General features: G+C 42.0%; 3 protein-coding genes and 1 long non-coding RNA gene across 4 annotated transcripts; 2 read left to right on the top strand and 2 right to left on the bottom strand.

Annotated features, from left to right (window-relative positions):
- Positions 1-18,377: 18,377 nt before the first annotated feature.
- LOC146711972 (ectonucleotide pyrophosphatase/phosphodiesterase family member 7-like) lies at positions 18,378-25,640 on the top strand. The gene is made up of 6 exons (XM_085455030.1): positions 18,378-18,646; positions 19,081-19,226; positions 19,600-20,229; positions 22,531-22,765; positions 24,192-24,324; positions 24,666-25,640. Exons 1-6 carry the CDS (start codon positions 18,412-18,414, stop codon positions 24,721-24,723), a joined length of 1,437 nt encoding a protein of 478 aa, XP_085311156.1. The 5' UTR covers positions 18,378-18,411; the 3' UTR covers positions 24,724-25,640.
- On the bottom strand, positions 23,182-43,955 carry LOC146711970 (uncharacterized). The gene is made up of 3 exons (XR_014920227.1): positions 43,896-43,955; positions 35,697-35,856; positions 23,182-24,054 (listed from the first exon to the last, which is right to left on the bottom strand). It is a non-coding gene; the product is annotated as an uncharacterized LOC146711970 (long non-coding RNA).
- Positions 25,968-31,682, top strand: cbx2 (chromobox homolog 2 (Drosophila Pc class)). The gene is made up of 5 exons (XM_085455029.1): positions 25,968-26,082; positions 26,177-26,220; positions 27,944-28,009; positions 28,174-28,243; positions 28,328-31,682. The coding sequence occupies exons 1-5, from the start codon at positions 26,011-26,013 to the stop codon at positions 29,654-29,656; spliced, it is 1,581 nt and encodes a 526-aa protein (XP_085311155.1). The 5' UTR covers positions 25,968-26,010; the 3' UTR covers positions 29,657-31,682.
- Positions 43,956-51,612: 7,657 nt separating the features above from the next.
- Positions 51,613-53,032, bottom strand: nog1 (noggin 1). Its single transcript, XM_085455478.1, has one exon. The coding sequence runs from the start codon at positions 52,667-52,669 to the stop codon at positions 51,995-51,997; it is 675 nt and encodes a 224-aa protein (XP_085311604.1). The 5' UTR covers positions 52,670-53,032; the 3' UTR covers positions 51,613-51,994.
- Positions 53,033-60,739: the final 7,707 nt, after the last annotated feature.

Here is a 60,739-nt window from a genome sequence, read left to right as displayed (position 1 = left end):
GATTTCTGCTTTTCCATAAACCAATTAAATTTATCTGCAGCCGTCTCTAAGAATCACTATAAAACACTCATCTTAAGATTTTTTCCTTTTATTCATGCATATATGGCTCTGTGCCTTTTGCAAACTGATTAACAAATCCAGGACTGCACTACTGGTACAGACTAAATAGCGGTGTATGAAATATATCTAAAGATAATTAGGCCCAATCCAAAATGCAGCGGACCTAAACAGACCCTGAAATAGAAAGAATGCCAACACTGGCAGCAGCATGACACTACACAAATTAATGAGCAGTCGTGGTCAAAAAGAGAACCAAGTTTTCCTAGATTTCACATTTTACCTGTAACACACTTTCTCCAGCAAGTGTTATAATCGGTATGTGAGCAGAGCTGATGTACTGGCATTTACTTAAGACTCACTGCAGTACAATTACTGTGGTACGTGATTAAACTGGAAAACAAAAAGACTTTTTAAAATGGTAAAAAGCAGGAATTATATGTAAAGAGAAGAGGTCGTAGACCAGTATCTGGGATGATGTGACAGAAGGGTTGCAATGGTAGTTGGACCTGGAGGTGATGGAGCTGGAGATGTTGAGATTTCACTCACTGGGAGTGACCAGGATGGACAGGATCATGAATGAGTACCTCTGAGGGGTTGAGCGGTTTGGAGGTGAAGTTAAAGAGGCAAAGCTAAGATGGTTCAGGGATGTGCAGAGGAGGACATGTGGATATATTGGACAGAGGATGCTGAAGCAGGAGCTGCCAGGCAGGAGGAAAAGAGGAAGAGCACAGAGAAGGTTCAGGGATGTAACGAAGGAGGACATCCGGAGGGTTGGTGTAAAAGAAGTGAATGCTGGGAAGAGATGGAGGCAGATGTGGCTGTGGCAACCCCTAGAGTGAGCAGCTGAAAGAAGACGATTTATTTTTTCACTGCATTGTGATGTTGGTCAATTAGCTCTTTGATTCACATCCCTTTCCCCTCGACTGCTGTCCCAAAGTGAGCTTCTTCTTTGCATCAAATTAGCTCATTTCTGTTCACTTTACTCCAAATCAATATACAAGTGTGCAAAGAGTTATGAAGTAGCGACTGGTTAGCCAGGTTAATGGGAATCCATTTGGAGTGCCTGCATGTTTTAATAAATATTTAATTCAATATATTTATATAGCACCAAATCACAACAGCAGTCGCCTCAAGGTCCTTTACACTGTAATATAAAAACCCTACAATAATTCAGAAAACCCCAACAAAACGACGACAGCAGGAAGGGAAAACTCCCTTTCACCAGGAAGAAACCTGAGAAGGACAGAGAGATATTAACAGACAGAGATTATAATAACTAATGATGCAGAGTGATGTATAAAGACAGTAAGTGCATCATGGGAAGCCCCCAGCAGCCTAGGCCTACTCCAGCATCACTGTTTGTCACCAGTGTACAGATTATTGCACCTGTGCAGTCTCCTGTAGAAAGCTTTGTGCACCATTTCAACAGTGGGTCGGATCCAAAATGAACAAATGTGCATAAAATGTATTTAATATATATTATTCTCAGCACTTGTATTTCCATAAAATACTTTAAGGAAGAATTCATGCTTAATACGAGGTTTTTCTAAATAAATAAATAATTAAAAACTCCTAAAAACAGCCAACACAGCTTTAAAACTTATCTCAAGAAAATATTTTTTCACCCCCTATTTCCTGATGTTGCTACACAACTTTCTGTAAGCCACGCAGACTGTCACTGCTCACGCTAACGTCAACTGTTCATCTGTTTATTCCAGCTTCTTTTTCTTCGGTTATTCTAACGTAATCCTTGTTGACAACTGCCATCACAAGTATTGTCACATGACAGCTGTTGTCCACAACAAAGCCTGCTCACATGTGACTGATCAACAGGACCCAGAAAGCTTCTGAAACCATCTTGTCCCTCGCCTGCAGGTTCTGCAAACAAATGTGCAAATATCTGTTTATCTCGACTGATTTCAACCAAACTTGGAAACTTGGAAGCCACCCTGAACTTTGGAGGAACAGTATGTAAAATTAAGCCTCCTCTCCTGCCAAGCCGCCGCTGTATTTGCGGAACATGTTCTTGACACATCCGCATCGGTGATTTCCTCGTCCTCCAACACAGGTGAAATTCAGGTGTTACCAACAAGGACACATCATGAAGGGAAAAGGTGTTGCAACACCTCCGTTGTAAGCACAGGCTGAAGGTTGTCTGCTTAAGTGACACAAAAAGTAAAGATGTTTTCCACTTCATCAGTCTGCATCCGTACGGGCGCCTATCTGCCAGCCAACAAAAGGCTGCGGCGTTCTGCAGCTGCAACATCGGGAGAGCTTAATCCATACCTCCAGACCTGAGGCCTAATCAAACAGACCGAATGTAGGGAAGGAGTCAATAGCTGCTTAATTACTAACGAGAGTAATGACAATAACAATCACATTCCTTTCCGACTGACGTAATTAAGGGAAGCATGAAAGGCATACCGAGGGAGAGCTGCCTCCAAGCAAGGCAGCAATTAGGGCAGGAGCTGAGGAGGCAGCTTGTGGCAAAGACACGAGATGAGCCGCAAACACCGTCTCAGCCTCATCTTTCGTCTAACACCTTGTCCTCCTTTCAGGCATCAGTATCATCAGTTGGTGCCATACACTGACAGTGCTGGGCTTCATTATATCTGTCCTGCCCATTGGTGGTGCAAACACTGTTGTTCAAGCGGCTTTCTCCAGCACGTCGCTGGCGGCTGCCATGTTTAATGACCCTCCTCCTCCTGTATCCAGCACTCAGTAGGCACAGCATGAGACGTGGGGAAACACTCAATTTCTGTAATGGCTTGAAATGGAGTAAATATCACTCGCCCCCCTGCATTTGTTACTCATTCAAGCCCCGTTATCGCTTGCTGCCTAATTTCCTGGTGCACTGACAAAGGCAGAGGGCGTTTCCATGGAGAGGGAACCCTTGCGGTTTTCGTGCTTCTCTCAACTTGGCACTCTGTTCATTTCACAGCAATTATCCTGAGTCATTCCACACATTCTGCCACAGAAACTCAAGGGAAGGACCTTTCAGCTAATTGCTTTCAAATGGAAATAAAAAATAATCACATGGCTACTTTGTCAAAATGACTCCTGTTCTGCAGCATTTGGTATGGGAAATTGATGTGGGATTCCTTTTAATGTCCCATTTACAATGCCTGCCCCTCTATTTCCAGATGAAAACCCTTTCTTTAAATGCATTTTGGATGAAGTCCTGACATTGCATGCACCCAGATTCTTCATTTTTGAAGGCCCAATATCTTAATGTGCAAGGCTTTTTGACACTTGAATCTTTAGCTCTACTCGCTGTAGCAGTTGTGTGCAATGCACAAGTTAATCTACTTAAATGCTTATGTTTGTTACACTTTAAAGAACGATCATTTTCCTTCTGCAAGATTAAATACTCGCAGGAAGAACTGAAAGAATGCCAAAGTGTAAATGGCAGATTATGCTTAAGATAATTAAAATGGGTAAAGTCCAAAGTTTGTGAAAACACAGTAACAACTGTTCTGCAAACTTAAGTTCAGTATGTTTGTAAACCACAAAAAATGTAATTCCAGCAGCAGCTCACAACAGTTAGAATTTGCTGCCTAATGATGCCCCGAGGTCATACTTCCAACAGACAGCGATACAGCAACATCCACAGTTACACTTCTTAAGACGGACTGGCCGCCTGCACCACACTAAATGCTAGTTTTGCACTCTTTGCTGGTACTGTATGCCACAACCTTAAGTTAATAAGCTCCCTTACCCAAAGCAAATACAACAAAGAGTTCCTCGTGTTGTAGTCGTCATATTGTATTTAAAGAAGTCATACGGACAAAAGTTCAAACTTCTCTTAACTATGAAAGATAAGAGAATACAGACCTCTAGGGCCATGCAGTGTCACTGCGTCTATGATCTTAACACAGTTTTCAGTAAAGTACTAAAGACTGTATAGACTGGGGGTCTCAAACTCCAGTCCTCGAGGGCTGGTGTCCTGAAACTTTTCTACGTGTCCCTGTTGCTACAGACCTGAATAATATTAGTAGGTCATTAGCCAGAGTATAGAACTAGACTGCATACTGAAGTGCTAACCCCCTAACCCTACTCAAGTAAATTTAACTAAATGTAAGTGTTTGGAAAACCGAGTTTTCTGCACTATTTCTGCACTGCGCTTAAAGTCCTTTAATTTTCTCAAAAGTCGACAGTGCGCCTTATAATCCGGTGCACCTTATATATGAATTCTGGTTGTGCTTACCAACCTTGAACCTATTTTCTGTGGTACACGGCGCTCAAAAATCTGTCAACAATGTTTTAGTACGAGTTTGGTAAGCTACGAAGCCACATGGCTTGATGGATTGTCAGAGAACTACGGCTAGCGTAGTCAGGAGCCTCGGGGACTGAGTAATCTGGGTCCAAAACTCTGTCCGCTTCACGTCCCAAAGTCAAACGATCACTGTGGCATCACTGAGAGTTAAAAACTGTCTAAATTCATTCATCTTTAAGTCGCTTGTTTACCAGGTGTAACAATTAAGTTTAACATCCAGGCATCTACAAAAACAGAATTTATTAAATTTAACAGAATTAGAAGTTAGCAGGAAGCTCGTTTCCACCTAAACATGATATAGCAAGCTCTGACAGAGATTTCTGAAAAATTCAAACGTACAGCTCTGCTATCACTTCCAACATAAATGAAGACAGAAAACTAAACAGCAGTGATGTGCTACATGATCGCTAGCGACAGAGCTATGCTAGCATAACATAAACAGTGAAGCTGGAGGATGAACGCTAACTTTTCCACTCGATAAAATTTTACGTGAGGGTTCCTGATAGTTAGGGGCAAATGCAGTCGCATGGCAGGATGCTGTAAACGGACCAAACTTCAGTCAGGAGAACAACTGAGATAATCCATCCACAATACGAGGTTAGTCATTAATATACTGCAACAACATGGGAAGTACTTTTATTGCACCATATTCATTCACTCATGAGCTGCTGTAACATGAATCAAATGGCTGAATTGCCACCTCAGCATGCAGTCAAGTTCTATAGAGTCTTGCTAATGACCTACTAATTGTATTCAGGTGTGTTGCAGCAGCGACGCATGGAAAAGTTTCAGGACACTGGCCCTCGAGGACTGGAGTTTGAGACCCCTGATATAGACTGATGTGACTAATGAAATTAAAAATTTAAAGCTCAACATTACATTTGTTCAAATTTTAGTACATGATAGTTTGGAAACATGATGAGTGTACGGTAGATTGTATCTGTTTGACTCTAATGGGAACACACAGGAGTCGTCGTTCCCTAATGGCCATTAAAAAGAGTGCAAGTCCACACAGACTTCCCCTTTAAGACTAGGAGGTTGCATGTATCTTTTATATCATTTTAGATTCATCAATTCAATGTCTTAACCTCTTATCCAATTCAGGGTGAAGGAGAAGTCATCCCAGCTGGCTAGGTGAAAGATCAGTCAGTCTAACACACAGCTTACACATAGACAGCCATCCACACTCACATTTAGAATCACCAGTTAACCAACCAGGGAGAACCCGGAGAGGACTCAGCCCTGGTGGACATGGACAGAGAAAACAGTGATAACCACTGCAGCACTGCGCTAGCCTAAATCAGTACTGGTCACCTGTGATAAAGGCAACTGGGAGAATATGTGAGAGCCAAGAGGATAAAGACTGTAGCCAGCAAGGGTACATCAGTGGTAAGGAAGAGCTAGATAAATATTTGCTCACAATATCCAGTACAGTCATCTAAAGGGCGTAGGCATTATTTTCAAGTCTGTTTAGAATAAGTGTTTTAGTGGCATTTGTTTCATGAAGGAAAATGAAATAAAGTTCCATCTTGGAAAATTCACCCCCTGGAATCAGACATTAAGAGAAAATTTTGGTTCACACATTGTCAACTTCGTGACAATAAACACAAAAACATGGCAAATTCATGTCCTCCTTATTGATATTAGCTAGGGTTTAGACTTGTAGCCATACGTTTAGCCAACCCTAACCCCATATGAAATATTAGAAAAGCTACTTATTAGCAGCAGTCCTAATCCGGTCGTTATGTGATGACGTGAGTGAATCCTACTTCCGGGCCTAAAGTAGTCTGTGTTTAATATGGCTTTTGTGTTGTTAACATGTTTAATGTTTTGTATTTTCTTCTATTTAATCTCAAAAAGCTCCTAAAACAGTCAGTGATCACTGTTGACCTCCCTCGGCTTTTATTACCGCTAATCATTTATTTAAGCTCAGTTTTTAAAACCTTAGGATGTAACTGCAGCCCAGCCCATGCTGCAGTATATGAATGACTAACCTCGTATTGTGGATGGATTGTCTCAGTTGTTCTCCTGGCTGAAGTTTGGTCCTTTTACAGCATCCTGCCATGCGATTACATTTGTTCCTGACCACCGAGAACACTCACGTTAACTTTTATCGAGTGGAAAAAAAAGTTAGCTTGTTTAACATAGCTGTGTCGCTAGCGGTCACGTAGCACATCATTATATACCAGCTAGCCAAACTTCAGTAACCCTACAAACGTCACTGCTGTTTAGTTTTCTGTCTTCATTTATGTTGGAAGTGATAGCAGAGCTGTACGTTTTAATTTGTTTCCAAAACCCCGCAGTCAGGACATGCTATATTGTATTTAGATAGAAGCTAGCGAGCTAACTCCCTGCTAACTTCTAACTCTGTTAAATGTCATAAATTCCGTTTTCATGGATGCCTGGACGTTAAACTCAATTGTTACACCTGGTAGAGCAGAACGCTGATCATTTTATTAAAGATGAAAGACTTTAGACAGTTTTTCAACTCTCAGTAATGCCATAGTGATCGTTTGATATATGGACCTGCAGCGGAGTTTAGGCCCAGACACGGCTAGTGACGTCAGACTTAACGACCGGATAGCATGTCAGATAAAGCAGTTATACATGGCAAGCCAACAACTCTGGGAACTGATACCACACTGATTAGCATGTGAATACTCTAAGTCGGTCCTAAAGTTGCTTGGTTATCTCAGTTTAACCTGCAGAAGGTTTGTGCAACGTGTTATTCTGCCACGGATGAAATAATGTCTTCACTGCAGAAATGAACCAGGGCGAAAATGTGCCAAACAGTCAAGAATTAAAGCTGTCACAGGTACAGATGATGAGCAGTCACAGATGATGAGCTGAAAGAGGCAGTCAGAAAAAAATGCTAACTGTCAGAGAAAATGAGTCTCAGTGCTTCAAGAGCCTGACAGCTCAGAGTGTGGCTATATGATTAATAAATAAAGATGCACAAGCACGTGTTTGATGCATTACAGTACTTCACATTTCACTTATCCAACAGAAAAACCTTACGTTAAAAAGAATATGTTATCCTCGGATTAATAATATCTCAGGAAAACTTCTCCAGCAGGATGAGTGTAGAAACACTGTATGCTTGTCTTCTTGCCAAAAGCTTTTTTCCCCCCAAATTAAGTGTTGTAGAAGGACCAAGAGCAGACCACTGACGCGTGAAGTAATTCCAGTGACAATAAACTGCACACAAAAGTCTTTACAGATTGTTTTCTTTTTTATTGTAGCAGCAGTATCTCTTTTCACTGCTGCACTGTGTAGATGGTTAAGTTGATGAAAATTAGATTTTAGCTCTGTGTCTACTTTGCCGTGGTTGGAGGGAGCCATTGTTGGTATTCTAACAACATTTTGCTTATAAGTTATTGATCTTGTGAGTTCAAATCTGGGAATCTTTCCAATGTTCGTGTCTGCAGCTACCCCGTACCACATGGTGACTACAGCACATATGATGTTTTTTTTTAAATTCAACAATAAGAAGTAAGATAACAATTCAATTATTTATTATTCAGCTCGTCTGCCCCCCAAAACAAAACAGATGTCGGCCCTGAGTACCCAATGACTTCACAATACTAAATATAACATAAATAAGAGTCATCTTGATATAGACGGAACTTTCGTACTTGCGATTTAAAAGTGTGAAAACCAGGTATCATACATTCCGTATGGATTTTCCACTCAATTCCCAAACTATCACACACAATTTGATAGCAGAAATATTTTTGTCAACACACATCAGCTATTGTTACGTGAACTGCGGCAAGGCTGTGCTTTCGGGTTTAGTGGGCCTCGTATTTTTGGGCGTTTGAAGGCAGCCAGGCAGAGTGGTGCTGATGTGTTGACGTATGGTGGGAGGTAGGAAGAGGCAGCTGCTGTTCATCTCCATGAGAGGAAGGCCACTCTGAGAGGATGAGTGGAGAGGGGCCTTTCAGAAGATCTCTGAGTCAGAGCGAGTGGGGAGGCATCAGGATATTATTAGGGAGGTGTGCCTGCTGCCCTGCTATTATAGCTGAAATAAATGGTTCTCCTGCTTTAGACTGAACGTAACACCTGCCCAGTGTTGCTTCACCAGGTATTACATGTGAGCTGTAACGCAGATTTGATACTATCGAAGCCCTAATGACACTTTAGACATTTGTGAAAGAGACAAAGGTCGTCAGGATGAAGCCGCAAACATGGAATAAGTGTAGCTGCAAGGTGCCAGAGTGAAGGAAGGCGTTGACAAACACACACTCGAATCTTGATTTGGCATCGAATGCAGTTAATTCTATACACGCAGGCCTGCTTTATTATTCTCTCGAATTTCTTGGCTGACTGAGGCTCTACAAACTCAGTATTATTGCACGTGAAACAGCTACACTGCACTTAATCTCTAGTTTAAATGCACTTAAATAAGTGATTGAATGTACAGCGCGAGAAACCAAATGTCACTGATGAGCTACTTTTTTGAAGCTTTGTGTAAAACATAAAGGCAGAAACGAAAATGTTAATGAATTGTCTGAGGAGTAGAAGATCAGAGGAGCCAAACGAATTTCATATCACACCTAAAGACCTGGCATTTAATTAAAGTGGCCTGAAAAATGCCTGCTTGGTTGGCTGACAACAGTTTCTCTTGAAGCAAATTAAAGAAATCAATTACTGCTGTGTGAAAGTGTAACGCCAGCACACTGGAGCCCCACAGCGCCACAATGAGACACCAGGCCAGGGGGAAAGGCGAGAGGAGGAGGGTGCCTTCAATGTGCCACATCTGACTGGCTCAGCTACAGAGTTTATCACGTCAACCTGTTACAGGCAACAGAGCCTGAAAGGGCCCACGCGCTGGAATGAAGCTGCAAATCAGCCTAGCTGCCTCCACAAGCCTGAGCCTCCTCCACTCAGCTCCCAGCTCTTACTCATTCTCTCACCTTCATTCTCCCTCTCTCTGTGTCACACACATGCTACACATGGAGAGTTAGAGATATTTCAGTGTAATAATGGCCATTTACTACCTTCTGCATACTGTGAAGTTTGCTCATCGCTGCTGGCCCCTCTGAATATGAAAAGCATGTGTTTTATGGATTAGGAAAGTCTGTTAAATACATATAGGCTCACGAGCTACTTTGGTACTGTTTAATATGGGGTTTGCTTCAAAATCACCTTAGTTCATCATGTCTCCGAGACAACAAGACCTGTCAAACTTTCCTTAGAGATTCTGCTGCAGATTTGTTGGGAATCTCTCTCTCCACTGCATCCCAAAGAATGCTCTACCGAATAGGGATCTGGTGAGTGCGGAGGTCATTTGAGCACAGCGATCACCAGTGACACTGTGTGTTATCCTGCTAGAGGCAGCCATCAGACGGTGGATGCACGGTGGTCATAAAAGGACGGACATGGTCAGCAACAATAGTCAGGCTAGCTGTGGCACTGAAACGATGCCCGGTTGGTATAAAGATAGATAAGATAACTCTTTATTGTCATTGCACAGTCATATATAGTAGAATGGTACAATGAAATTGGAAAACTGTCCTACGTCGGCACTCTATATAATACAACACGACACATCACAACGCAACACAAACAACACAACACAGTATATTAACTTAGTAATAAGAAAAATAAAGGGGCCCAGTGAGTGCCAAGAAAATATTGCCACACTACTACACCACCAACAACAGCCTGAACTTTTAATAAAAAGCAGGATGGATGCATGCTTTTGTGTTTTTGTGCCAAATTCTGACCCTACCATCTGAATTTTGCAGCAGAAATTTTAATTTATTAGATGAGGCAACACTTTTCCAATCTCCTATTGTCTAATTTTGTGTTTTTAGCTGACAGGCATGGGACCCGGTGTGGCCTTCTGCTGTTGTAGACCATTTGCTTTGAGGTTCAGAGATGCTCTCTCTTCTCATTTGGGCCTTAAAGTGGCACTACTGTTTGACCTGATGAAGAGTGGAATTATTCCATATTTTTCCTAAATTCTAAACAAAGAAGATGCTAGTTTTATCCCAATATTTCTCCAAGTTCTTTAAATCTTTTGCAAATAAACTGTGTTTATTTTTTAAAGGCTCAGTAATTGTTTACTCCAACAGTGAGTAGTAGTGTATTTACTGGGACTAATTCCAATTGTATTTGGTGCTCTAGTGGAAATCTGAAGCAGAAGGCCTGTGTGTGTGGGTTTGAGTCAAAGTAAGCTAAAGCGTGTGTGTTCATGATAATGAAAGAACATGTCAGCCTGTGCAGCTGTGTGACTCACTGATGTGGTTTTAATAGTTTTTGAAAAACAATGGAGCTCTGTGTCACAAAGGAATAAGCTAACAGGCTTTGGATACACAAACAACACTTGTTAATAGGGTCAGTTCACTATCACTGTTGGTCTTTCTGTGGGACTTGAAAATAACAACATTAATTGAATACTTCTAACTTTATGGTTTTAATTATCAACACACATCTCCTGAATTCAAGTTTTCACACCTTTTGTGTATATCCTTAAAAAACCTTTTTGCCTACTTGAACATTATGGAAAGACACTAAACAACGCAGACACACAACACTGCATTTGAACTGTTTAAAGCCAAAGTCATGTATATTAGATAAGTGAGGGGTATTTTTATTTTTGAGACTTCTACATCATCATGTTGTAAATGTACAACGTAATTGTGGGTGCTCCATACCAACTGTGCTGGAATATAATATAAATAGTAGTAAAAATTAGAATATATACAAAAATAAGAGACAGACGCACATTGGAGAACAAGCTGCAAAGTTCTTGGCAGTAGTGCAAAGACTTGATCTGAATAGAGTCCGTGTGTGAGTGGCCTGAGTGATGGGCGTTATTCAGATCATGGCTTAGATTGGTGAGATTGGTGAGGTGGGTGGGCAGGGGCGGGGCGTGGGGATAGTGCTTGTTAACAGACCGAATGGTCCAGGGGAGGAAGCTATTTGTGAGTCTGGAGGTGTGGGACCTGATTGACCTGAGGCGCTGAGTGGAAGGGTCAAACAGGTGGTGGGCGCCTTGTGAAGTCCCTTATGAGTTCTTTGGTTTTAAGGACGCTCAGCTTCAGATCTCTACCTCCACCCTGTACGCTCTCAGCTCCATCAGAGATGAGCCTAACCACGGTGGAGTCATCGGCATAATTGACGATGACAGTGGTTGGGTGGGTTGGTGTGGAGGCATGTGTGTACATGGCCTAAAGTAGGGGGCTGAGAATGCAGCTGAGAATGCAGCCCCCTACTGTGGGAATCTGATGCCAAATGACAGTGGGAGGGAGAGGTGGGGGCAGAGTCAGACTGATTGAGGCCGGTTGGTCTGATATAACAAATATAATTTAAAGTAAAAGTCATATGTAAATGAGTATTTAAAGAAAATTGTCAGAAGGTTCAATAAAAACTAAATTTTACAAAAATGTGAATTTCTGTAAAATGGTTCAGACTTCAAAGGGATAATCTAGGTCAGGGGTGGGCAACTCCAGGCCTCGAGGGCCGGTGTCCTGCAGGTTTTAGATCTCACCTTGGGTCAACACACCTGAATCACATGATTAGTTTGTTACCAGGCCTCTGGAGAACTTCAGGACATGTTGAGGAGCTAATTTAGCCATTTAAATCAGCTGTGTTGGTTCGAGGACACATCTAAAACCTGCAGGGACACCGGCCCTCGAGGCCTGGAGTTGCCCACCCCTGATCTAGGTAAACAAATTTCCTGATTAACTACAGTAAAGTACCAACAGCTGGGGTTACTGCCTCCTCTGATTAACTCAGGGACCACTGTTACCTTCACCCTCCACATCTTCTCTCTCTCCTCTCTCAGCTCTTGGTATTTCTCAAGCTGTCCGTGTCCTTTTTCCTGATGTTGCTATCATTCAGTATAGCTACATCGACCACTACAGCCTTCTTTGCTTGTCCACCACCACTATGTTCGGTTGGCTAGCCTTCACCTGGTTGTCCATATGTATCTGTTAGTCCCACAGGATGTTACCTCTGTCATTCTCAGGGTTCTGTACTTTGGATGAAACCGTTCGTGCACTGATGCCTTGGATTTTATCGCCACCTTTTGCACGTTCATCATCTCAGCAGGGTATCTGTCCCTAGGTGTCAAATCCCCAGATACTGAACTTCCCATTCAGCTGATTCTTCAGAACATGCCTTATTCTCTGGATAGAATTAAGTGGTTGCAGCTTTCCTAGTCACACATTTATTGCTCCCATTCACATCTGGGATTCCAAAGTGCTTTTAGCCATCGTCAGAATCTGGAATCTTGTCTTCTGGTAGTACAATACCCTGAGTTCTGACTACCTTTCCTCGCTTTGTTACCATCCAACTACACTTCTACAGTCAAAATGACATTCCAGTGTCACTGCTGTAGATCCTAGTGGTATATATATCAGTGAATCAATGTTTCAGTTACTCCTGGCATAGAGCTTGATGTCATCCATGTAGCGGAGCTGGTTGACCTTTGCTCTATTCTGTCGCTTCCATGTTGTGCTAAGGCAGGTTTTTGGCCTGTAGTTGGATTGCAATGACCCCCTTCTGGGTCTGTGCTGTGCAGGCATCGGTTAGTCATTCTGGGTGCATCATCTATTAGCAGCTGGTTAAGTTCTGCTGCCAGGCACTCATGGAGTACATTCAATTTCTTTAACCACATGAGGACCTGGCACTGCCCAGCTCTTCATGTATGACACTTTCTTGTTGGGTTGCTAGATCCTGTTCAGGGAGGATGTTGTGGTCTGTTCTTAGATCCACTAGCCAATGAGCATTGCTGTTATGTGTTACACTCTTCTCCCATTTGCTCTTCCAGTATTACGCCAACTCCAACCTTGGTGGGGATGGCCAACGTGTGCTCTACCTGCCACACAGAGGACACCTTGGATGGTTCAATGGGGAACATCTGGTTTATTCTACTGACTTCTGTACTTCTTCAGGTGACTGGCCAAGGCTGTCTTTGAATGTGTGTGAATGTTAGATAGAAAGCATTTATGTAGACAAAAATCTCCCTGGTTTGGAGGGTACTGTTCTTTGTGGCCATTGCTCATCTTTTGGTTAAGCATCTCGAGGGATCACTGTTGGGATGGTGTAGATCCGCTGGTTGGTTCCAACGATGGTCAAAGTAGGGATTGTTCATAATGCTACATTTACATATTTCTGATTTTCAGAGCGTACTTTATGTAGTCTTGGTAAACATCCATGGAGCATCAAGGTTTCCTCAGGTTACACACGTCTGATGATATTCTATGGGCAAGAATTACAAAAGTACCCTGAGGTAGATTGAGCCTTAAAAAGTAATTTCCTTAAAATTGTGAAATTTGTCTGGATTTAAATAAAATGTGAATAAGTGTGATCATACTTGTATATCAGCAAATAAAAGGAAATATACAAAACTGCAATTTCAAAATACTTGCAAGGCATGAAAACAAGTCGAGATATTCATCGAGTTATTTCATCTAACTAAAAAAATGCTTGTGTTCCTTTTCAAATATTAGCATTTACATTTACATATTTGTTTAGACGCCCCTATTCTAACTCCTGCACATTCTGATGTGCGACTAAAGAGCCGTTGGTGACAACCTCTGCGTGCAACAAATAGAAAAAGAACATGTTTACTTAGCAGGCTGTCCATGAGAGCGAAAGGGGAATTATTAGTGAAGAGCAAGGCCGATATGCCGTAGATTCACAGCTGATAGATTTGGCTTACTGGTGACTTAAGAGATAATAATTACATGCTAGTGGCCTGTTGAAGGAAGCACCAATATATTATAGTAATACTTGTTGTCAGATTCCTGCTGTTCAATTTTCATACTGTATGGTATGTGTACTGTGTTATTCAGGCGGAAATGACTGCCACCCTCTCTAAATGTTAATCTCACTTTCATCAAATCAATGTCACCACACAAAACAGGAGCAGCATTCGCATACGCTTTGTCCAAATATTCATACGGGCACTCAAGGTCAGCATGTACACGTCAATTCAGTTTGACAAAGCGCTGACATGGACATTAGATAGTTAATGGCAACTAAAAGGATACTGAATTTGAATGAAAATGGTTGAATTTTTATTATTATTATTGTGATTATTTTAAAAGGAGCGTTGAATGCGTCTTCACCTCGCTGTGAACCTCTGTGTCTGAGCCCTCTGCTGTCATTACATATTGACCTTACACAGCTACATTTAAAAAACATACGCACACACACGCACAAATACACATATAAACACACACCTTGCTCTGCCTTATTCAGTTTCAGCATGGCTGCCTGACAGGTGTGAAAGATTCCTCTCCTTGTAGCACCACGGTTATTATTCTGCTGCACCAGGAGCTGCCACCCCCCTTCACATCCAGTCCCTAAAATCTAGCCTGTTTTTCTGATAAGGCTGTTTCCATGAGAAACTACTGGAGGCTGCCAGCCTGATACGCAATGCTTCAGCACACATCACGACATGCCTAATACTGTGTACCGCAATATTAAAACTACCTACCTAATATAAGTCCTTGTAGTGGCCCCCCAGCTTTGGACTCTTGTTCAGTTGCTTTCAAAGGATGTTTGGTCTGATTGAGGTCTGGGGAATTTGGACACTGGGTGGACATTTGCACTTACCCCTTGTAGCTGGTGCATGACAAAGAAAAATGGAAGTGTCAAAACAACATGTTTAATGTTGGATTTATGGTCCCAGACTGGTATCTATTTGCTCTTTGGCCATGCAGAAGGAAGCATTAGTGGTATTATTGCAACCACAGCAGACATGCTAGCATGCGGTACTTCAAAAAAAAAAACAAGAGTGCTGAGCCAGCGATTGTGTCGCCTTTCATAGATAAAATGCTTATTGGTTGACAAAGAAACAGGAAAGGAAGAAATAGTTCAGTTCACCACAAATACACCGAAGACGAAGAAGAAAAAAGAAAACAAAGGTCAAAAACGCACATGAAAAAGCAGAATAGCTGCAATGGAACATTTTCATTGTTTTTAACACTTAGTTTCACTTCCCTTCAAAGACCGTCTGTGTATATTTGCTTCGCTCGGCAGCAGGAGGAGCATTACACTGTACATGAGAGCTAAAAGCAGCTATTTTACTGATAAGCAAGGATTGGATATGACTGTGTAAACAACTTGTCAATCACAAGCAGTTATCCAGTAGTATACATTTGATATGGACCCCAATAAGCGACTGAGGCCATGAAGGGTTTAGCACAATGGTCAGGGCCAAGGGTCGTTTTCCCTCCTCTGTAACTGCAGCTTTTGTCCCCTGACATCTGACCACACCGCATGCACATAATTTGCAAGAATGTAATGTCCTTATTGCTGCTTAGAGATGGTGGTGACTCTTAAAGCAGAGCCAACGGGAATCGACAAGTGATATCAATAAATCGGAACAGCTAAATTCTTATCAGTTCCCATGCCGGCTTCGGTTGTTGCTCGTTTCATCTCGTATGTACACATGAGTGCGTTTGTCTGCTGCTTATTTTACTGGTTCAAGTAAAATGCAATACATTTTAATATAAACATGCAGATGTCCACTATCAAATGCACAAAGTCTTGGTAAAGTGTTTAAATGTAAACATGGAAAAAGCATGTGTTGCATAGGCTTGTAGTTCAGGCTCTGAACTACGGAGATTATCAACTATTTCAGTTCCCCAATAAACAGTAAACAGGACAAATCTGATTAATATTCTCCATCGTCACTCCAATTAACAACGTTAATGTTATGTTGTATTAAAGTGCTGTATTTGTAGCTGAGTGAGAAACGTAACAACACAGTGGACCTCCACTGGGCTTTTTCCTGCAGTTTCAACTTTACGCTTGGACTTAATTTCACGTAACCTGATAATAAGCCATTCATGCATTACAAGTTTGTTTGCTCACCATTCAAAACACATCGATCTCGGCACGCTGGCATGAACTTGATGGTCTACTTCCAGTCACAGCAGGGAAAGAAACAGCTTGCCATTCAAACCCAAAAGTGAGCAGAATACAGATGCAGTTAAGAATTTATTTTCACTTATAAAAGAGAGCACTGGTTGAGTTTATGTATTTTATATGTGGAGCTCACTCCACTTTCATTAGCAATTCTGATTTAAAAGTCAACATTTTGTAGCACTTCGAGAATTTCAAATGTTTTAACAGATATCTTGTTTGTGAAACGAGTTGTTTACTTTTCAACCTGACAATTACAAGAAAATGCAGAGATCTAAACATCTCTGAGGGAATGGGTTTCATTTGTGCATGGAAATGAAAAAATAACACAACTGCAAGCATTAGCTGCATGTGCATTCTAGTTAAATTATTGTCATGGGACCACACAACCGCACATTTTATACAATGGCACCATTATTTCTGAGCTGCAGAAAAAAATGCACATTAGCTGCAATATCTAATCTAATCCATCTACCCAATGTGTCTAATGATTTTGAGTCTGTGATAACATGTATAACATGTTGTTGAAGCATTTTTCTGCACCAAAAAAATAGTTTGGGGATGATTTGTTTGTTTCTTATTTGATTCACGTCCATCTGATTGGGTGATATATCCTTATGCGCTGCATTTACAGCTCTGTGATGTTCTTTTTGTGTACAGAGTGAAATTGCTCAGAGTGACACATCCAATAAAATACAGCAGTGGTGTGAGACAGCATGTGGGAGTTTTTCCCTTCAGTTAAGTTGTCCTAAACCTAAAAAAATGAACCACGTTTTAATGCCCGAAGTCAAGCTGACTTTTAAGAATTTGGGGGTCGGGGTTATGGTGACATATTCAGGAATTTGTAATATGTACTTTTCATTATCTAAGATTTCCTAAGGATGGGAAAGTGATATAAAAGTTAAACAAAAGTCAAAATTCACATGAACATATGAACATTGCTAAAAGAAAGTCATGCTCCAACCCTGAGAAATGCCATGGTCTTATTCTGTGTACTGTTACTGCTTTTGCTGTGACTCAACGAGTGCATTTGATTCGGCCTTGTGTCTGGGGAAGGTGTTCTGCATGGTTGCGTATGGGCAGCAGGGAGTGCTAAAGGCAAAAAACGCACTTTTTCTCTTCAAGAAAATGTGAAGATCCCCACGGTAATTCTATACAGGACTGAGAGGGTCAGATGAAGTTTGCTCGCCCACCAAGTTCAGGGTGTGTGTGTTTGATAAAGTTCTCATAGCAGAGATCTGAGACTTTCCCCAGTCTCAGCAGTCCAAAACACTCATCCGAATCTTGCTGACAGCGGACGGCAAGCAGATAGAGTTAATATGAGAAAGCTAATGCATATGAATAAGGTAAATGAAAGCTGATGAATGTTATCCCTTATCTCCATAAAGATTAGACTATTCCCTTGAACCTCTGTCAAGGACACACACAATAAAGAACAAATTTGAAGAGTTAGCTTGTCTAGCAATTTGATGGACGTCGATAAGTTTACATCACAGTTAAAGATACAACGTCTGGACGGGGACACCGTGTATGATATGAACTAAAGTGCCGAGGAGGCTTCTGTTCATTTTTTTAACAGTTTGTCCACCCTCATGGTCATTGCTGAAAGAAATCTATGTGGATTTCTAAAGACCTTATAACAATATCCTGGAGCTATTTAAACATTAGAGTTATTAAAATGAATATGTCTATTAGGATCTTTTCCTCCCTTGAGTCTCCTGCTATCTGACGAGTATATATACTCTCATTCTCCTCTTTATTTTCTTGGTGTCAGATCAATCATGCACCATCCCAACTCAAGGTGAAACCCATCAAAGTGTCATTCCCCCATTGTCAGTGATTCACAAGAAACTCCGACACACAGACGGGCAGGCAGACAAACAGAAAGACAACATCAACAAGTGAGTTAGGGGGAAAACAAACAGCCGTGAGGCCTGGAGAGATTAATCTGCTTTACTGCAGTTCCTCAAGAGGAAAACTGGGGAACTTCTCTGAGAACACAACTCGCTGCCATAAAGCCAGCCCATAAACATCATGCAGAAAAGATTAGGTCGCTTCAATCACTGAGATAAGATAAGTTGGTGAAACTTTGCCCAGAAGTTACTGGGTTGACAAACCTCATGAGGTTGCTTTCCTTTTGTAAATCAGATTTTAGCTGAGCGACAGAGTCGGCGCCTACGTTCACCATGCTGTGGACCGCGAGTCTCTGCGTCCTCTGGGCCTCATCGGTCCTCGGAGCGCCGGTAAACAACGAGAGACAGAAGGTGCTGCTGATCTCATTCGATGGTTTCCGGTGGGATTACGACCGCGACGTGGACACGCCGAACCTCGACCAAATGGCCGAGGACGGCGTCAAAGCCCTGTATGTCACCCCTCCGTACCTCACCATCACCAGTCCGACACACTTCACCCTCTTGACAGGTAAAGAGTTTCATTTTCTACAGCAGCGCTTCTACTTGGCAGGGGATCTGCATATCATGACAGAGTAGTAACCGCTCTGAGTTTACTTTGCAAGTATTGAAAAAGCCACAGGAAAAAGGAATTAGTTGTAATTGAATGTCCCAGGGTCCAACGGCTTTTATAGCTGAGTAAGATGATTATGCTTGGATGACTGAGGGAAGAATTCTCTGCTCCTTTTTTTTAAATTTTGTATTCTGACTCTCGAATCATCAGCGCCTGCTAAAAGAAATTTAACTTCCTTGAAATTAAATTCCTCTAATCTCCGAAGTTGGTCGTAAGACCTTGTCCAAAAGCGTCATGCCACTCAGCCCGTTAAGTTGATAGAATTTTTAATGTGAATGTGTCACGCTATGAATAATGAGAGCAAGCCGACTGACAGCGATTCTCTTCTGCAGGCCGCTACATCGAGAATCACGGGGTAATCCACAACATGTTTTTCAACACAACCACCGGAGAGAAGAAGTCTTACTATCAGAGTCAGTTTGTGGATCAGTGGTGGGACAATGGCACTCTGCCTATCTGGATCACAGCACAGAGACAGGTCTGCGCAGCACAATTTCCATCTCATCACTGTGAGAGACTGTTTTGCTGTTTACAGAAATAGAAACCATTTCTCTTGACAAAACACCTCTGAAGGCTCGCTGAATGATTTCAGGAAGATCACCGCAGTTAGACTGCAAATAATTCTGCAGGCGTAGATGTTAACGGCATGCAAATGACAGCTGCTCTAAGTTTGCTTCAAAGGTTAAGCTGTAGGTTTAAGAAAATTAATCAAAATCCGGCTATTACTGATGTGCTTTCCTGGCGTGTTGACCCACAGTATGAACAGATGTAGCTTTCACATACTTGTCAGCGTGTCAAGTGCATATGTCATGTTTATGTTAATGCGGCCTTGTTTTTTTCTAACCTTCCAGGGCCTAAACGCTGGCTCTCTTCACTTTCCTGGCACAGCTTCCAGTTACCAGGGACAGGTTGTTATGCACAAGGAAGTGGAGCCGCAGCTTTACAACTACAAGAACGAGACCGCTTGGCGAGAAAACACAGATAAAGTGATGAGCTGGTTCAGAGACAAGAACGTGGACTTTGTTTCCTTCTACTTTGGCGAGCCTGACGGTACAGGCCACAGATACGGTCCGGACTCGAATGAACGTAGAGAGATGGTGAAACAAGTGGACCGAACAGTGGGCTATATTCGGCAATCAGCTGAGCGACACGGGCTGACTCACCGCCTTAACATCATCATCACGTCAGACCACGGCATGTCCACCGTGTATCGTAATGGTCTGGTGGAGGAAATCACCCTGTCAAAGATCCCAGGCTTTTCATTCGGGGACCTGTCCTTCCACTTGGTGGACTACGGACCTTCCGGGATGCTGTCGCCCAAGCCAGGCAGGCTGGAGGCGGTGTACAATGCCTTAAAAGGGGCTCATCCACATCTCCACGTGTACAAGAAGGAGGACGTGCCAGAGCACCTTCGCTTTACTAAAAACGATCGCATCCTCCCCATCATTTTATGGGCCGACCCTGGATACGTAATCAACGGGGTACGTTGACGGATGCTCAATTGTGTTTTTCACACTCTCACCTGACAAGCTGTCAGACAAGATCTTCAGCAGCAATCATACGTGCCAAATCTAACATTTACTCATGCCAGGGCATCACATAGTGCCATTTTTGTCAGCAGCTGCTGTGTGGTACAACTGTACGCAGCAATATTTCCCTCAGAGAGATAACAAGCTCGAAAGTCCACAAGTTGGAGAAGTGGAGGGTAAAGTTATAGGTTTATCAGCCAGGAGATGATAGTTTTGATTGTGTTTAGACCTTAGTCTTTTGCACTTTGATGGTTAGCTTCAGAGACTGTGAACATCCCCCGAGTCAAAGGTATGAGGATCAGAGCTGAGGTTAAAATGAGCAGTTTGGTTAACATTAACCCTTTGTACAGAATTACTGCATGTTTCGGTCACCAAACAGAAAAAAATGCAATGCCTAAATATATGAGAAATAATTTGTTTAACATGGGGCTAAAGCAAAACTGAACCCTAACCCTAGATAGGTCGCTGGTGACCTCGGGGATGTCAAGACGTTAAAACCACTTGCTCAGAGTCAAGAAATCATCAAGGTTGGCGTTACAGCATGCTGCTTTACAACAGTAAGCATGCATATTAATAAAAGCAAACACAACCAAACTAGAACGAATAAACTCCTACTTATTTATCTAAGCATGAGAAGCAATGGCCTTTAGAAAGCTGCAACAATATGGTCATTTCATAGGATTCCAGTGACTCCAGAAAGTTTACAACCACAAAAAGTGTGGTAGCAATTCTAGCTAGTTTTATAGTTTTACAGCAGCCTGTAGGTTTAAATTATGAAATGTGATTATGAACGTGTTTCAGCTATTTTACAGAGTAACGTGAAAGTAATCTAACGAGTAGGATAATGAATTACTGTCTCCTTGGAGGACTTAAGTAACGTCCTTACTTTTAAGAAAAATGTATATATGTAATAATTACTTTTGAGTAATGACCCCCACAGCGGTCACAACAAAAAGGGGGAAGTTTCTCCAACAGCACAAAATTAATTTGCACAAAATGTCTTTGCTATAACTGCTACGCTATCAAAGCAATTAAAATCGATAAATGATATCGATAACGGAATCTGAATCGATAAAGTCTTACCAGTTCTTCTTCCTTTCATTCACCCTCAACATAGAGAGCTGACATTTGTTCTCATGCAACATAATAAACTGCAAAGTGCAGCTTCGGCAAACATTCGCACTTCTTGTTGTAACTTATTAACAACCAGGCAATTTATGTGATTATGACCTACGTAGGTGGTCATAAGGATTCTAAATGACAAGCACTTCTATAGCGATAAAGAGCCAGATTAATTATCTGTACATGCCATCTGGGCTTTTTTCTACAAATTTCCTCATTTCTTGACTACAGAAATAATTAAATTACTTAAATTCTGCTCATTGAAAATACTTAAACTGGGCTCTTTTCAGCCAGACGCAAGGAGTTAAATTCTAATCTTAGTACATTACAATTTTAATCAAGTGCATTTGCACGTCCTCAGGATAATCCAGGCCTTGCTGATGACATGCAGTACGCTCTCAAATGCTTCATGAAGCTATTCATGCCTCAAAATTCAAAATTAGCATTTTCATTTGGCTCTACACTCACTCAGTCACTCTGCTGTGCAGCAACTTTGCAAGCAAATGTGTCCATCAGTACTGAGAACCATTAAATCACAACTTAATTTAAAAGAGGAAATTTTAAAATTCTGGAATGTCCTAAAAACCCTGAAAAAGAGGAAAATAGATTTTTTCTTTTAATCCAGTGACAAAATGTGTTAAATCCCAGGTCTGTATGTTGGGACTGGAAATTTGGCTCTTCGTTCCCTCCATTTTTTTTATATACTCATTTTAGTTTGATCTAAGAGAAGGAAAAAAATGTCGAGATGGTTACATAACACAGAGACAACTGTGTATTCTGAATTCTGGAAATGTGTTGGAAAACTACTATATATAACATTTAATTATGAAACCATTTTAAATCTTTAAAGTATTTCATGAAAATGAACATTTTCGAGTTGGATTAACGGTCTCATTTAGGCATTATCACTGGCTGGCAGCAGTCACAAAGGGTGAAAGGGCTTTCATTGCACAATGTAGACAATCCGCTTTGGCTTGGTCAATACCTCCCTCTGCTGACTGACTGAGAGTAGACCAAGATGTGGACGTCTGTTGAGGTTTTATTTTATTTGACTACCTTTTGAAAGTTAGATTCTAATTGAATCTATCAAACTGGGTCAAGAGAGTTATGTTATCCATCCTGTCCTTGCAGTATTTCCCAGTTCAATTCAACAAGGGAGAGCATGGCTATGACAACCAAGCGATGGACATGAAACCTTTCTTCAGGGCAGTGGGTCCAGCGTTTCACAAAAACCTAAAGGTGGGGCCCTTTGAGACAGTGAACATCTACCCCTTGATGTGTCACATCCTGGGCATCGAGCCGGAGGTCAATGACGGCCATCTCGACGCTACCAAACACATGCTGGTTACTAGCACTGCTGCTCGAGGTGAGTTTATATCAGACTAATGAGTCTCTCCCCGTGGCACTGAAAGTGTGTCGCTCCAACACCTGCTCCTTCATTACTGGGCCGATCATCCATCATTTCTGACTTTAGTTGTGTTAAGTCAAAGTGAATCTCAAACATGTATCATCTCGCTGATGTAACAAGGCGAAGAAATGCTTATATCAAAACCAGATATTATTTAGTTAGTACAACCCACCTCTGATCTAAATAATAATAATAATTCTTCAATTATTCACATGTTGGTGTGTCTACTATCTGGTATCATCAAACTAAGGTAAGATACTAAATGTTATCGATATGATCACATATTTTTTTCAGTGGTCGCAAACACTAAAAGCTGATTGGCTCGCTTACTTTGACGTGTGATGTAATAATGAAGTCATCAGGTCAGGATGCACTCTGTGCCATTTCTTTTATTCAATTTTTATTATTGTTCTTTCTATTAAAAATTAGGTTAATATTAAAAATAAATAACAATATTACTTGTTTGACATAATAGGATTTTTCCCACCACTTGGGCCGACCCAAAACTTGTCAGACTGTCTATGAAAACTCAGACATTTTTATAAAAATAAACCTCAGACCTGTTAAAACTTGGCCTACATTTCAACAACTTGTATATGTAACTTTATATTTACAATAATGGATTGAGCAGGACGACACTGTTGTTCCCTGACAAACACTTTCTTCAGTCCTTACCACTGCAGTCCCCTCCCCCTTTAGCCACACCCCTAGACTGGTCACCACACAGATAACTGTTATGCTGGACAGCCATTAATATGCACCGATCTCTTCTTAGACACCTTTGCCTGCTGGCTTTTATGAAATATATAACAGAGCCATATTTAACTCTCACATTTGTAAAGCACAAAGTCATCACTGAACTAGCAAGAAAACAAGACACAGTCAGACAAATCACGCTAGCAAGACATGCAGATATAAACACAAATACGAAAGTTATAATATGTGGTTAACATAACAGTATACTGTCAATTTACCCCAAACAATGATCCTTTCTTAATTCTACCCAAGTACTTCTGTTGCTCAAACTGTTATAGAACAAATCTAAGGATATTGGCCCACACCGTTTTTCACACCATGTGATGAGGCACATAATCAATAGTGGGTCAATGACCCTCCATAAGAGACAGCTCCCACTAGGGCTTAAATACCTGGGTCTCTTCAGCATATGGTCTTATGACCGAAGAAGAAACTTAAAGAAGTCCAGGCGCTTTCTTTTCCAAGCTCCATGACCGGGTCGTCTTTGAGCTCTGAAAGCAAATAAAAATCGATACAATTAAATAACACTAACATTTTTTTATGTCAGTACAGAAATATTAAAGCAAAAGGCTTCATAAAAAATTTAATCTTCAATGTGTGAATTTTTTGTTTTTCTTTCTTCTTTCAGCTGAAAGTAGTTCACACAGGAAGTACATGAAAAACGCCTTCACTGGACTGGCTGCGGTAGCTGGATTTCTTGTCATAGTGTTTGCAGCAGCAGTGGTCCAACGACTACTCAAGCAGAAACGCAAGACAAAGAGGTAATGACTTATTCATTCAAAACTGTTATACATCCAAGACAAATAAAAATCTATATGGTAAATGGCCTGTATTTGTTTAGCGCTTTACTAGTCCCTAAGGACCCCAAAGCGCTTTACATCCAGTCATCCACCCATTCACACACACATTCACACACTGGTGATGGCAGCTATATTGTAGCCACAGCCGCCCTGGGGCGCACTGACAGAGGCAAGGCTGCCGGACACTGGCGCCACCGGGCCCTCTGACCACCACCAGTAAGCAACGGGTGAAGTGTCTTGCCCAACGACAGAACGACCGAGACTGTCGGAGCCAAGTAAAATTTCTTTACTTTGTGTTTCAGATCAGGAAGTTTGAGAGATCTTCCGGAAAAAGAAGACGCACATCAAACTCCATTTTGAACATCACAATAATGATGAGAGATTTAAAAGCAGCTCCCTGTGGATGGACCCTCTGCATGATTCTCTTTCATGGCAAATTGCATTAGAACCCAAAGAGCAGAGTGTAAATTATTATTTAAGCTATTTTCAAATAATACAAAGTGACAAGAGAAGGATCAGAACAAGTTTAACTGGAGATGCCCTGGTTTATGCATGAATGAAGAACATTTAGGTCTTTTTCAAATCTGCTGTAATTAAATGGGAATAAACATCCATAAGCAGTGCTGTGTTGGGACACTGGAATATAAACATCTGAGACCATTACCGTAACGTTATATTACTTTTATGTACTAAATAAACATAAAAGCCATAAAGCAAAACGAGGTGCTGGGGTGAGGCTGTGAGCAATTAAATTAAGATAAAAGGTGCTGAGAACAAAGTAGCGATCATCATATTAAGGCCATCGCGTCTCTACTTTCATTTAAAGAAGTGAATACACGTCTACGGTGGCTGCCAAGTGACATATTTTGAGGAACTACATACTCATCAGTTGCCGCCTCTCCTCGGATAAAAATGTCAAGTTAAACACGGGTGCTCAACACTTCCGGTTGTAACTTTCAACATAAATGTAAACCCTCCGGGTTTTTTATATTGTCTATATATCAAAAGTTCAAATATATATTTTGACTTGTACGCCAGAACCGTTTAGTTCTCATTAGCTGAGTCCTCATTTTTTTTCTTTTTAGCATAACATTTAAGACTTGTATGGAACTTATTTAAATACAATACTTTAATCAACATGCTGCCCTTTAAACTTGTACTACGTGAACTGGTTATTTAACTGGTTTACTTGCTTGAGTTTGTTTTTTGCGTAAAGCATGTTAAAATAAATCTTGTGCATAAAATTAACGGAATAAACTATTCTATTATGAAATCAATTTTTGAGTGCATTTTATTTTTTATTAGTCCTTTATTTATCCAGGTAAAAAAAAAAATCTCATTTCCAAGAGAGACCTGACATCAAATATTATATATTCTGACTGTATAAGTTTTTAATTGTTTTTTTCTTGATATTTTTGCATTCATGTTAAGCGCAGTTTGTGTCGTTATATAAGCCTAGATGCTTTAAAAAATTTCTTGCGGGATAACAAATTAAAATTAGCCCTCTGGCTGAATTTTGGCACTCGGGCGTTCTTTTATTTTGAAGGCGGGCCCTTGAGCATCCGGTTTGGTCCCAGCGTAATTCCGCCGTGCGGGCGCCGCGCTGTTCTTTTGATAAAGGATTCTTATGCAAGGGCGAAGGCAGACATGGAGGAACTGAGCGCCGTGGGAGAGCAGGTTTTTGATGCGGAATGCATCTTAAACAAACGAATGAGAAAGGTCAGCGCTGTGAAACCGCTGTGTTAGATTTTATCCACGTATTTTTCTCCTATTTTACAAACGGTCTGTTTCTCTTTTGGGGGTTTTCTTTCAGGGAAAGTTGGAGTTTCTCGTCAAGTGGAGGGGATGGTCATCCAAGTAAGTACAAGTGGTGCTGCTCCGGCCGAAACAATGAAAACAACAACAGCGTGTCGCTTGTTGCTTTTAGCTAAACCCAAACTTTTATTTTTTATTTTTAAAAAAATAAATAAAAGCACAAGAATCCAAATTTTAACAGCAGTAAAATGAAACTCCGTTATTTCCACCTGAGGGTTTTACACAATACACATTTGCTTCCTTTTGTTCGATATTTACGTTTTGGAAGTTATCGGATAGCCAAAGAAAACACTTTAGGGCTAATTCAGCTTTTCATACATCAACTTATTCATTTTAGTTATGACGTTTGGCTGATTTTATTCATCGTTTTTAAGTTTTATCTTTTTTTTGTCTTTGACTCGGACTGGGACATCCGAAATTCACGATGGTTACTTGATATTTATTTAAATGTATATATATATATAAGTATTTCTCTGTGCTGTTCCACTCGAAGTGTGTGTTATACGTGCATGTTTGTGCCTGTAAATCTCCACTACGCCTTCATTTCTTGTCACTTGCCCTCTGTTCACTTCACATTGTTGCTGTAATCCACCATCAATGCACACTGTTGCCTGCCAGCTCCATGGCTTTCTGTTAGAACCACATCCTTTGTGTGTGTGTTTGTGTGTGTGTGTGTGTGTGTGCAACGAAAGGGTGGGGGTTGATTATTTCACTGGTGACTGCAGATCAGAATGGGCCATTCACCAGCTCCTGATAAAGCGAGTGGTCATTGAAAAGGCCTGTTTTCAGTTTGTTTCTGCACTTAGCCCATTTAGTTATTTTCTCCTCAATTTATGCTCACTATCAAATTATTAGTCACTGAATGGGGCCACTGATGCAGCCACACTCAGGAATCAAGCTAACGGACGCTCAAACTTAAGTTTCAGATATAAGATTGAAAAACAAACAAGAAGCAAATTCAATAACTCGGCAGTGCAACAGCCAGCCTTTGACATCGTGTGCAGGCACCACCAACAAAGCTCTGCAAAACAAAGTTATTTGTGTTGATGGAAAAAAAGAAAAAGAAAATCTTCATTCTGTATTTTTACAACGTCCCACTCATGTTGGTAACCTCCGTGACCCAAAATAATGCGCTTACTTCCTTCCTCAACAAACACAACTGTGCTTGTTGAGGAAACAAAGGAAGTGTAAAAAACTGATTCGGTGTAGTACCTAAAGTCAGCAGTTTGATTGATGCCTCACGTATGGTGTGATGTATAGAATCGATCAGATTTTTAACTTTTACCCTTATGGATTACATATCTGTCATCCACTCAGTGCTTATTACTGTTTAATAAACCGTTTTTGTAGCTGTTTAAATCATTCTCAAACCACGAGTGCAGGGACAGACGGGTCTTCACTCTACATATTAAGATATTGTTTACTAATTAGTGTTTTATGACTTTGTGGTTACACGGGTCTGTTTGTCTCTATAAAGCCAAGCTGTCACTAGCTGTAGTGTTGTTTTAATCTCCCGAGTATTAGATTTCTGTTCTCGTCCTTTTTCGAGCTCACCTGAGACGTCTTTAAATAAAGTGAGGGACTGCCTGTGCTCAGTTTATGGCTGCTAGAACAACAGAGCCCTGTGTTGCTCAATGAATGGACTCTGTTGAAAAGTCATTTTCTAAATCTGGAAGCACTCCTCAAACTGTGGAGTACCTTTAGTTTTTGATTTGGATTAACACTAAAATGTGTGTTAATGTTTCGCCATGTCTGCTCACTTCAGACACAACAGCTGGGAGCCCCAAGAAAATATCCTCGACCCGAGACTGCTGGCTGCATTCAACAAGAAGTAAGTGTCTACGTTAAGATGTACCGCACTTTAAAGTTTGCTGTGCTACGCGATGCTGTAGTTGTTGCAGTCGTAACTCTGTTGGCATTTAAAACACACAACATTAATATGAAATATGTTTAATAATTATGACTCCTTGTTTCATGTTTGCTGACGTATTACAGAGAGCAGGAAAAGGAGCTTCTGCTGCGTAAAAGAGGGAAGAGGCCCAGAGGACGGCCTCGGAAAATCCTTGTAAGTTTGATTCAAAAGATGATTTTTTTGCAGGATTTAGTCCCAAACAGAGTATCTAACATTCCCTTCTTATTAAAAACATAGGAAAATATGCCTGAAGCTCCAAAGTCGAGCAGCTCCTCGTCTGGCTCGTCGTCATCCTCGTCCGATTCCTCGTCTTCGTGCTCCTCTTCCTCGTCGTCCTCGGATGATGACGACGATGACGACGGCGGCCAAGTTAAACAAGTCAGCCCAAGCGTGAGAACGAGAGAGCTGAATCCTGTCCCTCAGAAGAAGGCGCAGATAGTCATGGCGAAACAGGAGCCTCCCAAGAAACGGAGTAGGAAACCTCTGCCCTCCGAAGTGAAGGAGTTCCAGCAGAACAAGGGCCCGCGCAAGACTGCCAAAGATACGGATATTCCAGGAGCAATCAAGAAGCCGGTTCACCCGGCCAGCTTTACCTTCATGGGTTTCCACCGGGGCTCGGCCAGGGATACGGTGGGTGGTCCGAACAGAAGCTCCCTCGCCCAGGTCGGTGCTGTTAAAAACTCCTTGAGCTCTGTGGGATCTGGCAGGCCGTCGATCCAGCCTTCCTCTCTTCCGCTGAACAAGTCCAGCCAAAGCAGAAATGTCACCGAGAGTAAACTTCCCGTCTCCGGTATGAGCAGCGGGACAAGCCTGGATTTAAAAGCAGCTCCTAGTAAATCAAAAGGCGTAGCAGCGCTGAATCTGAATACATCCAAACACCCCATTCAAGGAACCACTCAGCATACACTAAGCTCCCCTAATGGACAAAAGAAACCGGCCCCTGTGACGACAGCGCAGCGGATACCCGGTGCTAAAACGGCGGCGTCCTTGCCATCTAACGTCTCCTCCAATCAGGGCCTTCAGCCCCTCAACCTGCAGAACAAACTGGTGCAAAGCAGTGATGCTCCTGGAAACGGCACGGCACCAGTGTCAGGCCCCAGAAATGCTGCAAACCCAGCACGGAAACCTGTGACACAAAATCAAGAGTGTAAACCCCCAAAGAGTCCCGCGACCCCCGGAAGACTGCAGGCCAGAAAAACACAGCCCGGCACAGACAAGGTCAGAGAGGTCAATGACATCCAGGCCTCCAGAGTCCAAGGAAGGCTGGAGAGGAGTGGCGTGCATAAATCCCCCACAGAGGCCCAGAGCCAGCAGGACAGGTCGGCCTCCAAAGACGGCAAAAAAGCCAAAATGAACGAGATGAGCACGGGAGAGGAGGAGAGCAGCTCCGACTCGGACCAGGATTCTTCCTACGCCGGACAGGTCGCGGTCCAGAGCCAGGACTGGAAGCCTACGCGAAGCCTGATCGAACACGTGTTCGTAACGGATGTTACAGCTAATCTGGTTACCGTCACGGTCAAGGAGTCGCCGACCAGCGTGGGCTTCTTCAGCATTCGCAACTGTTGAGTTGACTGCAAACTGAGTGGATTCAAGTTCTGAGAAAACTGAAGAAACACTCCAGGGAGTGAATGAATGAATGAATGAGTGGGTCAATTTGTTCTTTATCTTTTTGTAGTCAACGATAGACTGTGAGGTATTAAAAAAATCATTTATTGATAGTAATTATTTATTTGTTCGTGTAAAAAAAACAAAAATCAAACCTGATAAAACCTTTTCCCCCTGTGAGCGTTTCATCAAAATCACATTTAGCTTTGAGCTAAAATAGCAACGCTGAATCGGTGCAAAACATTAGCGCTCACACATTTATCCACATTGATCTTGTGTGTGTGTTTCTGTTTGAGGTATCCTCTGCTTTGTTATATAACAGCAGATAGAAGGAATGTCTTTATGAAGAAATTATGAAAGGCAGGTGTGAGCAGGAGGTTTAGCTTCTTTTATGGATAGCTCATTTAGGTTTGAATAATCTCTTAATGTTGTGAATCCATGTCGTTCGATAGCTCAGCCAGTTTAAATCTTAGCGTTGAGTCGATAGGGTTTATTTTTGTAACATTTCTGAAATTAGCTACCTCTCGTTTGTTCATTTCTTTGGGGAAAAAAATCCCTCCAGGGTATATCATCATTGTGTTTATATATATTTTTATATAGGTCTCAATGTATTGGACTTTGATGCTGTTTAATCTTGTGTTAGTACCAGCAACAGCTTCATTTCTGTGTACTAAAAAAAGAAAACACCACATCTGAACTGACTGTGCGCACCATTATCACCTCAAAGAGAAGCTTCATTCCACAATGTAGCCGGTTTATCAGCGCAGTTTTCCAAATGGGCTGAAGCATGCACAGTCAGATACAGTATCTCCGTTTCCCCTCCGACGCTCAGATAAGACTCGGCCCCGGCTGAGGTTCGCTCTTCTTCCTTTGCACCGCTTCCACGAGATATTCACCAGCAACTTGCGTCTTCTGTGACTGGAAATTTTGGAGGAAAGTGCTCTTGTTGCAAAGATCGCGGGCCGTGGGCGTGAGGACTCGAGCCTTTCAGACACACCGGAAAAGGTCAGGCATGGACAGCTTAACGACAGATGACCGCAAAACAGCAGGTTTTATCAAGCGTGTACTGGTGATTCAAAACCGGTGCCTAGTACTGAAAGGGCTTTTTTTTTCTTTTTCGTTTTTTCCTGTTACTTGCAGCTGTGGTCTTCTCATTTCACCCCTCGTGCATGGGTTCAGGAGCTGCAGGCTCGGCCTCCCGGAGGGAGAGGAAAAAAAAAGGGTCTGTCTGATGTAACGGAAAAGAAACCGCAACAGTGTGCGCTACTTTCTGCTCCCTCGAGAGGAGTTCAGCAACAAAGCACTTCGTCTGAACTCCTGTGTCTAATCCTGCTCTGCAGACTGTGCCTTTCTTTCTCTCAGACTAAACACAAAGGCATTACCCCAAAGATAGCTAGAATTTCAGGTTGTTCAATAAAGGAGTTCTCCTGAGCATCCACTGGAGACTACACCGTTTCTGTTTCCTCGTCTGTATTCTTGTGAAACTGGAAGGGAAAAGAAAAGCCCTGCTGGATGACCTGTTACAAATGTAAAGAGAAAAAATATTTGTGGCCTAATTGGAACCATACGAGTGGTGTAGGTGCAGTTTACAGAAGTAGACTGCACTCAGCATCACCTTTTGTTGCATGTGTAATAGGTACATTTGTGGGTTTAGGGTCTTCTTCATGTGGCTGCAGCACACTGTATACAATGTAAAGCAATGCACCACAGACTGTGTGTGATATCTGGTGTCATCAGCACCGTGTGATAGACTACGGGGTAATGCAAGGTGTTAATATGACTTCTTATGTTTTTATATTTACTTGTTTTATTGATAAAGGAACTTTTCATATACATGTTGCTTTTTTTTTAGATTACTAACCGTCTCCATTGAATGTTTTCCTTACTATTTATTTCAAATTAAAAGCCTTTTGGGGATAGCACAGTGTCATCAATCTTTGTATTGTACCAATTGTCAGAGTGACTAATAAAAAGGTACAACTCTTCAGTCTGGCTCGGGGTTTTCTTTAATTTATCGGAGAAGTCGAGACATTTCGTGGCGTTGGCCGCTTTGCTTTATATTTATATAAATTTAACATTGCAGTTTCAGACAAATCCCAACATTAGAATTAATAATACTGCTATTTTGCTACCATTTTCTTGTCTTCTTGCTATGCAACCAAAGTGAAATCCTCAGGTTAATGTTAGAGGACTTATTAGGTGTTGCCCTAAATTAAAAATTCAGTGAAAGAAGCCAGAAAAAGAAACAATTCTATGCATTTTAAGTTTTCTATCACTTTCTCTTGGTGCTGAGGAGACATTCAGAGTTTATAACAATTTTTAAAAAAAGCACATGTGAGTCTGCAAATCTCTCCACTGCAGGAGCCCAACACAAGTCCCGTGCACAACTATTATAACGACCACTAGATGGTGCTGTTGCATTTGAAGGTGCATGCACCTGAGAGTTCATCAATGTCTTAATTAGCAATAATTGTAACGTGTTTGTTGGTTTAGACGCTTACACTTGAATACAGTTACCTTAATACATCCAAAGTAAAATCTTTATAAAGTTAATCATAAAATCAGAAATGACATTCTCTTTAAAAATCAGGCCCCCGGTGAAAGTATTCTGGCAACACAGACTTTTATTTTGTTCTTATCTATGACTGCACTAACTAATTTCACGTGCTTGCCAAGAGAAATAAAGCCCGATTTCTGTTTCCACGGCAACTTCATCTGATGACGTGGATAACATACTGTACGTACTCTTGATAAGACCGTGTGTTCACTTTACTTTCCGTAATTCAGTCGCAGACGCTCACGTCCATGGGATTGTGTCAGGTCTGTGTTGGCATCGAGGACGCGTGTTGCTTGGCCGTCCACAAATCTTTTGCATCTCTAACCCACAAACCTGTGACAGGCAACAGTCGAGCTCTAGACCAAAGACCCATCGGAGAGTCCGTAACCTCTGAACACACAGTTTGTGTATTGTTGCCATGAACGTTTGATTTAAATATGGGTTAACAGATTTGATGACCTTGTTTTTCCTCACCTCTCCTTGACTGCACTCGGTTTTCCATTGGTTTGGACCCAGCAAGAGCCAAACCAGTCCAGACCCGCTGGACTCCTTTTATAGTCAGGTTCCTGGGGGAAAGTGCCATGAGTGGTATGAAGGAGAGGGGGAGATTTGGGAGATGTCTGGATGTTATGTTGATTTTAAGCTGTTTTAAATCAGCTTGGCTCGTCTTACAGCAATTATCCTACATAGGATCAGGATATAAGAACAGGGTAAGCACTGCTATGAGTTAATTTAGTACATAATGGTTATTTCTTGCAGTGGGAGGAGCTACTACCTTTATGGGCGGGTGTTGCAGCCCCTCTGTGTCAGGTAATGGAAGGGAGCGAGCTACAGTAGCCGTCCTGGCACAGACCCAACTGAAACAGGGCATAGCCCAGTACAGAGATGTTTGTTATTAAATTTAGGATGGAGATTCCGATTTTATATGTATACACTACGATCCTGGCTAAACTGACCTGTACTGTAAACACGCTGCGCTAATCCACTACTATAAAGGAAGGGGAAATAAAAAGAAGGTTGGACTGTTGAATTTTTTTAGAGGCCCCCTTTATTTCTGACTTCAGCCGTCTGTTACAGTGCCTCCTTTGACGTTTCTTTTCAGCCAAGTACCCCCTGAAAGGCAGAACAAAAATGTCTGCAAAGCTCAGTACAATCCAGCGCTGCTGGATGGTTTAACTCCCATTTCAGCTGTTTAAAATCATCTCTAAATTTATTGCAACCCATTTTTTCCCTCATGCAGTGATGCATCAATGACATCATAGTCTTTCTGATAAGATGTACTAAAGAATTAAAGGAGTAACCAGCCTCTGGGATCAGTCTCCTTTGCAGAGAGTCCCTTTTCATTATTTTTTCTTTTAAATCAAACTTCTGTTTATTTCACCCATGAGCTTTAAACTGGCTTCTTGCATAAACTCCACCAAGCAATTGCACTGAAAGCAGCGTGTGCTTTACTAAACTTCAGGAATTACTTGTGACTAACTCTTAAATTTACCCAAACTGAATGTAGCGGGATTAGCACAATCGTATACTTTGATCTAAAACGTACACTCTCGTTAACACGAACGTAATCAGCCAATCACGTGGCACCATCTGAGTAAGGAACAGGAAACTGAGGATATGATTCACGCGGTGTCACCAAACTTACACAATGAACGATTGGATAAATGTTGCCTGGCTGCTTCCTGCGGGACAACATCCCGCCACAAAGCTCAGATCGTCCAAACTGGCTCCTCGACGGGCTCCACAGTCACCAGATCCAGTCCAGTTGAGCACCTTTGGGACGTAGTGGGACGGGAGACTCACGCGCCATCATGACCAAAATCTCGAGGAACGGCTCCAACACCTTGTTCGGTGTACGCCATGAAGAATTAAGGCCCAACCCAGTATTAACGAGACGTACCAGTGAGCGCGCTTTTAATCACAATTAATCGTGACCGACTTTCAACCTTTTTTCCTGTGTAAAAAACGAATGTGGCGGATGAGCGTAACGGTATATTCTCAACTAAAATGTGAAATCTAAGTGTTCGACGGGGTAAAATGTAATTATATCCAATTACAGTAAATGAGTAACTCTGCAGTAAAATATGTTGTGACGTGGTATAAGAAGCTCACTTTAAAGCACTGCTATTGTTCTGCTGAGGAGACTAAATGAAGAGGAAAGTCTGCAGCACCTTTCAACACACAGACGCCCCTCTCCCTCTTTCACCACCCCTGTATTTACACGCTCTTAAAAACACTGTCACACAGCCTGACTAACTGACAGAAGTTATCATTACACAAAGCGCTCTATTCCATAATTTATAGAGATCCCCGTCCCAGTCATGTGGAATTCTCCCAAAATAAATTCAAGTAAACACTTATGCGACAAAGAGGCACTCACAGTGGCCTGGTATGCATAAACAGTGTGAACAGTGTGACAGTGTAATCCCCACCCCACGCCCCCAACTCAACACGCACGCGTGCGCTCACACAGACTCGCACACCAAACAGCCCAGCCCCGCAGTGACTTCAGGCAGGGTTTGGAAGCGAGCCTGAGCCCTCGCCTCGCCCCCGGCACCGATGTACCTACTCCGATCCACGACGGCCCTCGCCCACCCCACACCTGACTCCTGGCAAAATAAGCCAGACTCTAATCCGTCTTCCATCACAATAACACACACACACCCCAAACCCAGTTGTTTTGAAGAGTGTTCAGCAAGTTCATCTCCAGGGATGTTTTGTGTTCTTCTTCCCCAGGACGTCTTATTGTTTTAGCAACACAAGAGGCTGTAAATCAATCAGCTTCTCTTCTTAACCCCGGCCTCTGTTTAAAAGATAGAAATGAGCTTTTTCCATGATGCACTGTTGAAAGTTTTTATAAAGTCAATACAAAGAATGCAGGAAAAAAAAAAAAAAAACTACTGGGATCCTACGGGTTTTTATTTTACTCACCTTTGCTCACCTTGGTGGCAGAAAAGATTTGACTTCATTTTGAGGGCAATAAAATCTAAATAAATTAATAGAATGAGAAATAAAAAACATCTATATGCAGATGTGACACTTATAAAATCTTATTTCTTAAAGGATGACTCCATACTGGCCTTAAACCAAGAATTTCTGCTTCATCGCTGCATTCAGGCCATTATTGGGATTGATACTTAATTTTCTGTTTGTATTTGTTTTTAGGCTCCTCTCTTCCTTGAGGATTTCAGCCAAACGTGGTTGGTTGGGTTTAAAATGCCTCGGATGGTTGCTATTCGATTTCAAAGGGAATGTTTAGAAACCCGATCCAACCCTCCAGCGAGCATACCTACACCCAAGTCTCCTTCGCCCCTCATTCTAAATCACTCCACTGGAGCAGTGTAAACAAACTTCAGTTTGCTCTCTGATATTGAGAGGTTAAGACAAGCGGCAATCCTCCACTATGACAACACAGCCTCAGACAGACGATGTCATTTGTCTTACCTCACTCTTCATCCATCACCACGCCGGAGTCGACATGTCTGACAGTCCCACTCTCGCTTTTCTCGTTGGCACATGCCTCCACATCTGTCACATTTTCCTCCCAGCTTACTTTTATTACGCCAGATGAACTCCACCTCCTCGCCTCCGAATTCACGGACACCTGAAGGGCAAGCAGGCGGAGAGGATTCCTATTGATTAGTCATGGTATCTGATGTCATCCTGGCTCTGTAAACACTTTTAAAACTGAACCTCGGCTACCTGTAAAAATGTGAGAAAGTAATGTCGAGCCATGTTAAAGCATTAAAAAAAAAGCAGCAAATCTAAAATTAAATGCATTAATTGATTTTTTTAAAAAGGGAATTTAAGATAAATCTACTGGGTTAGAAAGTCAGTTGGGAAATCTGGCTTTTAAAATGTTCTGCTTCTTGATGCTTAAATGCTTCGGGAGGTCAAAGGGAAACATTTTTCCAAAGACAACACGTATTGTATGCAGCCCAGCAGACTCCAGCAACGTTAACGTAAAGCAGCAACCGAGTCCACCTCTGTGCTTCGTCACCAGGGAGGGATGAAGATAAAAAGTCCTAAACATGAGCCCTGAGGCACACCCAGGGATGTATCATACTCCCGATACAAGGAAACTCACAGGTTATATGCTTTTTTCTTTTTATTTAATCCATTTTGTTAAGATTTTGTGGACTGGGATTAAGTTCTGACACGAGATCAACTTTAACTTTCTGAATAAACCCAATAACAGTAGAATAGAAACCAGACTGAGAGCTATATTCACCTTAGACATGAAGAATATGTGCCTGGTTCATCACTGCGAAAGAAACCTTTAATATCACACACTTATTGGTTTCATTTTTAAAACTAAAAATATTTATTTATGCAAACAGGTTGCACAGTTTCAGTGTCTGTGACTGCTCATCCAAACCTGGATACTCTGGACTGTCCATCACCTTGAGAACAAGAAGCCAAATATCAATAACATAAAGTAACTCAGCAACTGTTAACGTACCAATATGTATAATATAAACTTAGACTATAACTTTCCCAACATTTCATTTCTGACTGATTATTGAGGACAAACATTATTGCGATAAACAGAAAATGAAAATGAAAAAGTAGCAACAACGAACGAGTCAAATTCATCTAGAACTTTTCTTTTTATCGTGCGCTCTTCATCTCATGGAGATGAATAACCACAACTGTGCAAAAGTACAGAACAAGAACAAGCACGCATTTATCCCCGTGTGCGTCTCATTGACATGATAAGCCACGGCATGTTTCATTTTCCAAAATCAAACCTGTTATCAAAACGCGATTAAGTTGACATTTATCTTTTCTGCAAAGCTCCACCTTACAGCCTTCAACTGCTACGAGCTTAGCTGACGATTCCTGGTCTCAAATCAATTTACGTGCGTCATGCATGCAGCCATAAAGTTATAACACAATTTGGTAAAGCATTATTAAAAAGTAACAGAATAAAGGAGGCAGGATGATGAAGAGGAAGAGGCGTTTATGTACCCAAGCGGTTTTTGACATATAAGCCTGTTCTCCTCCCAGAGAGCGGTTTCTTTAACACCCACGGGGCAAGAATAAGGAGGAAATCTCCCTCCGCTGTGAAACTGGGGTAACTAAGTCAAACTGTATCAACCAGACATAAGAGGCCAGCGGGAAGTTTGCCCTTCTGATCTTTCTTTAATCTGCTCTCGGGAAGACACAACTACTTTCATTACTGCCGTCAAAGGCTCCCCTCCTCAACTTTCAGCTTCACATCCTAATCTGATTGAGAGGGAGAGGTAATATTGACCGTTTCACAGGGCAAAGCCGAGTAAATATTTGAGAGCGCTGTTATGATACAGCACAGTGGAAATTAGTCTCAGATATTGAGTTTAACCAAATAATTTAGAACAAAACTCGCCAAGGAGCAGCTCGTTACCGGCCGATTTCAGTGGCAGTTTATCGTCGACTCGTTAGAGGAGAACAAAGCTCAAAAGTTGTTTTTTTTTTAAGAGTTTCACAAAGTCTGCATTTTGGTTTTAAGTCCTTTTGGCTGAGCGGCATCAGGAGAGGAGCACTGATACCAGCAGTGGGCTGTGAACAAGGCCCGGTGCCGGCGGACCTGCGTGCAACACGACAACTCTATCGGTGAATTTCACAGGTCATTACTCTGGCTCCAGCCCTCGCTGCCTCCAGTGGCTCTGGAGACGGCCAGGTTTTTCTCAGAGACAACAGCTTACTGGGCTTTGTGCTAGCTAAACAAGCGTGTCTGTCTCACAGCAGTAGATTAATGTCTAGATAGAGGGGTTTGCTCCTCAAGGGAGACCTGTAGAGGAGCCATCCATCAACCTTTGGAAACCATTACACAATAACAAAATAACAAAATCTGAGAGCGGCGCTCATTGACTGAGCCCTGTCCTCTGGGGCTACAGTGGGAGACGCAGGCAGAGGAAGAGTTTCCAGAAAACCAGAGTGAGCATAACGAGCAGAGATTAATAAATTTACAGATTTACCCATAAACCCTCAACCAATCAGGGAAAAGACAGGTTCCGTTTTATTATTACATATGAACAAATCCTTTTGATTGATTCCACATGGAGAAGCTGGAATTACTTTTAAAAAAGTGCAGAGCAAGAGCTCAAATTTCCAGCAGGCCGACTTCTCGCTAATCGATTAATCCATGCAGCTTCACAGCCGTGGCGTCTCCTGGCTTTGTGGCATGCAATGGACCCTGAGCAGCATTTCCATTGAGTGGCACTTGCGAGGAGCGCTTGCGTGCGGTAAACACACAAACCCTCGGCCCTCCACATGAATGACAGCAAACAACGCGGGCGCTCTGGCTGTGCCCCGCCCTGCTACCCCCACCCCAACCCTAACCCCCGAGGATGAAGGGGGGTCACGCAAACACAGCATCTGACTGACTCTTAATTTGTTTAAAGCAGCCCATTCAAACAGGAACCCCAACAGAGAGAAAATCTCGTTTCCAAGGTCTGTCGCCACGGCTCGAGCTGTGTTGTTTAGGAAGGAGATCGGGACGCCGCTGACGACTCAGCTGACTTCCAGCTTCACAGAGGCGCCAGGTTGTAATTAACACTTTGCAGATTACGTTTACAGGACCAACACGGTCTGCCCGAGTTTTATTACTGCCGGGATTGTACTCGTGCCCTCCGGGTATACAAAACTCTCTCTGTTTGACGCTGTCGTGTCCTGCGTGAGAACCTTTGACAGGTGTTGATTGTAGGAAGAGCCAGCTGGGTGTTCACTGTTCCTGGAGATAATGAGAATCCCCTCTTTGCATCGGCCAGGTTTTCCAGCTACGACTGGCTGCAGCCTGACAATATTCATCTATTTCCATCCCTCTATCTGTAGCTTTCATCCATTTATTCGAGCTCATGCTGCTGGTTTAACAGTCTTATTAGAGGAGCAGTGAAACTAATCCATTTCTTGGCAGCAGGCGGCAGACAGCTGGGCATTGAGGAGTCGCACAAAGTGGCTGATATAATTGCGGTGTAATCATTTTCATGCAGCTCCTCGGTTCCTTCTTAGGCGGCAAGTGGCGCTTCAGGTTAACACGCTAAGGTAATAAAACGGCCATTAAGAGAGCCAATGGGCTCAGAGTGTGAGGGCCGAGTCATCAAACATGTCATTTAGGTCACGTTTGTGAGAAGGACCCGTCTTCACAGACACATACATAATTTAAAAACTGGGAAGTGTTAAGAACGCATCAATCATTCCTCACATAAAGTCTCCAGCGTTAGTCTTAAGAGCTCACCATCTGCTAATATTAGTCCTTGTTAGCATGCTGTGCACTCATGCTTTTTAATCTCGAGCCATAGCAGAGACAAACTGCACTCCGGATCCATCGACTTGCACTTTCATTGCAGCTGTGGGAAACATCTGCACACATCTGTACCACTAGATGGCACATATCCTCTGAAATACCTTTCAGAGCAGCTTCACACTGTCTGTCACGTCAAACAAATGTGGACCTCAATCGAAGAACGCGCTTCAAACACGAAATCGCCAACCTGCAGTGAATTGTGGCGAAAACTTACTGAGAGAGTTAATTATGGAGCTGAAATACAGAGAGGTGTCGGCCTCGGAAAGTAGCCTGGCTTTCCCATTTATCTCCTCAAACCAAACTCGTGTGTCTTAAACACTTCACACTGAATTAGGCTGAAGTGGAAACCCACTCTCCAGACTTGCAGCACTTCTTTCCACTCCGTGGCTCGGTGATAAATCTTAAATCTTCCATTCTATGCCGCCTACTGCCCATGCTGCTGTCTTTCATAAGCTCTCTTCTTCCCTTACTCTCCCTCTCTCCATTTGGACAACAGCAGCACCCTTTACCCACAAAATATGCAGGGGAGAGACCTGATGACTGAGGCCAAATAGTATGCAAACAAAGGTACCTCACGCTGGCAACGGTTCAAGAACGATACTGTATCATCTTCACTTTACAACGTATTAAAGTGAGTAAGAGGATGTAAATTATGGGGTGAGAGTCGTGAGAAAAAGTTTTGATACCCGAGTTTATCCAAAGACCAACTGAAAAACTATAAAATGATTCAGCTGTGAAGAATCAAAATAACAATTTGGTCATGTCCGTGCACTGTACACCAAACAAAATCGCACTCCTTTCTATCCCGTTTGAACTCCTTTCTACTGCTGTCACTGGACGTGCACAGGACAGTCCCCCCTGGAAGGGTTTGTTGTGTTTGGTTAGTGTGTTTCAGCACATTTTATTGCACTGTAAATGAGGGCAGGCATGTTTGGTTTCCTGTGTTTGTCAATGCTTTTTCTAAGTTGCATTAATGATGTTTTGTCTTTCTCTTGAGGTGCCCATCTGCTGCTACAGTCTTTCCTGTAGCTGAACAAAAGGCTGACAGCAGAGCTGGTTAGAGTTCACAGACCTAACAAGTGGACCAAACCATCTGCTGTGAAAGCATGGGGGTTTAGGACTGAGCACTGAGTTTACTTACTCTCCGTGTCCCTTTGTCTTCTCTCTCATTTGTTGGTTGGTTTGTTTCTGACCTGGGTCTTGGTTTGTGAAGCAGCGCTCCAAGTTGCTGACCTTTTTAATGAGCCCGTTTAGTTCTTAAAATAGCTTATTTGCATTGCTGCCTATTTGTTGTCATATTTTGGGTAAAATAGACCCCGTTTTCTCAACAGTACACCTGCGCCCGTTGCTTAATCCTGCATGTAGGAGGAGCACCAATCTCCCGAGTCAAAGTCCAGATGATGCTTCTTCCAACACTGGATATTATATTTGAATCCATGTTGTTACAGAACTAACTGGCAATCTCCTGTCACTGGAGTACGAGGACATGTTGCGTTTTCTCCCAAATTAGCAGGTTACAGCATGTTTGTTCATTTGTCCACGAGCAGAAATGCAAAAATGACAATTTGTGGTTATAGGAGGAGTTGCTCGCTGGAAGTATTTCAACAAAACAAAAACTTAAAATGCCTTTCAAACTAAATTTATGTACCGTGATGAGATACTTGTCAGTGAGGTTTTCCGTATGATTAAGTGCCATGCACACCATGTGTATATTTACCAGCTGACACATTTGCTAAAATATCTGAGCTCACGCCTCAAGTCATCATGCCCATGAAATCTTGAGTATTTATGTGACATGCCTGTGCAGCACCTTGACAGAATGCAATCATATCAGAAACCCACAGGCGTGCTATTGGCGGTGCTCCATCATGAGGATGGAGACGCCACGGTTGGCTCGGTCTCAGTCTCTGGTGCTGGAGGGCTTTCGCTCCCAATAACCTTTAATGCTGAACTTCAGGTTCTGTTGATTATGTAATGAACTGAAACAGAAGTAAATCTGTAGGTTCTGTGGAGGTTTATGTTCCACCATTTGATAAAATCGTAATATCTGCAAACTCAAGTTTTTATTCTTCTTTTATCTTCTTCTCTTTTTCGAGAAAATACAAGTTATTTGCAGTTTATTTGACCGGGAGGTTGCCACACTGAGTACTCGCTTATACCCACAGGGAAACACCACAACTGCTACTCCAGTCTCAGCAGCTAAGCCAAAGTTTAGAAAAGACTTTCACAAACTTCATTTCCTCGCACAACATGCATCCCGGCAGAGCGGCACTCCTGGCAGACCTTTGCACAATCTGCTTGTATCTGTTTCTGCCAGCACACAGACTGTTTACCTGCAGTGACGCTTCACAATATCCCTCAAACCGAGCATTGCAAATTCCCGTATAACTGAGCCGAACATCTTTGAACACTCGGTGTGTCCATGCAGAGTTCAACATCTACTGAAAAGAGAGAAAAGCCACACAATCCAGATCGCTGGATTGCTACACTTCGACCCAAATCCCCAAAGCACACATCACGGTTGCAGTGCCCGCATGGCTGCCAAGATCCTGAAGTACTGTGGAAAGTCCTGAACCAAAACCTCTGACCAAGGATAAACACATAAAGACGCGATTCCAGTTACAAAACAAATACAACAAGACTGGAAGCTTTCAGCTTTATTCTCATTATTCAATCTTTGGTGGCTTTTTAAAGAATTCTTTATAATGAACTCATAATAATATCTGACCTTCCAAAAGTCTATAATATACAACACTCTGTTTCTTTCTTACTACCATTGTTTTCAGGATTTTTGCCTTGACTCTCACCAATGAAAAACAGTTGGTGGTTTAATTAGTGTATAGAATATTATCTGTATCACACAGCCAAGTCGTACTACTCAGCAACTCCAATTAGTCCAGGTGAGACCAAGTAGACACAAATCAGCTACAACTTCCTGCGTCAGGACACCCAAACAAAACAGCAACACTGAATAAGCTATATTTTTTTGCGCCACGGACCGGTTTAATGTCAGACAATATTTTCACAGACCAGCCTTTAAGGCGGCGCGGATAAATACAACAAATTAAAATGACACAACCAAGACAAAAACTGTGGTATTTTGTAAATATAATAATAAACGCAAATTCACTGTGTAATTATGTAACTTTATTAGCAGCGTCCTCCTGAAATGTGCCAACAACATTGAGAGTAACATCCTCCTCTCTACCCCTTGATGCTCTCTGGTCGCTATGGTAAAGCACACAACTACAACACGGGAAAAGACCCAGGGAAACCGAGTTAATGATAAAAACCCTGAAAACCATGACTTTCACACTCAAGCCCCAACTCTCGCAGCCCGGTACCAAACGACTCACGGACCGGTACCGGTCCATGGCCCGGGGGTTGGGGACCGCTGCTATAGAAAACAAAAAATCAGCCATTATAAAAAGTTATGAAGAAGAAAACTACCCAGTAAGGCTAAAAACAACAGGCGTGTTTATTTCGCCATTATAATGTAGCAGTCTATGGGGAAGAAATTGTTTTTGGAGCCAGCCTCAAGTGGCCACAAGAGGAACTGCAACTTTTGGCACTCTGCATTAACTCTATTTTTCAGTCTTAGATGTTGGGTTTAATTCAAACACTGCACTTTAAAAAAAAGTTGTGTATTTATATATTTACTAGGGTTGCAACAATACACAAAATTCACGGTTCGGTTCGATACTTTGGTGTCACGGTTCGATATTTTTTCGATACAAAAAAAATGTTCATGCCTTTTTAATTTGTCATTTATTAAAATTATAAATATATATTTTAACTCAAAAGTACAGTTTTTAAATTTCTGTGTTGCTGAAACAACAAAGGGATAAAATAATAAATCTATCTGATGGAGAAATCACTCATCTTTGGAGAAGAGAGTTTATTACAGAGAAATGGCTCTTTCCAAAATAAAAGCTATACTATCCGCTTCTTCTGGGCTATATTCTCAGCAGCATATTAAACATATCAGGTCCCCATAAGGAGAATCCTGTGCTAACGGCCGTCTAAATGACTCGGGTAAAGTTTGTAGCATGCGTGCTTGTTGTTTTTGTCTGCTTCCACTTGTCTTTGCACTAGGATGATGTCGGCGTAAATGTGCAGTCATATTCGTTGTGTTCCCACTAGTGCTTTCAGGTTAATCTTGTTGAAATGACGTTAACGCCACAACACGGCAAATCTCCGTTAACGAGCTACCCCTGATCGCCCCGTGCGTGGGGCTGGACAGCGTCAACACGTTAACAAGCTAACTGCGCTAACACACTAGCTCCCACCCATGTAATTGAGCATTGCGTGGCACATCCAACATACTGTTTTACTTTAGTCCATGACGCGCTTACCTTCAGGGTCATACGTCACATGAAAACCAAAATAATTCCAAACACCAGATCTGAATGAGGGTGGGGGAGGTCCATGTTGCAAGGAGAGCTTAACTTCTGTCTCGCTAGCTTGCCATGTGCTCAGTGAATCTGTGTTCGACTATTCCGCCTAGGCTGCACTGTCGAGCGCAGATCCACTGAGCGCTCAACACAGACAGCATCGTCAGAAGGAAAGTTGATAAAATAAATTAAAAATTTTGTATTGTTCGATACATATGCGTACCGAACCGAAAGCACTGTATCGAACGGTTCAATATCGATACGAGTATCGTTGCACTCCTAATATTTACATCGCATTTATGTCATGGTGGTACAAGTGAGAGAGTGAATATTATGCATTGCTTCAACTTTAGCTTGATGATATTGAATGCTGTCAAACCTCAGATAAGAAATTAAATAGATAAAAATCACACGCTCGGAGCAACACCGCAGTAATCAAATTACAAAATCTAAAATCTGAGCTTAAAGTGCCATACCCGTGCTTGGCCATGCTGTGGCCACTTCCTTTGCACCTGAGGATTTCTTTCTAAACCCCGATATCATGCTGCCTTCTCAGAATCAAGTGAACATCTAAAAGGTATTTAAGGAACAAGAGGAAAACATGTACAGAGCAGCACTCTTGTTATTACTTTCTAAAGTTACTGTCGGTGAACTGAACAGAGCTGGACCTGGAAACAATTTGCAGCGATCCCACAGAACATCTGAGAATATCAAAACACCTCCAGGAGCGATACAGGAGTGATACTTTGATCAGATGGCAAGATACTTACCATCTGATCAAAGCATAGCCAAGTGTGAAGAGTGAATTAATAAATATCCTTAGGCAGCTTGTTTGGTTGTGCAAGATGACGGGATGATAGAAAAGACTTGGCATGCGCTCAGGAGTGGGTAAACCTGAAAATGCTGGAGGCTTAAGAGGTGCCAGTGGGCCGGGGGAGCTTTGGGAGACACAGAGAGAGGAATGATGGACGGCTCACACGCCAGGCATTGTGAGAAAATTATAGTTAGGTGCTGCCAAGTGAGGCAGTGTGGCGGCCGGCCAAAGCCCTGGAAGAACAAAGGCCCGGGATCCAGTGTGTGAAGAGCGCCGGCCTGCCTGCGGAGCCCCGAACCCCTTCGTATTTACATGCGACGCTCAAGAGTTAATTGCAGTGAATTCCTGCGCTGGGTGCAAAGTAGGGGCCGTTGTTGCTTAATTTTACATAACAAACACACCGCTTCCACTCATTCTTCTCTGTTTCAAAGGACCGCAAGCCAAAAATGGCAAAGGATTTGAAGCGGTTACAAATCAAAATCCCAAAATAAACCAATTATTGTTTGTTTTATTGTCAAGCAGCTCAGGGGTGAAAGCTGCTTTAATAGGAATATATGGCGAATCTTTAAAAGGAAACGCATGGAAACAGTATGACAGCACATGCCAATATTGGGTTTATATATTCTGCATCGTCATGGTGCTTTCTTTCTAAACCGCGCTGGTGGCTCCCCGAGGAAAACATGAAACTTTCACACATTCCTCCAATTACCCGTGAGTTTGGAAAACGACTGGTATTGAATCAGTTTCTCAGGAAATGTTCGTGCGTGCTCTCCTAGCTGCAGGAGGCTTAAGAGGCCTCTTCATCAAGCTAGACCTTGTCTTCACAGTAGTTGATGGACAAAAGCCAAGATGTGTCAAGGCTGCTATGTCTCCTGATTTTTTATTTTTTTTGTAAATGAACAGTGCCCTCTCGGCTCTCTGGGCTTGGCAGAACTGCCCCCGTGTACATCAAAGTACGGCCTGACCTTGCATACCAGATGAGGTTTGGATTAACGAGCTCTGGACATCAAACAGCGGGATCGCCCCCTCCTCGCCCCCACAAATCATCAACCTGGTGAAATTTACAGCAGACAAAAATGCCGGAAAAATTAACATTGGCCATGGTATGCATCTCAGCTTGAACATCGTGACCAGGACGAGGACCAGCAGCAGCAGCAGCGAGGAGATTTCAAAGGCTTCCAATTATGCGATGTGTGGGAGAGCGCAGCGAACCAGGCAGAGCGCCAAACAGCATCTTTTACCAGACAAATCAAACCTTTGACAGGCCGTGTCTGCCCAGAGCACACCAGTTTCTCATATACTCTGTACACTGATTTATGCCATTTCATCTCAGAAGTAACATTTAGCAAAAGATAAAAGACAAAAGTAGCCTGGTTGAAATAATTTTCTCAATCACTGACATTTAGTTTATTCCAGAAACCAACAAAAATCCATAAGACCTGGCTCATCGTCAGGCCACGAAGGAACATTTCTGGATTTTTGTGATCAGTCTTTATTGCAGAGCATGAAATTACAAGAAGTTAAAGCTTGAGTGATAAAAACTGCCAAATGCCAAACCTCAAATTTTGACACTGAACAGTTGTAGGTGAAAGACGTTCAAAGGAGTACACTCGGGCTCATTTGCTAATGATTTGCGCTCTGCAGGCTCAGCGAAAGTGCGCCCGCTCCTAATGTTTGCTCATGAAACTGATGTTTTGAGTGATCTAATTGGAAGTGGATGGTATCTATGAGGCAAAAAAAAAAAACCACTAGTTAACCATCTGTTGAGTACAATTTTCCATTAATTGTATCAATGTTCAACCAACAACATAATTCCATAAACGTCAGTGCCAAAACAATGATATAATTGAGAAAAATTCTTAGTAAATAGCTTTGACAGTTTCATGCTGATAAGCTAATGAGTTAAACAACAAACCATCTCCATAAATAAAAACTCCAAACAAAGCCCAATGGCTGACTCAGCTTGGTGTTTACGGGTGTTTCAGAACCCTTAAACCGCTTTTTCCACCCAAATCCCAGATAAGTTGGAACTGAAACAATTCCAATAACAGGAGCTGGCGCTAGGAATTATGAAAGTATTAATGCAGTACTGGTAAAATTTACAGACTGTGTTTATGAGTCAGGAGAAGATGGAATTACCATTTTAAAAATACTCAAACTGTCCATACAGCTTGATTATCAGCTTGATGATACGAGAAGTATCATCACTGTGAGCACAGCACAGAAACACACAGACACACTGTAGTCTACACAAGTGTGCACATTGTTAATGGGTTAAGCGTTATGCGCATCGGCGTAACTCTGTGCTGAACATTGGGGGGGTCAAGATCTCTGTCTAAATAAATAAATCTGGGTAAATTCCCAGATGATTAAACATGAAACTACTTTGCTGGTAATAACTGAAATGAGTAAAGAAAATCAACAGCCTATTTATGCAAGATAATTCATGATTTTATTGGGGGGGGTCATAACCCCCCTAACCCCCTGGAAATTACACCCTTGGTTACGCGTGTTCCTATTCAGACTAAGAGCGCTGGTTTTGCAGCCGATATTCAACAGGAGGGAAAAGCTTTCTAACAAAATAATGCAGGAACAAAATGAGGCTTTAACTGAGCAACATGTGTGTGAACAACACAAACAGATGTTCCCTGTTCCACTGGGAGCGAACACCTGCCTTCATTCGGCGACGTTTCCCAGAGGGCTCTGCTGCAGCCATGGCTGGACATCTGGACAGCGAGTCAGTGAAACCCATTTACATGTCTTTAGATTTGCCCACAGTGACAGACGCATGCGGACAAATCCCTACAGTCGCTAAAGATAGAGAATTATGAATGAACTCCAAATGAAAGCATGTCAGATAAATTTGACACATTTTAAACCATCCATTAAAAAAATTTAAGCAAACCTTTTACATTTTGAAACTTTTAGACATTCAACTCAAGACCCACTTAGTAGCTTTATACAGAGATTTAAACTGCTGTTCATCAACAGATGGACTCATTTCACCCTTGAATCAGGTGCTTGCTCAACTTAGCACCTGAGCAAGCACCTTATACTCAAGAAAATAAGATCTGTGAGAAAACTAAAGTGCTTTTAAAGGAGTTACATTTATATATCTAACTTATTTTTAAGGCACTAAAGCAATCACAGCGTGCTTTACAGAGGCATCTAGCATTGGTGTGATGCACCAGTACAGTTTGTGGGTGTAGCTTGCTAACCAAGTTAGCTAACATTAGCTGACATTTTAGCACGCTGCCCTCTTGATAGAATATGCTTACTTTGGGCTTCAAAAACCCCACATGGGGTTGTCCAAATTGCCAATTCTGAATCTTCAACATATGCAGTCCAAATCAATGAGTGATATCTGACTAGGCGTCTAGCTGCGGATCTCTTAAACATGCTAACTTTAACTATATTAGCTCGCCCTGTTTTTCCTACAGGCTCCAGTCTGTTCCACAAACCGGTGGCTGACATCATGTCGGCTATCTTCATCTTTGACAAGTACTAAAGCGTCACTTGTCAATTCTCCAGGTGTTTTAATTGTTAACGTCTTTTAATTTGTGTTAGGCACCGTTAAGGGTTACTCTGTTATCTATAAGTTGATCTACTATAGCATGCAGTGCAAAATAAGAGTGTCATGGCTTCAGATCAAAACTAAAAAGTATGCACACACTGAAACGGGTGGATTAACGAGGGCTGCGGTTCATTATGTTTGCCAAATTAAGCTTTTGAAATATAAAACACATCTTAAAGTTTAAAGGCCATATCTTATGTCAAATGTGCCTTTTAACAGAGCACTTTCCGTTACCAGTCAAAACTTTCTCTGAGCTACTATCATTAAGAAGATCAAAAGGTATTTTTTGGCTTTCATCAAAGCAGAAAGCTTTGTGTATCATTTTATTATAGAGTTGTGGCCCATGTACAGCAGTAAATGTGTATTCGAAGCTTACAAACCTGATCATTACGGCACATCCTTTCATGTGTTCAACTGTTTAACGGCATTATTTGAAATTTGTCATTCCCACTGAATAAACATTGTAAAAGTCAAGACTGTGGAGCAAACTAAGCTGGCACATTCGGCTTGTTATTGTACTCGTAATGATGGTGCCACAGAGGCTACCTTTGGCCTATTAATGAGCCAGTCAGAGTTATCAAAAGTAATTTTTATCATCTGTAATGAAAAATGAATGAGTCGTGTTTGATATTGTTGGCAAAACCAACAAGGAGAAGTTTGCTTTGATCAGGAAAATATCTGAAGCCTGTAGGAGAATTTAATCAGCAACAAGGTTTTGGCTTCAGAATATCTGCATAGAAATAAAAAAGGTTGATTAGGTTAAAAGGGGGGAGGAGGGAGTAGAAAAGCAGTAAAGCGAGCCTCTACCCAAAGAGATCATTAACTTAATGGATCGCTGGTGGCTAAAAGCAATGTGTTGCCGGGTATCTCATACATGAGAGATCTGCGAGGCTGAGGAGAGAGACGCAAAGAGCTGGGAACCGGCTCAAAAGTGACGAAGGGCATTAGCAGCCCTGCATCCTCCAGTCTTCAGCTGGTATTTGCAGGCACCGAGCGCTCTGTCAGCACGTATTACTCCACACACAAATCATCTGACCGGCGTCAGCACTTTGCCTGCGCTACGGCAGGAAAAACCCAAGGAAAGAGAGGTTGAAATTGAAGAAGAGGAAAGTACAACTAATAACTTGTGTTTCTCATTTGATAAGAAACATGAGGAAAGGTTCTCTAAGGAGAGGTTTGTAAAAACAATCAGAAAAGAAATGTCGACAGTTTGCTAAAAACACAGAGATACTTGGGCACCTGTTTCAAAAGAGCAAAAATAGAGAAAATGGGTTTGAACATATTAGAAATGATCGGATTTATATTTACTGAGGCAGTCGCATCGAAATCTTCAGACTATGATGCATAAAACCTGAAATAGCTGGGTATGCACAGAGCTTGTCATCTGTGAATCCCGACTATTGCCAACTTTACACAAGAGGACAAACAGTATAGTGGAAATAACAGATCAGCGGCAACCGCCTGAGATCCAGCATACACACACATACATCAAAGGCTACACGACGACTTTATTGAAGATGCGTCGTACAAATTTTTGGCCTTAGGTTACCATCCGGTGACAAGTGCAGGGATTTGTCTGCTGCATGCATATGTGCAGAGCTGGCTCTGAGGCTAAGGAGCATCATTACCGACTAAACACAACTAAAACAAAACACAGGCTTTCTGGTGCCCCACTGTCTACCCGACTGAGGCTCTGGAACAACTGAGGGGTGGGGGGGTTGTCTCAGTCAGTGTGAGACAGAAGCAGCTCCACAAAACGATTAGAAACGCTACATTAAAACTATTCATATTATAAACCCTACAGCTGTGATCAAACACACAGAGCATCCCTTGGATTTTAGCAGCGGTGCCAAAGTTAAAAAAAAAAAAGATATAAAGATGTCAGCTTGAATAACAATGAACAAGACCGCCACAATATTTCTTTTTAATGCAATGCTGTTAAAATCTAACACCGTGTAGCTTTGAAAAGGCCCATTATGTTTTGATAGGCCATTACAGAATATACAGATTATTTAATACAGCTGTAAACTGTATAAGTCTTTTCCCACTAAATTCAAAATAATTCACACAAAGTTCACACACAGATGCCTTTACTGATTCAGAGCGACTGGGATAAAATCACTATGTTTGTAAGAAGATGCATTACTGTGTGTTACACAGCAAAGGGAAGAAAACCCAGCTCTGTCATTTACAGTAAAACTGCAGTACCACAATGTCGAGTAAAGCCTTAGATTGAAATTATGTATTGGAAGTGTTATGAAGTAATGACAAGTATATGCAATCTTTGAATTATACCGTGATTCTTCACATCATTCATCTATTGCCTAAAAAGTATTTTCATTTTTGAGTAAAGCACGTAACCTGTCATCACTACTGCCTTATATACCTATGCAATATAAAGCTAATGAACGCAAGACTGTAATGCAATATTTTATGCCACGTTCTTCCCTGATTTAAATAAATTGAGCATGTTTATAATGACTCACGTTGATATTTGCAACTGAATGTGTGCAAGGCTGCAAAATTATGCTCAAATTGAGCGCTTCCCATCATCTACAGGAAAATATTCCCCATCATTGTGTTTAATCTTAATTTTTAATCAGATTGTTTCTGTGCATATTTACTGACTGTAATCTCTTTCCTAACTGTAAAGAAAGTTGAGCTTTTTTGTATGTTTAGCTCTTTTGCACGCTCAGTATTTACCCAGGAGACATCAGACCTTTAATGAACAAACTGCACTATGAAGAAAATACTTTATCCAGATTTTAATGGTGTCAGCTTATTAACAGTCATGTAGTATCAGCCTCTGATTCTCCAGCAAATCTCCTGCTGGGCTGAAAATGAGGAGGAGGGCTTGTGCAGATGAAAGAAAGTGAGACATGTGAGACTTCTTCTATAATCAGCTTGTAAAGGACCCGATGTGTGACTGACAGCCTTAGCACTGATAAGATAGTTCTGGCTAACTGAAGAGAACCAGTGACCTGTTGTATATAAATCAGAAAGTGATAATTGACTACTGATAAGACCAATATGATACCATGAGAAACGTTTCCCCCCAATAATGAGTAGTTTTATAGCCAAATCTCCGTCTGGTTCTATAATTATGTACTGTTATGAAATAAGCTGTAAGACAGGGAAGGCCAGCCACCATAACTGTAATAAGAACACGATGCGTAAAATGGTTTTAGCGTGGGAACTACAGGCTGTGCGTAATGTGGCAGGTGACTTAATGTGTAATCGCTCAGATTGGGTATAAAAGTGATAAGAAGTAAAGGAAAATCATGTTTAAATCATTTCAGTGTCGTTTTATTGTACGAATATAAAGAATAAATAGCACATTTCCTTAAATTTACAGGATAACAACAAGTCACTGACACAAAACTGTATCAATAATCCACGTTTAACTCTGAGGTCGATTCGCTGCGTCCGCGTTTTGAAAACAGCAAGTCCTTACGTGGCTCTATCGCTCCATAAATACAAAATATATAACCAATATTCTCCACAAATAAAGTAGACTCTGGTTACAAATAATACTGATTTTGTACATGGAGTTATATAACTGCGTGGCACCGCATATACAGAAAATACATTCCTACACTCGGTAGTGCACGTGAAAGAGATTTGGAAAAAAAAAAATACTGAGCTTATAATTTATCTTCAGAGTCTTGTGTTTTAACTCGAACAGGAGCATTTGCAGTCTGTAATGATCGGGTACTGCACCGGTATCCAGGCGCACTTTAGCCCCCCCTTCCTCTGCACGCATCTCCATCTCAGTATCGTCAGGTGGGTAGAGTTCGCAGGTTTGCACACCATCCCCTCCGGAACAGAACAAGACCGTTTGCTCAGGCAGCTGCCCACTCGCACAAACCGCGGCCAGAATCTGTTCCCCAGGTCGGTCCAGGTGTACACGACCGGGCAGAATGAGTAGGCCCACAGCCACTGCTGCAGGCGCCGCTTCAGTTTCTTGCTGGGCTTGTGCTTCTTGCCGAACTGGATGTCAAAATCCACCGCTCGGATTTCTTTCGGGAGTACTCCCCCCGGCTTTTGGATCTCGAAGTCGTCGAGCTCATCGTTCCCGGTGAATTTGTCCTCCGTGGGCTGTAACACGGACAAAAAACGAGTGTCAAAGTCTCCCAGGATGCTCTTTAATTCAGTCTCGTTAAGATCTCGCTCCTTGGGGTCAAAGACAGGATCCGGGTCCTCTTTTAATTCCACCAGCGGCAGACTGTCACTCGGGATGGGACGGAGAAGGTAGTAGTGCTGACAAATCCCTCTATCCATCACAAGTCCGAGAGACAGCACCAGCAGATACATGGCAATACACTGGTGAGACTGATCCATGTTCATCGATGAGATCCTCACGCACACGGAGCTGCTTATTGTCCACTTGTGCGCAATTACGCGTGAGCCGTATCCAAACGTGGGCCTCTAGAGTCCCTTAATATTCAGATTCCCATGATAAAAATCCGCGATAGAAATAAAAGATTGTTCCACGAAGCATTAGTGGAAACGACTTCTAAAGGCAAAGATCAGATCATGCGTCCTCGAGCTTCGCGCGCCTCTGCTCGGCATGATGCTCCACTTGTGTCCTCTGCAGAAAAGCGCTGAGCGTAACTCGCAACCTCCGTTATATCCTCCGCACGGAGCGTGATGTAATTCGTGTGCCCCTCTTTGAATGTGGGTTTGTTGTCTAGGAGGAGATCCCCAATACCTCCTTCTTCCACCACACTGGAGGAGGGTGCCGGAGGGGGAGGCGGGGGACGGAGGGAGAGGAGACGCCCCCTGTCGGTTTTCCAGACTTTCTTAAACCAGGCTTTCATTCATCAGGGGTGTTGGTCATCTGGTGAATCCTTCTGCTGCGAGCCTCTGCAGCAGGCTCCCAGAACACCTCATGAAAAAATACAAACTAGTAACGACAACTTTACTTAAACACCTCAGAGAAAGTTTTATTACACAAACAGTTTTGTTAATGTTTATTATTTACACCATGAAGTTAAAAGCTATATTTGTATTGCTTATTAACAGCAGTAATACAAAGAAAGAAAAAATATAATACAAAGCATTTTGACATGTCATTTATTACATCAACTTTAATTTGTAACAGCAAGTAATACAGACATACATACATGTTAATGCATCAAAAATCAGTCAAATGTAACAAACTACATCAACATTTATTTAGCTGGAGGATGTGAACACTATTTTTTTTACACTGCTGGCTGGATTAGAAATATAAAATATTTCACACTGTAAAGTTTCAGGACACACAAAGAAAATTTAGATTCCACCATTAGAAATGCATATTATAGGATCCCAAAACTCTGATCTGTTTTCACCTAGTGCGAGTTTTAGCCAATCAATATTAATGACAATAACAATTAAAAAAAAGCCGGTTATGTGCCGTCAGAATGATTTGTTTTATTTAGGGCGTGTAATACACTTACTGGCACAGCTTAAATGAACCAAACCTCAAACCAAATGTTAGACTTCTCAGTTCCTAATAAATTTACAATAAGCAACACTGTGGCTATTCATTAAAGACTTGTTGCTGTGCAAACATATTGGAACACACAAATTCAACAATAAAATGATGATTTTATGAAAATGTCTTGAATATTTCCATCTGATGGACTCGTGCGAATAAGAAAGACCACCTTAAGTTTAATAGTGATGTGTGCACATATCTGATGAAGGACTGGCAAAATGCTGTCAAGATTATTTTAACAATCTTAAATCGCAGGAAAAAAATATACACACACATTCAGTTGAATGACAGATTGTATGAAACACACTGCACAGGAAACAAACAAAATCACATCAAATCCAGCTCAACCTTTTGCTTGCTTGAAGAAAAGCGTGATTTACAGCCTGAATATCAGATGAAATGGCCTGTTAACTACACTTTTTGCAGTGTATTTACTGCATGTGTCCAGCTCAAGTGGGACAATATTTCTGCCTGTACCAGCGCCACAGCGAGCCTCTCAATAAAGCCAGCCAAATTAGCTCCCAAATAAACAACGCTCGCTAAGCGGCAGCCATGGAAAGTATCACAATTTGTGAACCTGTCTAAACTCATGCTCAGAGAATCATTCTTTGAAAAATAATTTAATGGAAGAACTTAGCCAGCTGCTACATCAGCCATAAACCATCCGCTTAAGATAAATGCATCTCTGTTTCAATTTGAATGAGCTAATTCACACAAGCACTTGAGCACACGACTCATTTAGTTTATGGTCAAATGATGGTGAAAAGTCTGGAAAATGTCACCCCTTATATTTTTCATCTGACCAGCACGTATCATAAACCATCGCTCCTAAACACACTTGACAGATCTGCTCAATCCAGCGCATTCACATGCGGGACAGTGCAGACTAAACTCTGCACGCATGCAAACAGCACCAAGCATCAGATATCAAGAAATCGCAGAATTTAACGTGCAGTCTAATAAAAAATAGAAAATAGAAATGCTCAATTGCACATTTTCTTTTGGAGAATTAAAGCGATGCGTTCAAACTCACTCGCAATACTTTTTTACATACTTAGGGAAATGTTAAATTGGAATTGACATGTTCATTCTTTTAAGGAATAATATTTGACACACACTGGAATATTCTGTTTGTAATGGGGCCGCTCGAGTGAAGTGCAAATATGGTTCTCATTAAGTGTCATGTGGATTGCCAGGCTCATTTAACGCAGAGTTGTTTTGGTTTCTTCTAATCCCTTCCTACTGTTTTACCACAGGGACATTTTGATAGTGAATTATTCCTCCTTATAAAGTCAGCCTACATGAGACAGACGCCTGCTTAACTGACTTTTTTTCTATCCCTAAGTTAACCAAACACTTTTTCCTCCCCGGCTAATAAACTGGCCCATCTAATTACCTGTATTTTTTTTTTTTTAAATGCAGGGTCTGGTCCTTGACTTTTAAACCTGCGCTTAAGGATTTACATTAAAAATGAATCTCCACGTTTGAGCTGATCACAGGTCACTGTACCATTCCCTGCTGATTTCTCATTTAGTGAGGAAAAGCAGACTTCTGTGTTCTGGCAGCCACATTCAGCAGTGCTACCAAGAAAAGTCATGCTCGGGTAGAAACACAACAGAAGGGACTTGAAGATTAAGATTCAGCTTTCATCCCTGCAAAAGCAGAGCAGAAAAAAAATCTGACATATTTGGAAAAGTCTACTTTGGAAAAATATCAGCCAGGTAACCGGGCGTTCGAGGCTCCTCGTCCTGTCTTCAGGTAAAGCTTACAGTGTCACACAGACAACACAAAGCACCTTTCACACACTTTATCTCCCTCAGCACGTTGTTTCACACCTTGTGCTGATTGAGGCTGCATTGCCAAGCTGAATACACACAGACACGGAGTGGGTGCTATTCTGTTTGCTCTGGCACTTGGGAGGTGTGCAAATTGCTTGTTTGTTTAGCACTTTTTCCATTCCTCTGCAATCCAACAGCACCTAGTTGCCATAATCACTCCTGCTGTGAGCTTAATTTAAATTAATTGCTCCTTCAGACCACTGATCATCAGTCTGATGGCACACTGCATTTTTTCATGCCACACTATTAATGTTCCATTAAAGAATTTTACAGCTCGAGTTACCCGGCTATTCACAGCAGTGTTAAAACCCACATTCAGACCAGGTCAGCCCTGTGCCTGATGGAAGAGATAGTGGCTGATAGCTGCCGTTCAGCAGCCTGATAACATTTTTGTCGCGGCGTTCAGCTTAACAGAGTGTCTTTAAAAAAAATCCACGGTGAAAATTTCATTTTAGTCTGTTAATAAAATAAGAGGATATTCGTTAACAATCACAGTTTGACACGAGGTGGAATTATTGACTCTACAACCGAGAATATCATTATCCAAATCAAACAACACGTTATTCAAATGAATCATCTTCAGGCTGTGGAGAATGCGCTCACGCTGTGAAACATCTGTGGATTTAAACAAGCGGTATAATTACCCAATTAGCATTTAGCAAATTTTTCCCACAGGTTGAAGGCTGGTGAGAGTGTGTTCACTCCAGTCCTCAATAAAGTTTTCACAGACAGAAAACTCTGCGTGCGAACAAAGTCGTTAAAACAAAACTGAACAAAGTGCTGAGTAATTACTCAGACGACTGATTGTGTATTCAGGCGTATGGAGGACCGAGAGTCGAGTTAATCGGTGCCATTAAGATGAAAAACAACATCTCAGCTCAGCAGCAAAGGGACAGCTGACAGGTATTACTCTGACGGGTCGGCCTGTGGCGCTGTAACAAGTATTTTTACGTTTTTGCTCGTAAATCTTGAACTATGGCTTATTTTAACTTTTTTCCCCCAGAATCGTTGGCTTACTTTGCACATCCATTTGTCCTGCAGCTTTTATAATTTTTACAGTATTCTGAATTGTCATTTGGGAAAAGAAACATTTGTCGAGGTCTGAATTTAAATATTAAATATAGTCTTATCATATCAGAAACCTACATTATGATGCATAAGCACGCAGGACAAACAGGAAATGTTTTCTCAGGCCGAGATTAGCTCGGCTTGTGCCATAAAGCAACAAGCTGTCGTCCAGCGTGGTGCCGCAGTGGTCGGTCCCATGTGAGCGAGCACAAATACCTCTCTAGTGTAAATGTGAATGCCGTATTTGTGCAGTTTATCTGGTGCTTGTAGCAACTAGACAGAAAATAATGGCTCTTGTGACAGTTTTCCAGAGCTGAGTGTTATAAACTTTGGTGCAGCCGTCTGATAACGTTCATCCAAACACGTGCATCTGTTCCTCTGGAATCACCACATCTCAGCAGCACTAGGAGGAAAGCATCTGCTCCACTTTATAACTCTGAGAACAATCTTTCTTGCAGTCAAACCATTTTCCTGCAGATGTAGACATAAATAATGGTTCCTGCTCTTACAATAAAAGCCGGATCTCTTCGGTCTTGGACTGGTCAGAAGACGACGGATGACCATAAAATCAAGTTTATTTAATAATGCGAGAAGAACTGCAGCTTTGCCTCATTAAATGATGCTCAAAGCACCCAAACAACAAGTATCTGAAAAACTGAGCAGCGATGTCGTCATTGAGCAGTCGTGACCAACAAAAAATATATTATAAAAACAAAACAAAAATACTGTGAACAGCTTCACTGGAACTGTTATTATAACCTTCCACTCAATTACATCTGCCACCCAAAGGAAGCGTGCAGCTAGCTGACTTTAAAGTTGAAGAGGATATCACTGATATGTATGGAAGCCCATTTCCGCCACTAAAAAACAAACAAACAAACAAACAAAAAAATGTATCCATAACTCGAAATTTAGAGTTATTTTCTCGAAATTTTGACTTAATTTCTTGAAATTTTGAGTTAGCACTGCCAATCAGTAATCTACGTGAATGATGTCATTTCCTTGTTACCCGGAAGCTGAAGCCCTCAGCTACAAATGCTACAGCTAAACTACAGCTAGCTTCACAAATGATGAAATCCTTGAGCTATTAGCTGAATCACATGGCGTTACTATCAGCAAACGTACTCTCGAAAGCGCCGGTTTGTTGCGATCTGGTTTTGAGTGCGCATTCCTCCGCACTGTATCCTTCCGGGTAACAAGAAAATGACATCAATCACGTAGATTACCGATTGGCAACTCGAAATTTCGAGTTGTTAACTCAAAATTTCAAGAAAATAACTCAAAATTTCAAGTTATGGATACTTTTTGTTTTTAGTGGCGAAATGGGCTTCCATAGATGTGCCGTGAGCATGTAGACTTCCTTCTGCACATACATTTGGCATTTTTGAATGCTTTTTCTTTCAGTCACTTTAAACATCACCAGAAGGGAGACACATTTCCAGCACAGTGTCGCCAAAACTGGGGAAGTCACACCAAAGCGAATCAAGATGGATAAAAAGCATGCACAGACCATGCAGATTTTAGAGTGAACTGTCCCTTTAAGGAAGCACCAGTGCCAGCAGTTTTAGATCAGCCTTTATTTTTCTGGAATCAAAGTAAATACTCGCGCTCTTGATGGATGATACAGTACTCCATCAACCTGCCGAGTGATATAAATGAAGCCTGACGACAGGCGCAGAGACACAGCAGGCGTCCTCTGCAGCCAGAAGGACATTTAGTTTATTTCAGCACCCAGGCGGAGTCGGTGCGCCGATCTCCACGTGGCGATCTGGACACATTTCTGCAGATCATTTTAAGCCAAGGCTGAGGCCATTTCTTCTTTGAAAGAGCAAACAGGCCAAGAGTCAGACTGTAGTAGTAGTAGTAGTAGTAATAGTAGTGGTGGTGGGGAGAAGAGGGGTTGTGGTGTCTCCAGCCTCTACAACACAGACGGCTGTTTGTACCATGCAGCCCCCTTGCGCCCCCCAACAACCCCACCTCGGTCTCAAACTCTCAGCTCCTAATTCACACTTCATAAATCAAGATGACCTGTCCTCCAGTGAATTCATCCCTCTCTGTGCTGGATAATAGTGGCGCTATTGTTCCCACCGCGAGGATTCATTTCAGAGACGTAAACTATCCTGGAGGCCGACGCACAGGCCCGATAGCTAAAGCAGCTCCTGGACGTCCGCGTGGAGACGGAGGACGAGCGGCACTGCAGTCGTCCGTGTCAGGCCACGTCTGGTTGGTTATATTTTCAACTCCTCTGGCAGCTAATACAGGTCCAAAAATAAGAACACTAATTGGCCAGTGTTTATTTCTGTATGGGAGAAATAAGTGTTTTTAGCAGGTTGTTTGTGGCACGATGGTTTAACAGTCGGGACTCTCTGGGAGGTACGGCTCAGTCCACTGCATGGAAAAAGAGCCGACTCTCCCCTTTTTTTAATAAATAAGGCCTTTTATACGAAAATTGGTAATACAGTATAGTTGTGTGTGAGACTGGCACGGCAGCGTGTGACATCATGAGTGTTGACTCATGAGCAGATGAGTGATGCACACTGAGCTTTTGCCTCCTCTCAAACTCGTATTTAGTGCCACAGAAACAGCAGTAAAGCCTCACTCTGCCCTCGTCCGTCTCCCAGTCGCGCTCCCTCTACACTTAGGAGAGGGGGGAGGGTCTGGTAATGAAGCAAGTGTTTCTATGCGTTGTGAGGGGGCTGTCAGCTCTACACACAGCAGACCTCTGTCACCTGTTGCCACCAGCAGGAGGCTCAGGCGACGGGCGCGGAGCCAAGCCTGGCGGCCAGTCGCAGGACCCTGGCTCCACCTATAGACAGCTCAGCATGGTGATTTACTCGGCCTCCGTGCAGAGGTGTCTATACACACACTTGTGCATACAGAGTTATAGCAGGAGCAGTACTCGGGCAACGGCTAACGGCTCGGGCAACCATTAAATAAATTATCTCATGTGCAAATGAAACAAACTACAGTGCTTTTTTTAATGACTGGACATTGCTACAATCAAACTGATCCTTAACAAAAATCCTATATTGGGGTTTACTGGGGATTCACGCTTCAGTGGGGCATCTATGTCGTGGATTCCCCGGGAAATGTGTTGATACAGCTCGCAACTTTGCTGACCGACCTGGTCAGTACCCATTATCCCTCCTGTGCATTTTTCCACAGCAGTTTTTGGGGATTTATCAGTGAGAAAATATAACAATTGTCCTCTCAACACAGTATCACATACAATCCTCACAAACATCAGCAAATTCCAGGAGGGACATTGCTGAACCGGAATAGATGTGAAGGGAAAAGCTTGTGGGACAAATATGCTCGTCCCTGAAAATGAAACTGATCACAGCAAAAAGCTGTGGAAAAAAAGCCAGGAAAGAAAACACTCCTGGCATTTTTTGTTGCTCCTTTTTGTTGTAATCACATATTTTTAAATGGTTATTAACACATAATCACCAGCACAAGCAAAAATGCCAGCAACGACACGGGCCGCTTATGTAGGCGACATCGTTCACTCTACAAAACTCTAAGTTGGGTCTTAATCTCAGTTCAGTGCATTGAACAAGTAACAATGACTGAAATGTTCGACGGCCATCGCAACCTTTGTTTCTCTTTGGCCAGAAATGAGCAAATTCTGACAAAAGGGCTGGAATACCAAGACATCAGCTACTGTAACATTAGCAAGCGGCATCCAGAGACCGTATAGGTCACAACACAGATGCTTAGTGCTAAGTAACATACAAAACATAAAACTAATCACAATTTAAATTTTCTTCATGGGTAATCGGTTCTAATAATTAACTGTGCAGCAGGATTAAAAATGCTCCAAACACCACAAACATGATCCACAGATCTACACCTGCCAGACAAACCAGCCATGCCACACACCTTAAAATCTTTCATCCACAGTGCAGTTAAAAATGGTGTGTAACATGAAGCTCTTTACACCCTTGCAGTTTTTATGAAACCATAAATGCTTTTGCACCAGGCCCTAAACATATTTATTTTGGCTCTAGTGTTAGACATTGTAAC

Source organism: Copadichromis virginalis, linkage group LG4, assembly GCF_057382275.1.
Source record: "Copadichromis virginalis isolate Kocher_CV1m ecotype Utaka linkage group LG4, C_Virginalis_male_GT1.1, whole genome shotgun sequence".
Lineage (NCBI taxonomy): Eukaryota > Metazoa > Chordata > Actinopteri > Cichliformes > Cichlidae > Copadichromis > Copadichromis virginalis.
The sequence above is the reverse complement of the archived record's forward strand: the minus strand, read 5'-3'. Positions and strand labels throughout refer to the sequence as shown.

Coding starts and splice junctions, on each gene's coding strand:
- LOC146711972 (XM_085455030.1), top strand. CDS start 18,412: ATGCTGTGGACCGCGAGTCTCTGCGTCCTCTGGGCCTCATCGGTCCTC. Junction 20,230..22,530: donor CTGGATACGTAATCAACGGG/GTACGTTGACGG, acceptor CTGTCCTTGCAG/TATTTCCCAGTTCAATTCAA. Junction 22,766..24,191: donor TACTAGCACTGCTGCTCGAG/GTGAGTTTATAT, acceptor TTCTTCTTTCAG/CTGAAAGTAGTTCACACAGG.
- cbx2 (XM_085455029.1), top strand. CDS start 26,011: ATGGAGGAACTGAGCGCCGTGGGAGAGCAGGTTTTTGATGCGGAATGC. Junction 26,083..26,176: donor TAAACAAACGAATGAGAAAG/GTCAGCGCTGTG, acceptor GTTTTCTTTCAG/GGAAAGTTGGAGTTTCTCGT. Junction 28,244..28,327: donor GACGGCCTCGGAAAATCCTT/GTAAGTTTGATT, acceptor TTAAAAACATAG/GAAAATATGCCTGAAGCTCC.
- nog1 (XM_085455478.1), bottom strand. CDS start 52,669: ATGAACATGGATCAGTCTCACCAGTGTATTGCCATGTATCTGCTGGTG.